Source organism: Podarcis raffonei, chromosome 15, assembly GCF_027172205.1.
Source record: "Podarcis raffonei isolate rPodRaf1 chromosome 15, rPodRaf1.pri, whole genome shotgun sequence".
Lineage (NCBI taxonomy): Eukaryota > Metazoa > Chordata > Lepidosauria > Squamata > Lacertidae > Podarcis > Podarcis raffonei.
In genome coordinates, this window is record NC_070616.1 from 26066157 (window position 1) to 26138245 (window position 72089).

A 72089-nucleotide genomic window follows, 5' to 3' on the forward strand; every position below is an offset into this window, starting at 1 on the left:
TAACTTGAGCTGCATGGGTGTTTTTTGTTTTTAAAGAAAGGATTTCTAACTCTGCTAGTCTGGAACTGTTTGAAGTTGCTGCTGCATCTAATAATAATAATAATAATAATAATAATAATAATAATAATAATAATAATAATAGATGTATTATTTATACCCCGCCCATCTGACTGGGTTGCCCCAGCCACTCTGGGCAGCTTCTAACACATATTAAAGCATAATAAAAACATCACACATTAAAAACCTTCCTATACAGGGCTGCCTTCAGTAATGCAAGGAGTGATGAAAGATGCCTTCCACACAGCCTGCTGGAGAGACTACTGGATGAAAGGCAAAAGCCTATCAAGATTGCAAAGCACAGCATTCAAGAAAACATTTCCCTAGATGATGAGATGTGTACTATTTCAATTTGCTGCTCCTATTGTTATGATGGTTAAAATAAGAATAGCTCATGTATATATGGCTGGTGAATTGTCTTGGCAGTTTAAAAGCTTGCTTTTATTTAAATGTCATTGTAAAATGATGCACATTGAGGCAAATCACACACAGAGAAAAATCTGTGTGTGTGTGTATGTGAATGGTTTCTGAACTAGAACTAACTGACCAGATCTTGAGAGTTGTGGTCTATAGATCAGTGAAGACATCAACTCGGTGCATGTAGCAGCTGTGAAACGAGTGAAATGTTTAGGGGTCATTAGCAAAGGTATTGAAAATAAAACTGCCGATATCATTACGTCTTTACACAAATCTATTATGTGATCACACCTGGAATACTGTGTGTATGGCTTTGATCACCGCACATGAAAAGGGATATTCCAGCACTCAAGAAGGTTCAGAAGAGGTTAGCTGAGGTGATTAGATGGAACAGGTCTTCTGTGAAGAGAAGCTACAACACTGGGGGTTGGTGTTAGTTTAAAAGCCAAGTGAGGGGGGGCAGTGCTAACAGAGGTCTATGAAATTGTTTGTGATGTTGAGGAAGTGGATAGAGAGAAGTTTCCTTTCTCTCTCATAATACTAGGACCTACAGGCATCTTGAGGAGCCAAATGTTGGGAGATACAGAACAGGCAGTGCATAGTTAAACCAATGATTTCACTGCCCCAAGATGCAGTCATGGCCACCAACTAGGATGACTTAAAAAGGGGGTTGGACAAATTCTGCAGGAGAAGATTATAAATGGCTGATAGCCAGGATGGCTATGTACTGCCTTCAGCATCAGAGGCAACATGCCCGGAATACAAGTTGCCAGGAGTTGCAGGTAAGTAGAGTGTTGTTGAACTCAGGTGCTGCCTTTGGGGCTTCCCATAGGAGGCATCAGGTTGGCTGCTGTGAGAACAGGGACTCAGCTGGATTGGTAAAGAAAAAAGCGTTTTATAGATGTCATATATGCAATATAACACTGTGACACCAGATGGCGCTGTGGAGTCCCATCTTTCCCTACGGGATTTCCCTGTCTTAGTTTACAATGTGTTTAACTGAATAGTTTATTTGAAGTGTCTAGATCCAGGCCAGATGTTGGACTAGATGGGCCACCGGCCTGATCCAGCTGGAGGGCTCTCCTCATGTTTGTATCTTGTAGTCTAGGGTTTTGTGCAACTCTGTGTTTAACCCTAAAAGGCAGCCTAGAAATCCTTAAATTGATGAATGCATAAGAAAGCTGTCTTGATGTCGTATTTTGCAACTATATCAATATACCATTTATTTTATTTTATTTTATTTTATTTTATTTTATTTTATTTTATTTTATTTTTACATCATGCTTTACCAGGATATGAAGAGTTCATGGTCACATTGGTAAAAGACAGTATGAAGGCAAAGCCACTTCTGACATCAGGAGGAGGTGGTGTTGCGGGCTTCACTCCCCCAACACGCGCGCGGAGGCTGGCTTCCAGCCCCCGCGCAATCAGGGGAATCCTCAGGCCGCGTCACCCCCTGAGCCGGCCAATCGGCTACCTCGGGGTGTGTGGCTTGCCTCATTTAAGGCAGGCGCGGCCCCGGGATCTCCCTCTTTGGTCTGCGCAGCTGCTGTGGCTTTTCCTACCTCGTAGAAAATCGTCACAACTCCTTTGGTTTTGGCGGTTAGGCATTGGTAGGGGTATTGTTATGTAGATGTGTTGGCTGGGAGGAGCGCCATCACCTCCCCCTAATATTGAAGGGTGTTCCGGTAAAGGATTCCAGGGGACGTGGCCTCGTCCGAAGCCTATGGAGGTCAGGGCCTAAAGCACGCCCCCGAGCGGTGACCCCGGGGGAGTCCCTAGTTGATGTGCATCAGCAGGGCTCCCCCGGCTGGTGTTAACCCTTCCCGGTCTTCAAGCAAACAGGCTGAAGCCGGATAGTTGGATAAGACCAATGCCTAAGCCAATACCGCTCTTTACCTGTAACCAATAAAGTTGTGGCCAATTTTAGCCCATTAACCTAAAACAATGGTGTCATGTGTCTTTATTTCTACTGGGGGGAGGCAGGAACTCACCATGCAATCATAAAACAAGTGCATCAAGGTTGTATTTGGGGTGGAGGTGATTTTACTTTATCAAAGCTCACATGGAGGAGAATGGTGTATTGGAAGGGAAGGGAAAGAAACTCTGTGGAGCTCAAGTTACAAATTCTTCTAGCTAAACTGGGAGGAATGGGAAACAGGAGCGTAGTAAACCCAATGAATATTATAAGACCCCCAGGCTTAGGCTTTGCTGAGCATTGCTTAAGGCTATTCGCACATGCATGCACACACAGAGAGAGACATACACTTTTGTCTGCTGTGGAGGTGACAGAAAGTGGCAGAATGCAGAGAGATATAAAACTCTGATTCCCAGTCTGTTTCTACAGCTTAAGAGTTCATGTAGGACTGATCCAACAGGAGAAATGTAAGCTTTTCCTAGAGATAAAAGATCTGCACTCTTAAGTTGAAGAGGAAAGCCTACCTTTAAGTCAGTATTCCCAAGTAGACTCTTGCAATGTTGTAGCTCATCCTTATGGTGGCAAAACACAAGATTTATCGCTGGTGCATCTTCTTGGCAGTGAATAAAAAGCTGTCAAGTGGTCACCTCTAATTGCATTCAAGACAGGCCTCCTTTATCAGACTTTAAGTAAGTAAACATTTGGCATGGAGCTGCAGGAGAGGTTAGGGTTGCAGAACGAGAATGGTGTGGCGTCGGCAAGGCTTATTGGGCATGGGCTGGATCACTCCTGCAGAGATCCTCCATGGACCGAGCCAGCGCAGTGTGACACCAGAAATCGCTTCTGTGCATGCCCAGATACCAAAAATTGCACCTGCACAGAAGCAATTTTCGGCATCTGGGCATGCGCAGAAGCGATTTCCAGAGCTGTGAAAGAGAGTCCCTGCGCTGCACTGCGCTGGTTTAGCAGGCAGCTCACTTCAGGGGCGGCTCATGGGCCAGTTAAGCAACCCTCATGGGCCACTTCCAGCCCATGGGCCTTAGGTTGCCGACCTCTGGGCTTAGGCTAAGCAATTGCTGGTGTCTCTTCAAGAAAATGCTCATCCAATGATTTTTAAATGCATGTTCAAACCAACAATGTCATTTTCAACCCCTCTGCAAAACCACAACAAAGCAGTGCATTACAAAACAAACTGCTGTGAACACGTTTTTTAAAAGATCAATTCCTTCAGCATTCCAGTGCAGCAGCACTGAAAGTATTGAATGTAGAAAAGGGGAAGTATGGTTAGGTTATGAAGAAGCATTGCTTGATTTGCATATAGTCTGTATCACTGAGATGTTTTGCCAGCCAAATTGCTAATGTTCAGATTCCATGCTTTATATGATTGAAGTCCACTCACTACAGCTGCACCAGAGTGCAGAAGGAGCCATTCCCATTTGGAAGTCTCTTGAGCAGCTGCTTTTATGATGGCCACAAAGTCAGTGGTCCAGTATATAATTAGGTAGAAATTAACTTGTAAAGGTTATTTACCTTTTGCATACTTTCCAAAACAATGCAAGAACTGAAATACAACCACTCTACAAAAAGTGCACTGCTCTGAATTTTTGCAATGCAATTCTCCAGTCAAGTAATGTATAGAAAAATGAATATAAAGTGTTCATACAAAAACATAATTCAGGAAAATAACACACCAAAATGCACTACCTTAGGGGAAATAGCTTTGTCAAAAAAGAATTGCACTAAAATGCTGTTGAAATTTCATGAGGCTTAAAAAAACCAACCTAATTGTAAAGTGTTGTGGGATTGTGGAGCACTGAATTTAAGATTGTAATAAAATGAGAAAGTGAGAAAAACTGAAATTGACAGATCCACCCAACTCTATATACAATAAAGACTAATCATCACTATTAGAAATGCAGGAAGAAGTTGATACTTGCAAATTTCAGTATAACTGACCTGAGCTGTGCTTTCTGAATTAATGTGCATATTGGAATGCAGGTATCTACACTTCTCTGAATACTGTGTTGTAGAGCTTAGATCATTCAAAAACGTATCAAGCTGCATGTCAAAATGTGTATTGTGAGCTAGCAAATGTTTAGAAATGTATTTGAGAGAAAATTCATTTTGAAAGGCATCTTTAAATGCAGATTTTTAAAAAGAGAATAAATTTGCAGATTAATGTGGAAACAGGACGAAATGGATTTATGAGCGAACATATGCAAAAGGAGATGACAACAGGCTGATCCCTCCATTCCTAATCACTGTTTTAAGGTTAATCCTTAAGAGGGCAGAAGATGGCTCAGGATCTCCAAGGAGATCTGGCTAATGGGCAGTAGATTCACAAGGATTTCTGACTCCCAATTGTTTCAACAATAGAAACGCAGAATTGTTCCACCTAACCACTCCTCCCTCCCCCCCCCAAAGAAAATATTGCGTTTGCTGAAATGAAGAAAACTTGGCAGGATAACCAAGGACAGATTTTGTGTGGCAGGATTATGAGGTTAGGACAGTTCTGATACTCAGAAAGACTCTCTTTTCTCTGGAAGGAGCTGCTTAAATGCCATGTTGTTGTTGTTCTATTATCATTATCATTATCATTAACATTATTATTATTTCACAACAAATTAACAAGGCAAGGAAAAAGGAAACCATCAGCTCACAATGAGAATACAATAATAACCAATACATACATCTTAATTTAAACATATTTAAACATATAAATCAATATAAGCTACCCAAATATACAGATTGGTATTGACACAAAATGATGTTTAGAAGAAATATGTCCAAGTGTAGCCATAATAGACAGTGTGTGTTGATGCTTCCATGCTCAAAGCATTAGTCTGTTAGCAACCAGAAGGGCTTGCAAAATCCACTTTAATTGTGACGTCCTGCTGACATCCCATCCCAAAACCTGATCAGCTCTAGCAGGTGGGCAGAGCGCTGTTGCTCTCTGGTCCAGGCTTCCTATTGGCCACTGTGAGAACAGGATGCTGGACTAGATAAGCCATTGGCCAGTTCTGGCAGGCTTATATTATGTTCTTCTTCAGGTTATTAACCTACAGGCAATGTTCAGGGAAGAAGGGTTATCGCCGTTAATATTTTGCCAAAAACCACGGCTCAAGAATCTTCTAGAAGTTCGGAAGTGTTTTGTAATAAATGGAAACCGTTCTCTGTGACACATCCACACCCCGCCAAATTCCCAGGGGAGTGACAGTGCAGCCGGCGAGTTAGAGCCAGTTGTGTTTTTGAAATGGCAATGCTATCAAACCAGGGAACTCGGGAAAGAAGGATGAGCGTGCCCTGCTCCCCAGTGGCCTTCCGGGCTCTGCTTAATGATTTGTGCTCTTGCAGCAGGAGGAGAATAGCACCCATGGGAGATATTGGTGCCACAATATTCCTTTCCTTTCACAAAAGCCCACACAACGGGCAGTCATGAGGCACCCTCTCTGTTTTGATTGCACCACTCGTCTGATGCAACCTCAGGAGTGCCTGCGTCGCCCTTCCGCCTCCTGGGATCAATTTATTTTACTCTGGCTCCAGAGCACAGCTTTGCTTAGACAGCCAGGTATGTTCATTTAATCACCTGCAGCTGTCTGGGTCTGAAATGTCAGGGCAGGTGCGAGGGCAAGGTGCTTTGACTGTCGCCACTACCCACCTCGACCCACAACCTCTTGTGTTTGCCTCTCAGGGTAAAAAAAAAAAAAAAAGTAAAGGTAAAGGACCCCTGGATGGTTAAGTCCAATCAAAGGCGACTATGGAGTTGTGGCGCTCATCTCACTTTCAGAGCAAGGGAGCCTGCATTTGTCCTCTGACAGCTTTCTGGGTCATGTGGCCAGCATGACTAAACCACTTCTGATGCATGGAGGACTGTGACGAGTGCCAGAGCACACAGAAACACTGTTTATCTTCCTGCTGCAGCAGGACTTATTTATCTACTTGCACTGGCGTGCTTTTGAACTGCTAGGTGGGCAGGAGCTGGGACAGAGTAACAGGAGCTCAAAGCCGTTGCATGGATTCGAACTGCTGACCTTCTGATTGGCAAGCCCAAGAGGCTCAATGATTTAGACCACAGCGCCACCTCTCAGGGTAGCTTGTGAGTGCTCCAGAGCAGGGATCTTGCACACTGTGGGCATTAAACTAGGCATGGACAGCTTCAGAGACACACCCAGCTGAATACAGCCCACCTACAAGGCCCTGCAAGGCCTCGAGAAACCTCTTACGGCTTGATCTGCATTCAACTTACATACCCTTCAAGTGTCCCGATTTACCAGGGACAGTCCCGGAATTATAAAAGCCAGTCCTGGCTTCTGATTTGATCCCTGAATGTGTCCATTTCCCCCACCAGCGCTGCCACTGCCAAGAAGGAGGAGTTGGTGCTTGGCCCAAGCAGTGGTGGTGAGAGACCATCCCGTTGCCTCTCTGTGGCATCTCTATGGCCGCTGTTGATGGCCTCCTTCCTTGGGCAGTTCGTAGAGGCAGCTGGAAAGTGGGTGAGGAGGAGGAGGAGAGGCTGCCGACACTGAGGCTGGTTCTGAGGAGCAGGCAGAGACATAGCTGTCAACCTTCCCTTTTTTGCGGGAAATTCCCTTATTTCAGCGCTGTTTCCCGCTGCTTCCCGCTGCTATCCTGGATTGTTAGATATCCCATAGACTGTCCCCGGGACAGGTGAGGCTGCTGATCCCTTATTTTCAAATCTGAAAGTTGACAGCTATGGGCAGAGAACAGGGCGAGAAGAAAGGGGAAATGGAACAGAGTGCAAGGAGTCGTAGTCCCCCCCCCCGCCAAAAATGCTTTGTGCATCTGTGTCTCATCTTGCCCCTTTCTAAAATTTATTTATCTCTGTGTTTTTCTTTTTGTAAATTTATCAAAGAATAAAATAAAATCAGGGTTAATTGGTTTTCACAGGACAGGGGAGGGCGTGTATGCTGGGTCCTGTGGTGGTGGCATTCGCCTTCTTCTGATAGGAAATGCTCTGCACCAGGGGGACGGACCAGAAATGGGGGGTCAAGGAGGGCCAGTGGGGGGGAGTGAGAAATGTCCCAGTTTACACCTGAGGGAAGTTGGAGGGCTTTTTCTGAGCCAATGTTAACAGCACGTTGACACTACAGAAGAGAGCTGTGGTGTCTGGGGGAGGAATAAGGGATGTGTCATTTTCAAACTATTGTTGCTGCCATTGCTTATTGTCCAAAACTGTGGCAATGGAAGATGGGGCGGCACTTTGCAGGTAATGAAAACAGCACCTTGAATTGTACCCAGAAAGAGGTTGGTAGACAGTGCAAGTGATACAAGGTTTTAGTGGCAGCATTCTGCACCAATTGAAGCTTCTGTGTGGTATTATTTTAATTAACTACAGTAGTACCTTGGTTCTCAAACTTAATCCATTCCAGAAGTCCAGTCGACTCCTGAAACCGTTCGAAAACCAAAGCATGGCTTCAGATTGGCTGCGGGAGCTTCCTGCAGTCAAGTGGAAGCCATGTCGGACGTTTGGCTTCCAAAAATGTTCACAAACTGGAACACTTACTTCCGGATTTGTGGTGTTCGGGAGCCAAAACGTACAAATACCAAGGTGTTTGAGACCAAGGTACAACTGGAGTAACTGGTGCACCAGTCGAAGTTGGCAAAAAAATAATTCAGATTTTGATGGTGAAGCTTTGCCTCAAAATTCATACTGCTTTAAGAAATGTCTGAGACTGGGTGGGCCTTGAAAAGTAACCCTGACAATTAGAAATACTGCATGTATATATATTTATCTGGTTCAAAAAAAAATCACACATGCTACACATGCACTCACAAACCAAGCAGGACCTGCACAACCCCCCATTGACCTTCTCCAACCTCTCTTTGGTTGACACAGATGGCCAACATGTGCCCAGGCGCCTTGGGAAGTTGCAAGGGCAGTAAGCTGACCCCTGCACATTTTGTGAAATTCCCCTGAAATTCCTTTATTCCCATATTTAGGCTTCTTTTAACACCACACATGAGCTCCAACTGGCTCAGCTTGAGCCAATGAAGAAGGGGGGTGGGGGTGGAAACCATCCCCAAACTTGAAAGCATTGCTAAAGCAGTGCCTTAAATTAGTGCAATCTGCAGGCAGGGTTCATAAGTGGAGCGTGTCCAGAAAATTCAAGCAAGCTGGAGGAGCGAGAAGAATGGAGAGTTGAGTCCCTGAACGCTCCCAGGCACAGATGACTCAGGCCATTCTCCCTCCATCAAGTCTCCCAGCCAAAACCAATGTTTACCTGTCGACATAATGAGAGCTCTTTCCTCGGCACGGCACGGAGGCAATTAAAATAGCCGCCGCCACGAAGAGAGAGAGAGAGAAACTGCTCGGGTCATTTGCAGCCAGTGTTTTACAACACAGGCAGCACATCTGCAGGTTGTGAATGCCAAAAGGCTGGGATGATTCCATGTGAGGGGAGAGGCAGAGCCAAGGAGAAGAATCTGTGCATCTGGATGGAGATGGGGGCAGCTTAATATCCAAGGCTCCAGTACAAACTAAGCTTGGGGGGGTGTCAGTCTGGATCATGCCCTTGGTTACTTTCCAGGTCTTTGACTCTGTATCTAGTGAGTTTCCAAATCTAGTAGAAGAGGCCACTGGACCAGGCAGACAAGTTTCTTTGTAAGATAATGGTCTTAGCTGGCCAGTTAAGTACTGCGATTTACATATCCAAAGAGGTTGCTCTGTTGCCAGAGAGACAAATGGGTGGGCCTCTTCCCATCTCACTTGGCAAGATGCCATGCCATCCTATGAATGGAGAAAAATAAGCCAAGTGGGAGTGAGAGAGAGTTTGGGGTGATGCTGGAAGCTGAAGATGGTTACATATCTTGCTCTGTGCTGGACCCAAAGCTGTGATTTGGGGCTTCCCTGGAATCCTATAATGTGGAAGCAAGATCTTCTGTGAGCCCTTCCATTCTATGCTCAGGTTGTAAATATGTGTAAGTAAAACCATATATCCTAAAGTCACCGCAGTCTCCATTGACATTCATCCAAGGAAACTGAACCCTGGGTAGTGTTGGCATACAGCCTCTCTCTGCTCAGAAATTGGAGCACTTACAGCAATAAAGCACAATCAAAGAACATTATTCCACTCAAAGAATTCTGGGCAGTGTGGTTTGTTAAGGGTTGCTGGGTAATGCAACTTTGTGAGTGGTAAACTACAGTGCCCAGAATTATCTGAAATGGGCTTTGGATGTGCTTTCAAGGTACAGAATATATGCAGCTAAAGAGGCAGCAGAGAGAAAGAATATAACTGGCCGTGCCAGAGACTCATGTGAGTTCTTCATTGGACTCTTGTAGAGATGGAGCATTTTCACCAGGAAGGGCTGCATAAATTGTGGAGGCCAGTTGCTCTAGGCAAGAGGTGATGCTGAGAAGGGCAGTCTGGAGACCCAGCAGTGTGGAATAGTGGCCTGCTGCTCTCAGTGATAGTGTGGGTGGCCAGTGTAGGTAGCCAAGACAAATGTGTGCACCCAGTGTGGTGCAGTGGTTAGAGTGGTAGACTTTGACTTGGGAGACCAGCATTCATATCCCCACTCAGTCATGATGTTCACACTGGGCGACCGCCTCTCAGCCCAACCTACCTCACAGGGTTGTTGTAAAGATGGAATGGGGAGGGAGGAGAACTATGTCCACCACCTTTGAGCTCCTTGGATGGGGTGAGAAAGGTGGGCTATAAATGTAGGAACCATTAAACAAGCCTGTGTGGCTATAGAGAATGCAGGCAGAAGGAAAGGCAGGATCAGGCAAGGAGAGCTATAAACTGAGTGTGGCCGAAGGATGCAATTTCAATCCACACCAGGCTGACGAAGCTGCCATGTTTGCAGTGAGAGGCAGAAACTGGGTGTGCCAAGTCTCAGTAGCAAAGCCCACTTTTCAAGTTTGTGGTTTCTCACTAAAGCCTGCTCAGCCAAAGCCACTAACGTGCTGTAAATAAACAGAGGCCAAGACAATTGCTGGGTTTAAGTGTGCTCTGAGCATTTGCTGGTTGCCATAGGGACCTTCATCCGGGGGGAAAGGAAGTGGCTTCTTGGCACTGGGAAGAAGAAGAATAATATCTTGGATAATGTGACATGTCAAGGACCCAGCTGGCCATCACAGTAATAATAATAATAATAATAATAATAATAATAATAATAATAATAATAATAATTTATTTATACCCTACCCATCTGGCTGGGTTTCCCCAGCCACTCTGCGTGGCTTCCAGCAGGATATTAAAAACACAGTAAAAGATCAAACATTAAAAACTTCCCTAAACAGGGCTGCCTTCAGATGTCTTCTAAAAGTCAATCAGTTGTTTATTTCTTTGCCCTCTGGTAGGAGGGTGTTCCACAGGGTGGGTGCCACTACCAAGAAGGCCCTCTGCCTGGTTCCCTGTGACCTCACTTCTCGCATGAGGGAACCACCAGAAGGCCCTCAGAGCTGGACCTCAGTGTCTGGGCTGAACGATGGGGGTGGAGACGCTCCTTCAGGTATACTGGGCCGAGGCCGTTTAGGTCCCCTCCACAGTGGAGGAGAAGAGGGGTGGAGAGCCTCTGAGATTCCTCTGCACCTCTCAATGTTTGGAGAAAGGCAAAAGATCCCCCCGTGACACTCCCAGGCCTACAGCCAGTCATTATCACCCACTAGTTCCACTAAGAACTTTCACATAATTTGTCGAGGGATGGTTCCTTCCAGGCTGCAGGATTTGGCCGCAGCAAAACTCCTTCAGAAGTGGACTGTGGGCTGACTTGTTAAAAATGACTCCGTGGCAAGACTGAGGATCTGTGTGTAGTGTTTATTGTGGCATTGTGAGCTGCTGTCCCTTAAGCCTTCTATCACCTGCCTGACAAATTTATATCCCAACCTCCTTCTGAGGAGATCAGGACAGCAACAACCCTGTGAGTTTGATTGAAGCTGAGTGGGCATGACTGGCTGCAGGTCTCCCAGGATGCTTTGTGGTTCTGCAGGGATTTGAACCCCAAGCTCCTGGGTCCAAATCCAACACTCCAACCACTACACCACACTGGCTCCATCACCTGGAAGCCCAAGTATCACATCATGCTTACCACTGTGCTGCAATGGCTAAAGTGTTGGATTTTGACAAGGGGAGGACTGGGTTTAAATCCCCGCTGTGAGACCTTGAGCTGGTCATTTTCTCTAGGCCTTACCTGCCACAACAGGTTGTTCTGAGGGCAAAATGGATAATGACCTTAGGAACAGAAGAACATGTGAAGAGCCTACTGGATCAGGTGAATAGTCCATCTGGTTGGCCACTGTAATAACAGGATGATGGACTAGATGGGCCACTGGCCTGAACCAGCTGCGTTCATTGGTTCTTCAGTTCATCTGTTGTAGCAAAAACAGGAGAGAGTAATTGGCACAGTTTGCAGGTTTTGTATTTCATTCCCACTGACCCCACTGCTTCCAGTCCCCCACCCCTACCCACTGGAAGCCATGTGCATATACATTTGGGAATAGACAAATCTCTCCATTTTGGTGTCTCTCCATGTCTGAATTTCCTACTCGAACTTCAGTTCTCCATATCTCCACATCAGTTTGCCTGGTTGTTGTTGTTTTTAAGTCCTCACAAAAATTCACCAGCATTTTAATATGCATTTCTCCCAATATGCACATTTTAGCAAGCAATTCTGCCTAATATAACAGATTTTTGTATGCTATTTTACTAATATATGCATTTTTCTGCACACGTACTTTTTGGGGTAAGGTAAAGGTAAAGGTACCCCTGCCCGTACGGGCCAGTCGTGTCCGACTCTAGGGTTGTGCGCCCATCTCACTTAAGAGGCCGGGGGCCAGCGCTGTCCAGAGACACTTCCGGGTCACATGGCCAGCGTGACGAAGCTGCTCTGGTGAGCCAGCACCAGCGCAGCACACGAAAACGCTTTTTACTTTCCCGCTATAAAGCGGTACCTATTTATCTACTTGCACTTAGGGGTGCTTTCGAACTGCTAGGTGGGGAGGAGCTGAGACCGAAAGACGGGAGCTCACCCCGCCGCAGGGATTTGAACCGCCGACCATACGATCGGCAAGTCCTAGGTGCTGAGGTTTTACCCACAGCGCCACCCGCATCCCTTTTTGGGGAGCAGCATTGCAAAATTCAGATAAGTATGTATTTCTTTAAGGAAAGAAACATTTCAGAGTTTGTGTATTGTTTTTGTAAGTGCAGGATAGGAATCATAGAATTGTTGAGTTTGAAGGGACTCTGAGGATCATCTAGTCCAACCCACTGGAATGCAAGAATATGCAGCTGTTCCACTCGGGGATCAAACCTGCCACCTTTGGCACTATCAGCACCATGTGGTAACCAACTGAGCTATCCAGTTAGATGGGTTGCCATTAAAATATGGCCATTGCCAAATTTCTGCCTTATCCCTCTATACAATGCTCTATTTAGGATTATATTTCATGCATCTGGTACTTTGGACTCTGGTCTATGAAAGCTGATGCCATAATAAAAGTGATTAGTCTTTTAAGATGCCACATAACTCTTTGTTGTTCCTATTATTTGGCAGCTTCCTAAACAGCAATGAAGCTGTGCAGTGTTGCTTCTGGGACACGTCATTATTATGCCAGCCACATCAGGGACAAATCCAATACGTTGCAGCAAGCTGGACAGAGGGGGAGAAAAATCCGTACCTCTCGAACAGGTCTGTTTGGAGTGTTCCTCCTTATGTGTGTCAAGGAGCAAGTTTCCAGAGAGCAAAAGCAAAATCTTGCAGCTTTGTTTTGACGGGTTCGTGTACTCTTGGCAAGAAGTACATATTCTCTGTGCCTAGACTTAATTTTCTTATTCTTTTTTTATTTTAAAAAACCCAACCAGTCTTGCTTCAGTGAGTAGCAAAAGGGATCCAGAGGAACAGTTCAGGGCTCTGCAATTGTGCATATAATAAAAACCAATCTGAGCTGAGAGTCTCCAGGCCTGTAAAATGAGCCGTTCCAAACCTCTCGCTCGCTGGCACTGGCTCCAGTTGCAGGAGGGGGAGCTCAAACAAACCACCTCTGTGGCCAAGTCCCTTCCCCCAGCATAAATCACAAGTAACCCTTGCACTGATGTTCTTGCATACCAGTGATTTATTACTACTGTCCTTATGAATTGTTTCCAGATACTGAAGGGAATTGCCCTAAGAACATACCAACGGCCCATCAAGTCCAGCAACCTGTTCTCACAGTGCCCAACCAAATGCTTCTTCTGGGAAGCCCACAAACAGGACCTCACTGTAACAGCACTCTTCCCACATGTGATGTTCAGCAACTGGGATACAAGAAGGCATACTACCTTGGGGAGATGGGAGGTAAAAGGGGTGAAAGCCCTTAGGTTTCCTCTGTGCCCAAGGCAATAAGGGCCTTTTTCTAATGGCCTCCAGTCTTGTTTTTCCACTAAATACCTGGTATCAAGGATATGCCTCTATTGCATGGGTAGGCAAACTAAGGCCCAGGGGCCGGATCCAGCCCAATCACCTTCTAAATCTGGCCCGCGGACGGTCCGGGAATCAGCGTGTTTTTGCATGAATAGAATGTGTCCTTTTATTTAAAATGCATCTCTGGGTTATTTGTGGGGCATAGGAATTCGTTCATTATTTTTTTTCAAAATATAGTCGTCCCCCCCACGAGGTCTGAGGGACAGTGGACTGGCCCCCTGCTGAAAATGTTTGCTGCCCTCTGCTCTATTGCATCCTCTTGAATGAGCTGCCTGGTCCTAGACTGCTAGAAGGTTTTGGAATTGGGGGGTCTTTGCTTCTGCACCAAACTGCTTGAGGCATTTGCCGAAAGTTGGGTCAGGATAGCAGCCTAAGAAGGTTCATTATAATCCTTTCTCACGAGTCCTCAGATATCTGGCCAAGAGATAGGTGTTTTGCCCCTTCCTGACTGAGCCACTTGACCACTTTAGGTTGCCCACAACATTAAGTTTAACGTGGAGTGAACTGAGAAGACAGTCTCAACTTCAGTCTCTCCACCATTTGCCCAGCTGGCTGTTCCTTCTGGACACTCGGGTTAAAGCAGCCTTCACCTACCTGGGGCCTACCAAGGCATTTTGGACTACAACAGCTGGCCAGGGCTGGTGGGATCTGTACTCCAAATCAACTGAAGGGTCCTAGGTTGGCGAAGTCTTCCTTTTGGCAGTTTCCCACTTGAATGAATTCGTCATGTGGATCTCCGCACTTCAGCTCTCTGCCTCTCCTCATTTTACCTTCTGAAATATACTCGGAGTCGAGTGTGGATTTCATGCTCTTTATTCAGCTCATAGTAGTGAGGAATGAAAGTTCCCCCAAAATATCTGCTTTATATACATTATTTACACAATGGGTCACATGTGATTGGCTAATTCTGGGATTCTCCTTTGGGCCAATCAGGTTGCGGATTCACTTCCACCTGGAGCTGGATTGGGTGGCTCCTGCAGACCAATCATACTGCTGCATTGTTCTAGGACCAATCAGACTGCTGCATTCTGGACCCTATTGTTCTAGGACCAATCAGACTGCTGCATTCTGAATCCTATTGTTCTAGGACCAATCAGACCTCTGCTTTTGGGGTCCTATTCAATTCAGTACATAACACCTTCCCTCTCCACCTCTCCGGGTTTCTCTCCCTCTCCCTCTCCCTCTCTCTCACTGCTCTTTCTCTCCCACTGTTCCAAGACCCTCCAGCAGAATCTGGCTTTCACCAGACAGGACAAACTAAAGCCACACTTCAGTGATGGACTATATGGAATTAGCGGAAATGACTGGCAGAATCCGAGACCTGGGAGAAGAGTTGGTGGAAGAAGACTGGAAGAAATTTAAAGACTATCTTCAGAAACACTGTAAAATTAATGAATGTTAAAAATGATGTTGGATTGGAAATAAGTGGCATTAGCAACAAAGTTACGAGAATATGCAAAAATGAATTGATAAAGGATGAAAATATAGAGGTACAATATGTTAAGATATAGAGTTAAGATAAATGAAAGAGGGTAAGGATTTGCTGACTTGATTACTTTAATTGGGAATACAAAAAGGGGAGGTGTGAGGAGGTCAAGGAAACAAGCTAACGAACTTAAAGTTATAAAAAATGGATTTGTTTTTAATTCTTTTTTTATTCATCTGTTTTTTTTTGTACTTTGTATTTTTATTCTTATTTTTTCTTTTATATGATGTTTTTGATTTTTTTAAAAAAAATTACCTTTTTCTTTTACTATGTTTTTCTTTGTATTTTCTAAACCTATGTTTTTTAAAAATCTCAATAAATATTCTTTAAAAAAATAAAAATAAAGCCACACTTCAGCTGCCAAAAAAACTCCGGTCTGGGGCCGACTCTGTTTTCTGCTTCAGCTTCTGCTGGAATCCTCCTGGCTTCTTTAAGAAGCCTTTTCCCGGCTAATTATGGCAAAAGCAAGTTTGGAAGGACAGAGCAGTACACTCTGAGCTCAAGGGAACGAGGTCGCTCCTCAAAGGCCCAGATCTGACCTACCATGACCCACTGTTCCGAAGTAGTCTTGAAAAGCAGAGGAGCAACAAGGGAAAAGGCTAGCTGATTTGCTCCTGCCATTTTAAACCATGCCAAAGGGAAACATGGTGTGCAGGGGTGCTTAGAAGCTTATTGGGGGTCCTCAATATAATAGAATTAGTGGTACTATTTGTTCCTCTGTTTCTGTTCTACCCCTGCTGTGCGAGGCTGGCCCAGTGGTGACTGGGGACGGAGGCTTCTCGCTCGTGACACCTACGTTGTGTTAGGCACGCCCCAGGATCTCTTGCAGCACAGAGGGGTTTCGTGGCTGATGCAGTGGCGGAACTTGGGGTCTCAAATTTCAGCACCTCCCTGTCTCCCACTTTCTATTATACATCACAGTTGTGGCTTCTTCAAGGCTTTGCATCCAGTGTGACCAAACCAGTCACACTGCTCTAAATCCGTCTCTGGCTGATGCTAGCTTAGGTAGGTTGGGTCATTCCAGTACAGTGGTACCTCGGGTTACATACACTTCAGGTTACATACGCTTCAGGTTACAGACTCCGCTAACCCAGAAATAGTGCCTCGGGTTAAGAACTTTGCTTCAGGATGAGAACAGAAATTGTGCTCCAGTGGCGCGGCGGCAGCAGGAGGCCCCATTAGCTAAAGTGGTGCTTCAGGTTAAGAACAGTTCCAGGTTAAGAACGGACTTCCGGAACGAATTAAGTACTTAACCTGAGGTACTACTGTACCTGGGAACCCTTTGCTGCCTCAGGTGAGGCTACAACCTGGGCGCCTCGACCAGCAGCACCTCCTGTGATACCCTTTTCACGTTCCTGACTTTTCCACCTTGGAGGAGACTATTTTAGTACCACTCTTTCAGCCCCTTCTTTCCTCCCTGCTTTTGTTTTATCAACATTTTATGGTGTGTGTGTTTTCCCCCCTTTTTACTGTTTCGATATTGTAAGCTGCCCTTGAAGTATTTTATATAGAAGGGGAGGATATAAATTCATAAAAGAAGCAAGTAAAATAATACTGCCCTGGGTAAATCAGCGCGGGATAAGAGCAGCTCAGAGGCATTCAAAGATAAAGGGTGGCGGGTTATTCGGAGGATTGAGATGAAGGAAGCAGAAGGCGGCAGAGGACTTTCAAAACAAATGCGGTGAAACTGTTTGCCTAGGAGAGGCTGAATAGGCGAGAAGGTAATACAGTGGTACCTTGGGTTAAGTACTTAATTCATTCCAGAGATCCGTTCTTAACCTGAAACTGTTCTTAACCTGAAGCACCACTTTAGCTAATGGGGCCTCCTGCTGCCGCCGCGCTGCTGGAGCACAATTTCTGTTCTCATCCTGAAGCAAAGTTCTTAACCTGAAGCACTATTTCTGGGTTAGTGGCGTCTGTAACCTGAAGTGTATGCAACCTGAAGCGTATGTAACTCGAGGTACCACTGTATATAATTCAAGTACAGTCTTACCTTGGTTTTCAAACAGCTTAGTTTTCGAATGTTTTGGATCCCGAACGCTGCAACCCCAGAAGTGAGTGTTCCAGTTTGCAAACTATTTTTGGAAGCCGAACATCTGGTGGGGCTTCCGCAGCTTCCAATTGGTTGCAGGAGCTTCCTGCAGCCAATCAGAAGCTGCGCTTTGGTTTCTGAACATTTTGGAAGTCAAACAGACTTCCAGAGTGGATTCCGTTAGACTTCCAAGGTACGACTGTACAATCACAAAATCCATAGTGGCTTTCTTACCAGCCAACAAGGGCCAGGGGGTCTTTTGTTTTGGGCCCTAAATCTTCAGTCTAACAGCAACAACAATCTGGGCAAGCTGCAAAGCATAGTGTTGCTAAGACCATAGCCTCTTGCTATCTTAATTTGCTCAGATTTGCAAATTACAGATTAACATTTGCAAATAGCTGCCATGGGCCTGCATCCGAGGCCATTTCAACATGTAGCAGGGGTCCCGCCAGTGTATCATGAGTACAAAATGTTACATCTTCCTTTCTCCTTGGAAGTCTGAAGAAGATGGTTGTGTTGCAGTAACTTTTCTCTGTAGAAAAAGCTCATAATATTCCAGCAAAGAGCTGGGGGAGCTCCAGTTCAACATGCTGCTGCAGGTGGAGTCCCAGTTGCTAGACCAGATGCAGTCAAGGAACAGGGCTTCTCCTGCCCCATGTTTATATTCTGCAATCTTTTAAAATTTATTTATGTTTAGACTGCTTTTCACCAAAGGTACCAAAGCATAAAACTACAGCTTAAAGAGAGATATAATTTAAAATAAAAACAAACTGTATTGTTATAGATTTGGGGTAAACCCTAGAAATTAATAAATGCTAGGGTTTTTGGTTAGTAGTGATATGAAAGGAAAATGCAAACTGCAAAGGAATTTCTAGGCTGGTTTATACAAACCAGCCTGGCTGGCTTAGTGAAGAGTGGACCTAATATGACAAAAGGTGCTGATGGGCCCCTGAGGAGAGGAACCCTTTAGCCTGGGGGGCAGAGGTGGACCAAGGTGGGGAAAGCCTGTCCTGAGTGTCACCCTAAGGGGGGTAACATTTGGTGCGCCACCAGCCCACCTGCGGGTAGCACAAGCGCCGTTGCCCCCACTCCCAGCTGGAGGAGGCAGGCAGGCAAGGGAGAGGACGAGTGTCTTTTCTGAAGGGGGGTGACATTCGACGTGCACCCCGCCCGCAACTCCCAAGCCTACAGCAAGTGGCAGCCTGGGCGGCTCAACAGGGCTGCTGGCAAAGCAACAAAGCTCCCCCCCTTCCCCCAGCTTGCTGTAGGCTTGGGAGTCACCAGGGGGGTGACAAAAAAATTTCGCCCCACCTGACCTTGCTACGCCACTGCTGGAGAGTGAGATGTTACCAAGGTGATGGGGTGTATGTTTGAGGGGACAGGAAAATGGAGTTTTCAAGCAAGGGGTTTCTGGGAGGAAGAAGGAGGAAGAAGAGTAGAGATCCATCTTTGAAAGAAGCAGTCTGAAGGTTGCTTGGGCTGCTGCCTCTGGAAATGTATATGTCGTAAGATCTGGACTAGCTCCATGCAGACTGAAGGTGTACGTAGGTGAATAAACCATATTTCTTAAAGCACAACAGCCTCTGCCGTGTCTTCTATTCTCCAAAGGGACACAGACCCTGTGTGTGTGCCTTGGACCCCATGGCTTTTGTCACCACTTGGTAGAGAGAGGGGAAGGCAATACAGTATACAGAATAAACAATACAGTATACAGAATAGGGTGGCCTAAAACCTCAGAGAACATACATTAAAAAGGGGGGAACAGGCCCCAAAATCATTGAGAAAAAGAAATTAGAAGCAGGGAGGAAATGCTCTTCTTGAGAGGGGTTTTGCCAAGACAATAGGCAGTTGTGTCTTCTTTTTTAAAGGAGCTCACTTAATTTGCTCCTGATCCTTGCATCCTCAACCATTTCACTCTTCCTTGAATCTCCTTGACAGACAACAGCGGGTCTGTCTATCTGTCTCACTTTAAGCCAGAAATAATTGCTGAGCTTCCGGCTTCCTCCTTATTCCTTTGCACAATCCTTTTCTTCCCCCTTCCATGTAATCATTTTTGCTCATTAGAGAAACTTGGGAGATAAGCAGAGAGAACAATGGAGATGTGCAAGCTCTTTGTTGATGCAGAAGTGGCTGGATTTTCCTGCTTTCTGTCCTCCTCCTTCTCCCCACCCCCACCCACTTGACTTTCCCAAGTTTGTCTGGTGTGTCTGGACTCTGGACTAGATTCCACATTCTAGCCAAGCTATCAGTCACCAGCTTTGAACTCAGTTGGACCTCTAGGCCTACGGGAAGCAAAAAATAAATTTTAAAAATGCCCCCCCAAGGATGTACCTCAACTCAAAGAGAGAGAAAGTCAGGAAATACTATAGATCAACACTCTCCAGTTTTGGGGGAAAGCAGCTTCTGAGGACAAAAGCTGCAAAAAAGATAATTTCCTTCAGCAAGGAGGAACAACTTCTCTGCCATCAAACTCTCAAGGACTGTGTGGTGCTCTGCACAAGAACCCAGTGTTTTTAGCTCCATCTTTCAGCAGAGGACTAAAGAATGGCCCAACTCATCTATAGGGTGGGATTGAGGTCAACCTGCCCCTCTCCACTCCCAGTAACTGTTCACACAATCGTGCTTTTGCAGTTTTCAAAAGTGCTCTTTTTTCCAGGTCTTCTCTCTGATCCGTTCTCCAGTGTCTTTGCCACAGCTTTTGCTGTCACTTATAAAGCAGGAAGATGCAACCTTTGTTTTCCACCCTTGCACTCCCTCAGAAAACCAGTGCTTGATTCCAAACAGCTGGTGTGGGAGCAGCCAGGAGAATTGTTGTTTCTCCCATATTTATGTCAGACTCTATGGGCATCCAAGCAGCGGCTCATTGGCCAGACCAAGGGACGTGACAGGGATGAGGGTCTCACAAAACACAGAGGCAATTTGCAAGGCTGAAAGTCAACGCTACTGAGCCACTCACATTCCTTCAGGGTTTGGGGAAGTAGCTTAGGGCATACCCAGGTTGAATTCCAGTGAGTCTGGTCAAAGTGGAGGACAGGTGCTAAGGGGTTTGGAAGGAGAAGCACTCAGTGAAGTAGGGGATGAGAGTCTCACCTGCCGCTCCAGTGCTTCCCACTCAGGAAGGCCGTGGAGGAAGGTGCTTGAGATCCAACCGGCTCTATTCCCTTTTGACAACATCATGCTTTTCTGTCTCAGCTGGCCAATCCTGGCTAATGTTACTGCTGACCAATCCAGACCAGTGATGCTGTCCCTGGGGTTGTGAGAAGTATAGAGGATCCTCATATAGAGGAAAAGTCACTCCATGCACCTGGAGAACTCCACTACCGAAGGTCCCAGACAGAGGCTACCAAGGTTAGCCAGAGCAAGAATGTTATGTCTCCATCTGTACTAGAATTGTTTTTAGATGTTTTTGCTGTTTCGTTTCTCATGCGTTTGCTGTCTTGGGTTCCTTTGGAAGGGCAGGAGATAAATTTAATAATACAGTGGTACCTCAGGTTACAGACGCTTCAGGTTACAGACTCTGCTAAACCCGAAATAGTACCTTGGGTTAAGAAATTTGCTTCAGGATGCAAACAGAAATCGTGCGGCGGTGGTGCTGCGGCAGCGGGAGGCTCCATTAGCTAAAGTGGTACCTCAGATTAAGAACAGTTTCAGGTTAAGAACGGACCTCCAGAACGAATTAAGTTCTTAACCCGAAGTACCACTGTACTGAAATGTTTAAATCTTTCTTTGATTGTCTTTAAATCTTCCTACCCCACTTGATATCTTCTTTAGTCATCAATAATAATAATAATAATAATAATAATAATAATAGTAATAATAAAATATTCACAGAGCCACTGTGGGAACAAGGCGCTATGATGGGACTTAGGCCCGATCCAGCAACCAGGCTCTTCCTCTGATGTTCTTATGGCAGCTATATTAGACAGAAGTTTCCAGTGAGGGTGGGAGCCATCCACCCACATACCTCCGCATATTCCTTAAACCTGCCTGTGCCCCCTAAACTATCTGCAACCCTCAGATATGGTGAGAGATGTTGAAGAGAGATTCAACTGCTGCCGGTCCGATCAGATTCTGTATGTGGGATGGGGGGGCACCATCTTGGTCTCCCCCCTCAGGCCCCATAATGTCTTGGGCTGGTCCTGTAAGAGCCCCACCACATCTGACAGGAATTAGCATCTGCCTCAACAGCTGCGTGGCCTTCTTTACGCCTTGTTTTCTGGTAATGAATACTAATGATCCTTCACAGTTTTATTCTAATTACCTGCCTGTCAGGGTTTGTTACCCTTCCCCATTTTTTGACTCTCATACCAGACATTCACTCTTGCTCTTGCCGTAGTTGTTCCTGCTGTGTTGACGAGACTTTACACTTGTCAACAATTATTTTTTTAAAACAGAGTTGCGACGGTGATTAAGATTGCAGGGGGAGAGGAGACGAGAGAGAGAGAGAGAGAGAGAGAGAGAGAGAGAGAGGAGATGCATCTCCACCCGTGAACATAGAATGCTCATTTCTAAGGTTACAAAATAAGAGGCTGTGGTATATAATTAAAACTAATAGGTTAACTGAGGAATATTTAGATCGTAGTCATGCCAAAGCAGCTGCCATCAGTCACTTGGCAGCTAAGCAGTGTTTGGAATCTAAGCGATGCCCACAGCAAAGGCGGTGACAAGACTGACAACCAAACATTGGGGCGTCTTGAGAAACTCCTTCCTTTGCCAAGTGAGGCATTCAGCCCTACTTTCTACTAAACAGGCAGCCAAAGACAGTGGCCTCATGAATTGTGCTGATTTGGGAAGTGCTCCTTCCATTGGCTGTTAGACATAATTCAAGGAGCTGGTTTTAAATGCCGTCACAGGTTGACACTGGCATATCATAGGGCTGGGTCTCCATGTTCTGGACATCACACTGCTTAAGAACGGCAAGCATTTGATGATTCACCCTGGCTGTGGCAGTGATCTCTCCATGTGCTAAAAGTTGTTATCTGCCTGACACTTTGGGCAGGGCAGAAGAGAAATATGCACACATGACTGTATGGGCTTGTGGGAAATTGGATCTTCATTTCCATAAGCAGTAAGAAAGCTCCCCCAGCCCCATCGCCACTGTTGCATGCACAGCCATGTCCCAGTTGAGAATATAGGTTGGGGAAAATAGGCAGAGATAGTGCTTCAAACTCAAGAGAGAATAAATGGTCAGGCAAGAGGGAAAGAAGTCTGTACTGTAGGAAACGCCTGCTCTTTCTGCAGTGCCGGATTAAACCCTGTGGAGGCTCCTAGTCAGTCAAGATCTCTGGGGGTGGGGGGTGGGGTAGGGAGGCTCGCAAATCATCTCCTAATATGTTTTTTTATTTTACCAATCAACAATTTTAATAAACCAATTTTATTACACAAAACAAACTGTATTTATTTTGTTTTGTTTTGTTTTTTTAATTAACAAACTGTATTTATTTTGATCTGTTATTGCAAGGGCCCTAAATGGCATGGGGCCCATAGGCCAGTGCCTACTCTGCCTATCTGGTAATTCAGTTCTATCTTTGGGGGGGGGCGGGTATTGTGTTTCTCTAAGCTTGGAGGCAGGTCGATGGAAGCCTTTGCACGTCCAGGTTCTGCACCCTGAATGACGAAATCTTTGCTGGGGGGGGGCGGCACTTGCAGTCTCCCACTTCCATCCTCAGTGAAGTTTTCCCTCAGAGGCCCTTTGCTGGTGAGATGGTACCCCATGGCTTTGCCACAGATTTAGGGTTGCCGTTTATTGAAGCAAGACAGGTTGTTTTGAGAGTGCTGTCATTTCCCTTTGCCTGGGCGTCTTCTGTGCCACCTGCAGATTAAAGATCAACAGAACCAAAGGGTATATTGGTGTGACAGGGTGGGGGGAGGAAGAGAGAAGAATGAGCAGCCATTTCTGTGTGTTTCTCTGTGTGTGCAGGAACTGGGGGTGAAGGACAGATTGATGAGCAGGACTGCCTAGTAACAATCGCAGAGGAGGAAAGGGGAAAATACTGTCCAAGGTTTTGTTCTTGAAAATTATTTGGAGGGGAGGAGGTGCTGTGAGCAAAAGCTCTTCCATTTTCTATAGCTGGGAACCACAGGAAGAGAGAGGGCTCTTGTGCTTGGGGGTCCTGCTTGTAGGCTTCACACAAGCATCTGTTTGGCCACTGTTTGTGAGAACAGGATGCTGGACTAGATGGGCCATTGGCCTGATCCAGTACGCTCTTCTTGTGTTCTCATAAACAAATTGAGAGCTACTGAACCCAGGAACATAGGGAGATTCCTTATGCCAAGTCAGAGCATTGGTCCATCTAGCTTAGTATATTCTACACTGACTGCCAGCAGCTTTCTGGGCAGGGGGCGTTCCCAGCCCTACCAGAAGATGCTGGGGATTGAACCTGAGACCTTCTGAATGCCAAGCAGAGGCACTACCACTGAGCTACTTCCTTCACCCACTGATGTTTGGTCGGTTCTCGTTTTTGTGGGTCTCTTTCTGCTCCTGCCAACCTAGCAGTTAGAAAGCACGTCAAAGTACAAGTAGATAAATAGGTACCGCTCTGGCAGAAAGGTAAACAGTGTTTCCGTGCGCTGCTCTGGTTCGCCAGAAGTGGCTTGGTCATGCTGGCCACATGACCCAGAAGCTGTATGCCGGCTCCCTCGACCAGTAAAGCAAGATGAGCGCCGCAACCCCAGAGTCGTCCACGACTGGACCTAATGGTCAGGGGTCCCTTTACCTTTTTTTACTTCATACGTGTATACGGTAAAAGAGAAAGAAAGGAAAACTGTAAGGCACAACTTTTTAAATTTAAATAGTGTTTTAAGGAAAAATATTATTTCTCTTTTTATATATTTATACAGTGAGTTGTTTTATACTGGGTATATTTGTATCATTTTGCTGGTATAGTAATTTCCCCTGCCTTTGGGTATAAAATGCAGCTATTAAATGATTATGTTTTAAATTCTTCTGCATACTTACCCACGATCAAGTCCCATTGAAATCAGGTGGTCTTTACTTGTCAGTAAATGTCCACAGGATCAGACTGTCAATGAGTGAAACGACACACATCTTGACTTTCAGTGTGCTGGAACTGATCTAGGGATTTTACAGGACAGGAATCTTTTCATGGAACTCTGCAGCTCATATAGTGGTTCAAATACACACAACAGCTGTCTGGGATTTCATTCATTCATTCATTCATTCATTCATAATTTTATTTGTATGCTGCTTTTACACACACACACACACACACACACACACTCAAAGCAAAAGAAAATGGAACACAAAAACAATTTCATAAGAATGTAACAAAAGAACAACACAATAGCAAATATAACAACGTACCAAAAAAAAAAGCTTTCAGTTCTATAAAGACAGTATAACAAAATTACATTAACAATATTACACCAATTATTGGAATAACACTTGTAGTTTAATGTTGAATTTTGGATAGAATGGAGATGTAAAAGATTGGGATTATTGTAAAAGATACAGGAGGAAATGGTTAACATTGGTTAACAAAAGGACCCACAAAGGGGGCGAGGGAAGTACAGGAGATTCTTAGGAATCTTGTTTTTATGTTGGTTGTTAGATAATTGATTGTAAAATTGCAAAATCTGAAAAACTAAATGATTTTTTTAAAAAAAACAAAACAATATTACACCTCTTGGCCGTAGCAAAAATAAACCAGGAACTTGGGTCCTAGAAAAAGTCCTCCTTTGATGCTGGTGACAGTCCCTCTCCTGCAGCAACTTTCAAGAGTTTGGATTTGATATCCCGCTTTATCACTACCCTAAGGAGTTTCAAAGCGTCTAACAATCTCCTTTTCCCTTCCTCCCACACAACAAACACTCTGTGAGGTGAGTGGGGCTGAGAGACTTCAGAGAAGTGTGACTAGCCCAAGGTCACCCAGCAGCTGCATGCAGTGGAGTGGGGATGCGAACCCAGTTCACCAGATTACGTGTCTACCACTCTTAACCACTACACCACACTGGCTTTTGAAACAGGTAGGGTGGCTGAAAACACCTTTCCCATAAGGTTGCTGCTTCTCTACTTTAAATGGTGATGTCAGGGATCAAACCTGGGACCTTGGGCATGCAAAGCAGACACACTGAGCTCTAGCCTCTTCCCCTGACCTATTGCTGTATGGGTGAGATGAAACATCCATCCACTTCCTTCTCCACCTGCAGCCTTTAATAGGTGCAATGCAGGAAGGTCTTGGGCATGTGCTTCTGCCGGGTGCATGGCTCAGTTCCTAAATCACAAGCTCTGGCCCAGAGAGGTCAAATACCACAGCTAACCATGTGGCTTCCATCCACTGTCATGTCTGTCTCAGCTTTCAACTCCATGCCTCCCACAGCAAGCAGCCCGCGGAGGCAGATGGCACAAGACTGTCCAGACTTGGCTTCCGCACTGCTCCCAACACCTCCCGTGTTGCTGGTGTCAACTGCTCCAACAGCCCTTTGCGGCGGATGTATCAGATCGCAGTGGGAACAGAACGTGCCCTGCCTAGCTGAGCTGCCAGTGTCATCTGCTGCTTCAGTATTTGCAATCTGTTCTGGAATTTCTCGGCTCAACAATCAGACTCCAAGATGGCAACATAAGACGGGTCCTACTGGTTCTGACCAAGACTCCTTCTAGCCCAGCAACTTCTTAAGGGCTGTACTGGGGCAGGGGGTGGTGTGGAAATTGGTTTAATTTTTAATTGTTCTTAGCCACTTTCTCTCAGGGGTAGGTATTCTACCAATTTTGACATTTCATTCAGTCCTTGTGTCTTCATCAACCATTCTTTCAATAAAGGAACTTATGGATCCCTCTATGATTGGATAAATAAGCCTGCAATACTAACCCCACTTAAAAAGGTAAAGGGACCCCTGACCATTAGGTCCAGTCGTGGCCGACTCTGGGGTTGTGGCGCTCATCTCGCTTTATTGGCCAAGGGAGCTGGCGTACAGCTTCCGGGTCATGTGGCCAGCATGACTAAGCCACTTCTGGCGAACCAGAGCAGTGCACGGAAACGCCGTTTACCTTCCCGCTGGAGCGGTATCTATTTATCTACTTGCACTTTGAGGTGATTTCGAACTAATAGGTTGGCAGGAGCTGGGACCGAGCAAGGCAGCTCACCCCGTCATGGGGATTTGAACCGCCGGCCATCTGATCGGCAAGTCCTAGGCTCTGTGGTTTAACCCACAGCGCCACCCATGTCCCATTAGTAAACTCCACTGAATTCAATAAGACTTACTTCTGAGCAGAAATGGTTTGGATTGCAGTGTGAAATCATGGTGGCTATTTGGAATTTCCAAATTTGTTCTTTTTTTTTCCCCCTTGACCCACGGTATCCAAATATCTATTTTATTTACGAATTTATTAGAAAATACTCCTCTACAGTGGTACCTCGGGTCACAGACTCTTCAGGTTACAGACTCCGTTACCCCAGAAATAGTACCTCTGGTTAAGAACTTTGCTTCAGGATGAGAACAGAAATCGCGCAGCGGAAGCAGTGGGAGGCCCCATTAGCTAAAGTGGTACTTCAGGTTAAGAACAGTTTCAGGTTAAGAACAGACCTCCAGAACGAATTAAGTTCTTAACCAGAGGTACCACTGTACTGCTTTTCACATGGTGTCCAACATCATTAGAACAATGTTACAACAAAACAAATCAAAATATACCAGGAAAGAAAGCGACATAAAATAAGCACAGAGAGCAAAAATGAGTCAGCAATCAGCAACCCACAAATGTCTGGGTGAGCAGAAATGTTTCTAATTGCTGGCAGAAATACATCACTGAGGGGGCCTGCTAGATCTCTGAGCAAGACTTTTCCATAATACAAGGTGCCACTGCAAAGAAAACCCTGCAAAGAAAGCACATCAACAATAGACCCAGGGGAACAAAATAATCCCATGGCATCACTAAACGTATGTGGAAGTTTACATCAACCCCCAATAATTTTGCCTCAGCAAATCCACCAGGCATGCAAGAATTCATTCCTGGGCACAATTCCAGCATCTATTGTTTCTATCTGAATATGTCAGACGGTAATGTTTCAGACAACCCTGATGATACACTATCTCATAATGGTCCTCCTGTACGTTAACGCAATGGGAATTTGCAGGTGGGTTCAGTTTACCTCGCACAGCCCATAGTAATTGGCATCCTCAACATTTCCCCATCTTTCCTTAAATGAGCTTAGCTTTGTATATTCACGAGACAGCAACAACTGGTAGATTTGAGGCTGTGGACCCTTCTGAGAATCCCTTTCATGAATAATGGATTCAAATGGTGTCGGAGTAGCTGCTGTCGTTCCCTTGTTAAGATTTTGCAAGACAAATCTCCTCCATGGTACCATTTGAAGTGCATTATTATTGAGTTTCCTTGATATCCCTGCTTCAGCTAAGAAGCTTCTGCCTTGCGCAACCCTACTTGAATATTAGATGCAGGCAGAGATGCTTTAGAAAAAAACAAAAAACATGAACAGGCCAAGAGGGAATTTGGCAGACAAAGTGAAGACAACTTTAAATGCCGTTAAGGGAAGACGGAGGGGAGAGAGATACAAAGTGTGAGAGAGGCAGAGTTATTTCCCTCTTCTAGCTCTACTTCATATTAATCCAAGCCTGAGGTCAGGCAAGGTCTCTTGGCTGTCCTCTACTTGACCCATATATATATATATATGAGACAACATGAACTTATTGCTGGGATTTCTGAATATACTTTTTAAAAAATGTTGTTGAAGACAGATGTGCCTCTGTCATGTCTCTGTGTGTGTGCAGTACATAAGTTCTGGATTCTGCATAACTTGAGGACTGTAGTCCATTCACTGGTAGCCTGAGCTTCTAGACTGGATTACTGCAACTGCAGACCCTCCAAGTGTCCCTCTTTTCCAGGGACAGTCCCAGATTTACAGAAGCTGTCCCGGTTTCTGATTTGATCTCGGAATGTCCCGCTTTTCTTTAGGCCGTTCCTATTTTCATCAGATAAATGTTGGAGGGTATGGTAGGATGAAGGGTATGGAGTTATGTGACCTCCAAGTCAAGGAGATAAGTAATTGTACAACCCTTTAGAAGACATCAGAAGGTAGCCCTGTATAGGGAAGTTTTTAAATGTTTAATAAAACATCTGGCTGGGGCAACTCAGTCAGATGGGCGAGGTACAAATAATAAAGTTGTTGTTGTTATGGTTGACAGTATGCTTCCAGTTCACCCAGCACTGTCCCCACAATGGGAGGAATTCCAGAAAGCTGTTGCATGGTCTATTTTCAATCTCCTCTTACAAATGTCTCTTGTTACATAAAGATTTGCAGGCTTAACAAGTTGTCCAGAAAGAAAGCTGTGGCGTCCTTGGGTCAAAAGCTATTTTCACAGACAAAAAACACACAGCAATCAAGGAGTACAGGTGCCCGCCATCCTTTCCCCGAGTTCGAATTCCACAGCAGCAAGATTGGCAAAGGTTCCCTCTAGGCATCTCCCTGTTCTCCAATCAAGACTAACAGAAGTGAAGTCTTGGAGGCCATTAAGTTGCTACCCCAAATGAGCTGTACCAGGCCTGCAATTTAGATCATTACAGATTTCCCAGCTGCCCTTCACTAAGACAGAGAGCAAGAGTTACTCTCAGTTTACTTGAGTCTCCCCTGTTCAGCAAGCAAATGTTGTATGAGTTGTATTCCATTGCAAAGCTGGTGACACATTGTCCTGTGAATGACATCACCTGATTATTTGCTCAAAATGTTGCTTTAACCTCCCAGTACACAAATGTTGGCCAGGTCCAGTCTCCAATGGCAATGGAGAGGCAGAAAGCTTCTGGAGCAGACAGGGAGGATCACCTAACCAACTAACAAGTGGGTCATTGAGGACATTCCTTCTAATGATTTAGAAGCCCAGAGAACACTTGTTCTTTGGGCTACAGAAATGTAATTGTCCACAGTGGACTATCGACAATTCTATAACTGTAGCAATTGGCAGACTGCGGAATGGTAGGCTGTGAACCACTTGGGAAAGAGCCCATAATACAATGGTAGAGCATCGGGTTCAAGCCCTGACAGCTCCATGTAGGGCTGGTAAAATAACCTCCACCTGAAAGCCTGGAGAGCCACTCTTTCAGTGTAGACCAGTGTAGACTTGTTCACACCTTACATACTTAAACAGCAGGCAGGGCTGCCCACCAACTTGGAGGGATTTAGAAGAGGGTTGGCCAAATCCATGGAACCACTCACCTGGATAGCTATGTTCTTGCTCCACCAATGGAGGCACTATGCTTCTGAATGCCAGTTGCTGGAAACCACAGGAGCGGAGAGTGTTGTTGTGCTCAGGTTCTGCTTTGGAGCTTCCCAGAGGCATCTGATTGGCCACTGATCTGGTCCAGGAAGCTCTTCTGATGTCCTTATATGAAACCCTAATTGTTTCCAGTGCTGTCAAGGCCCTCTCTGGCTCCTAATTGTGCCTTCCAGATGCCAGCAAAGGGGTTGTATCCCATCCTTACTCCACACAGCCATGGAGGAGCCAGCCAAAAGGCAAAGGATACATTTCTTAAGTAGACAACTAACTGGAGTCGAACTGCAGGGGGTGCGGAGGGGAGTTCAGCCTGTGATTTGCCAGAAAAATGTTAAGTTATTAATATAAACAGCCATCTCTGATGAAAGGCCATATGGAATTATTTATACTGTTTCCAATGACGGGCTCTTTCCCTCCACCTTGTAGAACACACACAAAGGCAAACAAACTGATCAGGAGAACACATAACCCAAATGCTCACACGCGCAGATAAAAGAGCCAACACGCCTTATCATCACAGCGCAACTCGGTTTCAGTGAAGTTTCTGGCGAACAAAGCATTTAGAGCTAAGCTTGTAGTTCTTGGTAATTAGCATCAAGAGTCAACTGGATCGTTCCTTCTTATCTTAATAACCTTAATGGAGCCTTCTGAACAACTCTGCAGGACCCTCCACACATTACCCGCCCCCCTCAAGTGTGGACCCGTGATGTTTTAAGTTTATGCTCAAAAGTGTGAAGTGCAATTATGAAACTTGCCTGCTTGCATATCCATGTATGCTTAGCAGGGGCATCCATGATTGGCTGCAGCCGGTTGTAGGGTGTGAGCTTGCTGGCCAAACTGGGTTTGCCTGTCTGTAATGTGGGAGATATATTCCCTGGCTGCAAAATGACCCAACTCTAGTAAGATTGCAGAAAGGCATAAGACCACCCCAAGTAGCAGCTGAACAACAGGATTGCTGCACAGGTTGGGACCACTGCAATATCAAAGAATGTGAGCTGTCAAGCCATGGGGTAGGGTGGTGATGTCTGAAGATTACTAAAGCTCTGGAGGCCAGTCTCTGGGTGCTCCAAAAAATATATATCATTTCCCAAAGCAGCAAAAACAGCAGGATTCCGCCAAGAATCCACTGCCTCTTCTGCTTTATTGCAGTACAACTTGTGGATCCCTCTTCTTGGCCTCTGCTGAAAGGGGCCTCCTTGCTATTTTTCCCTTCTCCTAATTAGCCAAAGTGTTTAATAAGTAACATGAATGGTACATCAAGTCATTTAGCACTTTGCTAGTGATGGATTCCTTTTATAGTCTGCAGAGTGGGAAACCAACCCTCGCTTGAAACAACGGGTCTGCTGTCCCTACCGAAGATAATGGCCTCTTATTTTTGTTGCGTGGGCCACTTGTTAGCCAGTGAGTGGGTTTCTTTTCCGGGTTTGCATTTCACGACAGCCTAGCACTTTGTCTACAGCGTTCCCAGGAAGGAAGCTCTCAAATAACAATTATAAAAGGAGGAGAAAAAATAAAAACGTTGCCACAATTTATACCAGGGAGAGGAAGGGAACCTTGTTCAGTCCAGAGGCAACATCCTGATGCCAGCACTGGGTGCAGCCAGATGCAAAAGTGGGTGGAGAAACAGGTGTCCCACATACCTTTATATTGTAGGCTATGTATCATCAGCACCATTGTTTTCTATGAACCTCCACCCCAACATACATTTCTCCAGCCAGCCAAGCAAGAGGCAGTTTGAGGGCACCTTCTAACCCAGGGTTTCCCAAATGTGGGTATCCAGCTGTTGTTGGACTGTAACTTCCATCATCCCTAGCTAGCAGGACCAGTGGTCATGGACAGGGCTGGATGCAGGTTTGATGAGGCCCTAAGCTACTGAAGGTAATGGGGCCCTTTAAATGTCCAGCTGTCCTTTGTCAACAACAAATTGTCACTGTTTTTTGTGTTGAATATATGTTATATGGTAACTTATGGACCTAATAAGTATCTAAAGCCATTTGCCACTGTTGCTGTATGTAGATTTTATTTTATTTGTTTTTTATCTTATATTTTGGAAATGTACATCCAGGTTTGTTTGTTTTTCTTTAATTTTTTGGGGGGCCCCAAGAGAGTGGGGCCCTAAGCTATAGCTTGTTTAGCTTATACGTAAATCCATGACTCATGGATGACGGGAATTGTAGTCCAAAAGCAGTTGGAGACCCAAGCTTGGGAAACCCTGTTCTAACCAAACAACGGCACTTAAAGAGGGCACAGAGTGTAGCCAGTGAAGGATGGTGGCCTGTGGAGAGTCCAAAGGGTGTTCTACTTCCTCTGTTGGAAACACCATGCTCTGGAGCACCATTTGCTAAGCAATGTGCCAGACAGGCCCAGAGAAGGAGCCCACTCCTTTGACTCAGCCTTCGTCTGCTTGGCAGAGGCTAGAGGGGAAGGGCAGGACCAGTGGTCAGTTTCAGCAGTCCCAAGCTGATTGCATTGCCTCACATTCTTCCTGCCCTGCGGATGACCTGTACTTTCCTGACAGCTCCTTGACAGTTGGCCACTGTGAGAACAGGATTGTGGGCTCTTTCGCTTGAACCAGCTGGTGGTTCAGAGGCAATTTAACATCATATTCCAGTTGCTGGGAGGCCTGTTGTCTTCATGCTTTGCTTTTTTTCTTTTCTTAATTAATCATTTTTTCAATACAAACAACCACAAAAAAACACATACTACAAAAACCACAATAACACTAATAACACAATTTAGCAATTCAGATTTGAGTACTGATATACCTATAACTACACCTTTTTAACAATATTTCCCCACCTCTCCTCCCCCTACTTCCCACCACTGTCCGCCTTATTGCTTAAGTATTCCTTCCAGATTTCTTCATATTTATCTATTCTTAATTTGCGTCAACATGCAATTCATTTGTATGTAGCTAGTCTGTCCATATTGTCAATCCATGTGCTCAATGGAATCTTTTTGCAGCTCTTCCAATTCATCAAAACAAGTTTTTTTGCTTCTAATATGGCACGGTACATCCATTTTTTTTTGCTTAACCTTTTCCCAGAAGCACCTGGCTGGCTAGTGTGAGAAAGAGGATGCTGGGCTGGCTAGGTGGACCCACTTTGTCCTGATTGATCAGGGCTCTTCTGATATTCAGTGCTGCCTCTAGGAATGGTGGCTGGACCTGGGCCCCATCTGCACAATACATTAAAACACTAACACACCACATTAACAGCCATGGCTTCCCCCCAAAGATTCCTGGGTAGTTCATTACGGGTGATGAGAGTTGTTGGGTGACCTTTATTCCCTCCACAGACCTATAGTTCCCAGGGTGGTTTAACAGGGAACTGTAGCTCTGTGAGGAGAACAGAGATAAACAACTGTCTGCACCCTGAACAAGCTTACAGATCTGTCAGGTTGGATTTTTAGTTCAAGGCTCTCCTCTTGATATTGGTCCAAAGAAATAAAGAAAGCTACTTCTCTCATTGGAGAGAGAAATAGAAGCTTTGTGTTGGAGGGGGCTTTCCAAATGGAAAAGTTTAAGTGATATCATTTTAAAATATATATATATATTTAAAAATGATTGCTTTTAAGCAAGAAAGGAGAAGAGGTTCCAACATGTTATTGGTTCAGAGATATAAATCAGAACTTCTCATTCATCTCTTACAAGAAGGAGAAAAGAGCTTTTGCAAGTTGCTGTAGCTGCTTTGTGCCTCTGTCTTATGCTGCATTGTGATGTTGAATGTACCTCTCTGAAAAGAACAATCAACGGGGGATGGCTTAGTGTGTGGCTCATGCTCCTGTGCACTGGAATGATGGAGAATACGAACAATGCCCCCTCCCATCAAGAAAAAAAAGTTCCACTTCTCTTGCCGGCTTTGCTAGAGATGTTGTTGGCTGAAACCAGGGTGAGGTGAAGGAGGGACCCCCAACTTAGCAGTACAGCTTATATGCTGTATGTAGAAGGTCCAGGTTGAATCCCCAGGCTCTCCAGTAAAAGGAAGCAGATGATTGTTGTCGTTTAGTCGTTTAGTCGTGTCCGACTCTTCGTGACCCCATGGACCAGAGCACGCCAGGCACTTCTGTCTTCCACTGCCTCCTGCAGTTTGGTCAACTTCATGCTGGTAGCTTCGAGAACACTATCCAACCATCTCGTCCTCTGTCGTCGCCTTCTCCTTGTGCCCTCAATCTTTCCCAACATCAGGGTCTTTTCCAGGGAGTCTTCTCTTCTCATGAGGTGGCCAAAATATCGGAGCCTCAGCTTCACGATCTGTCCTTCCAGTGAGCACTCAGGGCTGATTTCCTTCAGAATGGATAGGTTTGATCTTCTTGCAGTCCATGGGACTCTCAAGAGCCTCCTCCAGCACCATAATTCAAAAGCATCAATTCTTCGGCGATCAGCCTTCTTTATGGTCCAGCTTTCACTTCCATACATCACTACTGGGAAAACCATAGCTTTTACTATACGGATCTTTGTTGGCAAGGTGATGTCTCTACTTTTTAAGATGCTGTCTAGGTTTGTCATTGCTTTTCTCCCAAGAAGCAGGCGACTTTTAATTTCATGACTGCTGTCACCATCTGCAGTGATTATGGAGCCCAAGAAAGTGAAATCTCTCACTGCCTCCATTTCTTCCCCTTTTATTTGCCAGGAGGTGATGGGACCAGTGGCCATGATTTTCGTTTTTTTGATGTTGAGCTTCAGACCATATTTTGCTCTCTCCTCTTTCACCCTCAATAAAAGGTTCTTTAACAGGAAACACCTTTCTCAGCCTGGGAGCCTGGCAAGCTATTGCCAGTCATAGAAGACAATACCAAGCTTGATGGATCTGACTCAGCATAAGGCATACAATGCTTCTGTTCAGCCAGCAGCACACAGCACTTCACATCCCTAGTAGACCAAGGGATGTAATTTGTGCAAGGCTGAGTGTCACAGCCTGAGAGCCAAAACGGCAGAGAGAATTTCTTTCCAATAGGACAACTCGTTTCCCTTGGAGAGAGACAGTTGTTCAATAACCTCCCCCATTCAGCATCTGCTTGGCCAGTGTCAGGATCCAGGCAGCTGGGATTTGGGACTGTCAATCCAAGAGGGGCTAGAAGAGGTATCTCACCAAAGCCAGGCAGAGGTCAAGTTCCAGAGCAGCTTAAGCAGAGACACACAGGAGGCAAGAAGGGACTTGACTGATCCGTCAATTTCAGTTTCTCATTCTGCCCAAGGTACCAGGTTCAATCCTCAGCATCTCCAGGTAAGGCTGGGAATGTCCCCTGCCTGAAACCCTGGGAGAGCCACAGCCAATCATTGTAGACCAGTGTTTCCCAAACTTGTGTCTCCAGCTGTTTATGGACTACAACTCCCATCATCCCTAGCTAGCAAGACTTGTGGTCAGGGATGATGGGACTTGTAGTCCCCAGTTGGGGAATCAGTGGTGTAGACATTACTGAGCTAGATGGACCACTGCATCTGACTCAAAAAAGCTTCAGTGCCACAGCATCCCTGCTGGATGGGGATGCATCTTCTCCCTTGTGCTGCAAGTCCAGTGAGTAATTTTTCTTACTATTTTTGCAAAAGATGGTGATGGCAACATCCTAGATGGCAACATGTGCATCTGGATAGGTTGCATGCATCATGCTCTCCCTTGCCAGCAGACCAGGCAAAAGGAGGATAAATCTAATCTTTGGAGCTCAGCTGTAAATCAGGGAAGCAGCACAGCCCAAATGCTTCACAGGTCGGTGGTAACCACCACCACCCACACCCACCCACCCCGCTCCGCTACCTGCGTTCAAATCACCGCTTGGCTGGTCAAGCCGTCCCAATCTCTGATGGGTGAAGACGATGCAGCCAGAGGTTTGGGCTACCGGGTTGCAAACTAGCCAAAACAGTAAGATAAGATATGCAAAGCAAGAGTTATTGCAAACATACTTTGTTATTATAAACTTCCCTCCAAAGAAACACACCCAAAGGGCTTCTACCCTTGTGACCAGTTTTTTGAAAAATCTTATTTTTCCCCTTCGAAGGACACACATTCATTCACTCACTTCGTGCCACAATACAGGGTTGGGAGAACCTCCCCCCCCCCAACTGAGGGCCACATTTCTGGGCAGGGGGGAATATGTCCATGTCATGTCAATGGTGGGTGTGGCTGGAGATAAGTGTTCATGACCACCAGCCCTAAAAGTCAGCATGCAGCACTCTCTCTCTTTCAAGTATGCGTGCGCGCACACACACCAGCCATCTCTATCCATTTACTCAAACCCAGAACACCCCATTCATCCTCCATCCATTAATTCTCTTTCTCACACGCATCACACCATTCACAAGCCTCAGTTTCAATTTTTATTGGGGACAAACCTCCCTTCCCTCCATTCATCCCAATGGGAAATTTCTTTCAAATGCAAATAGGGAACTCACACACTGGGGGGACTAATCCAGATCAGGACTCTGGAGTAAAAAGTCAGGGTGGCTGGTTGGCTGGTTGGTTGGTTTAAAAAAACCTTTAACACTCCGCTCCCCAAACTGTGCCTTCACCTGAACTGGATTGGGGCCTCTGCACCTGAATATTGCACTGCTGAAAAAGGATCCATTGGTTTATTGTACATGTAGAAGCCTCAGTCTGGGTTGGGACTGCAGTGGGTGGCCATAGTTAAACACCTACCCACACCTATGAAAAGGTTCAGATTTGAACCAGTCCCCCCTGGTCTGAAATTTGCTGGAGGGCTTGTGTGTGTGTGTGATTGCTAAGGAAACAGATAAGGCAGGAATTGGAAAGGAGATGAGAGAACTGAGGAGGAGAGGCCCCAAAGTCCAGATGGGAAAACTTGGAGAGCTGCATCTAATCCACAGACCACAGTTTCCCTATCCCTGCCACAGTGAATGCTGTATTTTGAAATTCACATTAATTTAATGCCACCCTCGGGGGAGGCAGCCATTTGGGAAATCCAAGCCTAAAGCTCTCTTGGGAAGAACATTGAACTAGGAAGGCACAATATCCATTCCATAGATCTGGCACAAGGTTGTAGAACTAAGCTCTGCACAGGGCTGGGGTTTCCTTGGAGCAAAACTCAGGGCTCTCTCTGTGGGGCTAGTTGAGACCTCACTGTACTCACATGACAGCCACTGAGTCTATGAATTGCATCACCCCCTTCTGGCCACCCACACTAGTAGCATCAATATGCTGTGGACAACAGGTCACCATCTCCTTCTTCTAAGAAGCTGCTATTGCAGTGTGAGGAACAAGGCGGTTGATCTACCTGCCAGCATCTCTGGCACATTGTGCTAGGTAAAGGTAAAGGGACCCCTGACCATTAGGTCCAGTTGTGGCCGACTCTGGGGTTGCGGCGCTCATCTCGCTTTATTGGCCGAGGGAGCCGGCATACAGCTTCCAGGTCATGTGGCCAGCATGACTAAGCCGCTTCTGGCAAACCAGAGCAGTGCACGGAAACGCTGTTTACCTTCCCACCGGAGCAGTACCTATTTATCTACTTGCACTTTGACGTGCTTTCAAACTGCTAGGTTGGCAGGAGCTGGGACAGAGCCACGGGAGCTCACCCCATCGCGGGGATTCGAACCGCCGACCTTCTGATTGGCAAGTCCTAGGCTCTGTGGTTTAACCCACAGCGCCACCTGCATCCCTGGCACATTGTGCTACCTAGTATTTAAAGGTGGCATGGCCTTTTGGTCACAGCAAGTGAATTGTACAATATGTGGTGCACTCCAAGGCCAGTGCCATGCAGGCAATTTTCCCCCAGGACGCAAGGTGAGCTTAGTGTTGATACAGTGCCCACTTTGGGAAACACCGATCTAGTCCAGCCCCCCCCCCCAATGTAGGAATGAGCAGCTGTCCCTTATGGGGATCGAACCTGCAGCCTTGGTGATTATAAAATGGGTAGGTGGGAACTGAAAGAAGTTGGAATATAAATGCAATAATAAATAAAAGTAGAACACGAAGCTTCTGTGTGTCCTGAACTCTGCTACTGTCACTGCAGAACTCTGTTGGTTGATGATCAGCTTCTGCCTGTAGAGGGTTAAAAAAATCCTCTGGTGGAGAGGACCAAAAAAAGCCCCAGGCAGATTAACTAGAGAGAGTAAGCAATAGTCGGGACACAGTTCAAAGTCAGCTGCACCCCACAAGTGGGGTCTGTGGTGCTGCTCAGCTTGCAGAAATGCTCTTGCAAGGGACCCACTAACAGCAGGCTGCCATGTGTCTTTCTTCAGGCAAACGAGATGTAATCTCCCCCATAATCTCAGAGTGCAAAAAAGGGATTAGCTGTTATAATGCCATGGATGGCGCTGGCCCAAGAGATGATTAGAAACTGAGGGTTAGAGCCAGACGAGGGTTTACTCCTCTTATTACTTCTGTTTAATCTTAGACTTGGTGGTTCCTCAGCATTTTGGCTTCCCGCCTGCTGCATGTACTCAAATATTTTGCCTGATTTCAAACATCTTGTTTTACCGCCCAGCCCAATGATGGCATCTCCTGGCTCCAGGACAGCAACCACCAGTGCGAAAGGGTCTCTTGAGTTATGATTAAGGGAAAGGGCTGTAATCTCAGAGGGAAAGTCAGCTTTCCTCGCAGCCCCAGAGACAACCCCTGCACAGTAAGACAATACAGCTGGATAGACTGATGAGGTGGCCTCAGGGAAGGGCAGTAGCTCAGTCACCGAGCTTCCACTTTCCATGGCAAAGGTCCCAAGTTCAACCCAGCATCTTCAGGTAGGGCTGAGAAAGACCCCTGTACGACAATCTGGAGAGTCATTGCCAGTCAGTGTAGACCAGTGTTTCCCAAACTTGGGTCTCCAGCTGTTTTGGGACTACAACTCTCTTCATCCCTAGCTAGCAGGACCAGTAGTCAGGGATGGTGAAGAAGAAGAGTTTGGATTTGATATCCCACTTTATCACTACCCGAAGGAGTCTCAAAGCACCTAACATTCTCCTTTCCCTTCCTCCCCCACAACAAACACTCTGTGAGGTGAGTGGGGCTGAGAGACTTCAAAGAAGTGTGACTAGCCCAAGGTCACCCAGCAGCTGCATGTGGAGGAGCGGAGACGCGAACCCGGTTCCCCAGATTACGAGTCTACCACTCTTAACCACCTCACCACACTGTAGTCCAAGTTTGGGAAGCAAGGGTGTAGACAACACTGAGCTAGATGGACCAAGATATAGGGCAGTACCCTATGTTTCCTGAGGCAGCTTCCAATTATTGCTACCCTACTTTCCTACAACTTTAGATTGTGGTTATGAACCCATCACAGGTTGGGTTTAGTGCTGTCAACTGGAAGACCAGCAAAGGGAGGAGTTGATATCTTTCCTGGTGGAGAGATGTAATGTTGCAAAAGAGTCACACCTGATGGATTTCTGCTTGTTGTTAAAGACACAACAGAAAGGTTTGCACAGACACTGAAATCAGGAGCAGAAGGGTGGGGCAGGGGAGCTCCCTTGTCTATGGGCCAGATAAGGACTTGAGGGATCAACCTTTCCCCATCCAGCCCCAGCCATGATACCCTCTGGGTGACTTTGGGCCACTTACAACCTTTAAGCCAAAACTACCTCACAGGGTTGTTGTGAGAGTAAAGTGAGAGAGGGGAAGACTAGGCATGCTGCCTTCAGTTCCTTAGAAAAGAGGCATGATAAACATGTGGTATATATATATATATATATATATATAAGTAAGTTTATTATTGAGCAGCCTATAAAAAACCCAAATATATCGTTCTTTAATTGATCTGTCATGAAAAAGAAATAAGAAGCCAGTCCATTAACAAGGGTGGCCAAGGGCAAGTCTTTGATAATAAACAACCCAAATAAAATGTTGTCACTTCCCACTGTGGTCTCTCTGTGGCCTCTGGGATGCTTTGCATGCAGTCTATGAAGGATATGGGGAAAGGAAGGGAAGGTTCTCTCTAAAGAATCCAACGTCATCTGGTGGTCACTAGAATGTGGAACTTCAGCCGGTTTCAAATCCCCACTCAGCCAGCAAGTCCACTGGCTAGAAATAACAAGTTGAAGCTTGTTCTACGGGGGAAGAGGAACAATATTTCTGGTTTATTATTTGTATATTTCAGTTGTGATTGCATGGTTATGTCCTTCAGGCTGCTAAGTTTGCCAAATCCTGTGGTCATTCTGTTGCTTTGGGGCTAAAGCTGTTTGCAAAGAAGTGTCCAGCATCTTGGTGGATTAGAGGCACCTTAGGACCAGCTGACTGCAAAGCTTGCTGGCAAAAATGGCCTAATCTTTTCTTTGGACTCAGAGGGACTATTTCATTGTTTATGCGTTAAACAAAATTGCCTCTGCATTTAGGGTCTCTGTGGACAATTACTGTATCGTTTTGTATAATTATGGTTCCTACTAAAGAAAATTATTCGCCTTAAATATTTGCTTTTTAAAAACATTTTCCCACCTAAGCTCCATTGGACCCGGTTAGGAGGACGTTGTGCATGCAAGCCTAGCTTTGTGGGCTTCAGCAAGCCATTGGCTGGCCTCTGTTGGACTAAATGCAACTCTGACCTCATCCAGCAGGACTCTTCTTGCCCTATGTATTATTGGTGAATTGTGAGCTTATTTTCTGAGTGCCAATTCTGATATAGTTAAAACAGCACCATTCACAAAAAGGGAGGGAGCAGTAGGTTCAGGCGGATCTCAATGTTTGCAGATGCACCAGAAAAAAACCTTTTAGAACAAGACACAAGAAGATGGAGCCCACCACACAACAGCTGAATGAGGTGTGAGCACGCTCAGTGAGCATGGAATTCTGACTGGGAGAAAACAGAAAACTGAGTGGGTGGGAAGAAGGGGCAGAAGAGTCTGTCTATTTCACTTTTTCATTTTCCCAACCTTAAATTCAGTTCTCCACATTTCCACATCATTAGTGGCACCCACACTGTGGAACGCCTTCCGATCTGATGTCAAGGAGATGAGTAGCTATATAATCTTCAGAAGACGTATGAAGGCAGCCCTGTATAGGGATGCCTTTGAATGTGTTATGTTTTTATATAAGTTGTCCAGAGTGGCTGGGGCAACCCAGTCAGATGGGCGGGGTGCAAATAATAAAAATATTATTACTATAGAATTCCCCCCCCCAAAAAAAACTCCTCATGAAAATTCATCTGCACTTCGGTTCACATTTTTTCTAATATACAAATATTTGTGTACAATACTGCCTAAGACACACACTTCTGCAAGAATGTTTTGCCTAATAAATGGATAGGCAAACTAAGGTCCAGGGGCCGGATCTGGCCCAACTGCCTTCTAAATCCAGCCCTCGGACGCTCCGGGAATCAGTGTGTTTAGACATGAGTAGAATGTATCATTTTATCTAAAATGCATCTCTGGGTTATTTGTGTGGCATAGGAATTCGTTCATTTTTTAAAATATATATATATATATATATATATATATATATATATAAAGTCCAGCCCCCCCACAAGGTCTGAGGGACAGTGGACTGGCCCCCTGCTGGAAAGTTTGCTGACCCCTGATATAATGCGTTCATTGTTGTTATTTTCACTTATGTGCAATTTTATGTACACTTTAGCCCAGTATATGTAGTACATGACACCTGGCTGGACAACTGCATTGCTAAAATTTGGAGAAGGGTAGCTGTGTTTTGGTTCAAGCATTATTTTGGAAAGGGTGAAGGAAGTCAGTCCACCTTTAAATGCAAACTGAATTGAATTTCTCCCCCCATCCCTATTGGGAGAGAGAATAGAAGTGGAGAAACACAGAAGAAGGCATGGCTAGCCAGCGGCCTGGAGCCCTGAACAGAGGCACACTGCAACATTTTGCTGCAGCCCCTACATCTGAGCTTACATTTTCCAAACCTGGCTGATGAACTACATTCAGAGCGGTGCACAGCAGGCTGCCAAAGTTTTGTCCAGTGGCCTGCATTGCCCCACCCATTATACTTTCCCTCTTACAGACTTGAATATGAACAAACCCTGCAAAAGAACGCGCCTTGAGACATCTGCGGACAAAAGCACCCGAGGTTTCCCTGCCCATCTCTAGCTGAACTAGAAACATGGAACAGGGATAGCATTCTGCCTTCATACATGATGTTGCTTAGCAACACCAGCCCTATGAGCATAAGAGCTGGTACAAAAAAAAAATAAATCAGAATATTTAGCAGAAAAGCCAGGGATATTTCATTTATTGCGTTCTGCACATTCGGCTATGTCAAGCGGGGGTGGGGAGAGTCTCGTGAAATGAACCTGGCCTTTGGCTCACTTGTGACATCATAGGATGCTGCCCACGGGTGGGGGGAGGGGGAGGAAAAAGAGCATTTGGCATTTTGGGACAAACAACCCAGCACACCCTGGCAACGGAAAGGGACAGCTGGAAACAAAAGCCAGGATGGAATTGTGCAGACAAACATCACTTTGTGGAGGTGCGTTTGTTCCTTAAATTTAGAAATGCACCAGCTGGAACAGGATGAGATCAGACACTAAACCAAAAAATCCTTTCCCCCAACATTCACTAGTAGTCAAGTGACAAGGAAGGCAGGGAGGCGATTGCCTTCCATGGTTGTTTGCCCATTTGGCCTTCAGACAAATGCTGTCTCTGAACATGGAGGCCATCATGGTAATTGATAGTTAGATCCTCAACAAACTTTTTAACATGAGTCATTGCAGTGCCATATATCTCTGTGGTTGGGGGTGCTTTTCTTGGGGTGTGCACTGTACACCACAGCCCTGCCTTTGCCCTCCAGTGTGGTGTAGTGGTTAAGAGTGGTAGACTCGTAATCTGGGGAACCGGGTTCGCTTCCCCGCTCCTCCACATGCAGCTGCTGGGTGACCTTGGGCTAGTCACACTTCTCTGAAGTCTCTCAGCCTCACTCACCTCACAGAGTGTTGTGGGGGAGGAAGGGAAAGGAGAATGTTAGCCACTTTGAGACTCCTTCGGGTAGTGAGAAAGCGGGATATTAAATCCAAACTCTTATTCTTCTTCTTCCATATGTTTTGGGTGGCAATGCCCATCATCTCCAGTCGGCCCAATAGGAGTTGGTTCCTCAGGTTAGCAGATGCTGCCAAAGTCCGTTTCATATATTTCATAGTATCCATCCCAAATGTTTGCCCTCTGCAAGAAGCCATATCCAATTGCAGCTCTCTGAAGAGTTATACCTATTGTATGATCCACACGTTTAATTAAATTTACAATTTGAGGTATATATGCATAAAAAAGAAATGAAATGGTAGGTATGCTGTAGGTCAAATGCATGTCTCACTCACAGTCTCCCACAGTTTTTTAAAATAAAAACGATGGCCATCTAGGGGAGGCTACAAGTCTGAGCAGACAGCAGACAAACTGAGCTGAATGCACTTCTTAAGCTTTCCCCTTCTGGCCACCTTCTTGCTCATTCAGTGTGTAACTTAAGGGTTAATTCTATTCTCAATAGGAATGGAATGATATGTCAGTTTTGATCCTCTCCACTTCTCAGTTCTCCAGTTTGCAGCAATTTGGGGTTTTATTATTATTATTAAAAAAAACACCTTGTGGAAATCCATCAGCATTTTAGCAGAGATGTCTCCTAACAAACAAAATTTTACATGCAGTATTGAATCATGTACACATTTCTGCAAGCAGTTTTGCCTAATATAATGTATTTTTGTACGTTCACTTCACAAATCTCTTTATTTTCACGCACACTTTCCCCTAATATATGCATTTCTGTCAACATTGCTTGGTTGGATAGCTGCATTGCAAAATTCAGACAAGTGAGAGAATTTTGAAGGATAGCTGTGTTTCAGTTTCCATGTGGATTTGGAATGTGAAAATTTGATAGATTTGGCTTTCATTGCATACTGAATAGAATTTCACCTCCATCCCTAGTTCTCAATGTTAGCCAGCTACTAAGAGGAGAGGGGATGGGAGCTGTATCTTAGCAACCAGGCAAAGTGGTGTGATCTTTGGTGAGGTGTCACTTGGCCTGATTGGCTGTGTTGTTCTGAGGGAGTTTTCCTCTGTACGTTTGGTTGAATGTACCCCTGCTATATACCAGGCCTCGACCAAGAATGAGAAAACCTCTCTGTTCCTTTCTTTTCAAATTATACCATTTTTGTTCATTTTGTTCAGTAAAGTGTTATCAGGACTTTTTTCTCTGGACTGCATCCCCATTAAGTGTCTTGCTAATACTGACTACTCAAAATCTACCCCCTGTGTCTGTGTTTCCCACTCACAGAGTAGAAGATGTATGTGTAACCCCTACAGGGTTTAAAAAGTTGAGAATCTATTACAGTGGTACCTCAGGTTAAGAACTTAATTCGTTCCGGAGGTCCGTTCTTAACCTGAAACTGTTCTTAACCTGAAGCACCACTTTAGCTAATGGAGCCTACTGCTGCCGCTGTGCCGCCAGAGCATGATTTCTGTCCTCATCCTGAAGCAAAGTTCTCAACCCGAGGTACTATTTCTGAGTTAGCAGAGTCTGTAACCTGAGGCGTCTGTAACCTGAAGTGTCTGTAACCCAGGTACCACTGTATACGCACCTCCTTTGCAACTTTAAATTTGCCCCTCACAAACAGCAGATGAAACTACAAACCTGTGTCCCAACTTTCCCACTTCAAAGGAGGGATAGGATTGCATGTCTGAATGCTCTTCCATATACCTGCACAGAGAAAAGCAGTGCTTTATGGAGTAATGTTATAATTTTGCATTCTCCCTAATAGAATATGAAATTTCTGTCTGCGCGGTATCTGTACAGAGGAACTTTCAATCGTGTGAGTCTCTCTCCGCCTACCCCATGCAAACTGAAGTGGTGCAGTCAAAACACAGGCTGACTGCCTCCTCTGCTGTTTGTGGGAATGAAGCCTTTGAAAAGATCATGTGTGAAGAAGCCTTAATTCTTGCCATCAGCTTTGTTGGAAGAAACATTTGCCATCTGTCGGCACGAACCGTGCAAAGTATAAGCCGTGGCAATGCCAGTATCGTGACGGATGCAGTCTTATTGCAAGGGTCAGGGTGAGTGTTGCAACATAACACTCCACAGAACAAATAAGTTGCCACAAAATCATGCAATCATCCTTGAAGATGCAACTGAAGAGTCTTGTTTCCAGGTCACAGCTCCTCATTCAAGTAAGCAACACAAGGATCACTCAGTTTGCTTAGCAACTGAGTTTCTCTGTATGCAAGCCGATCTCTTCCGTCTCCTGCTGCTGCTGCTGCCACAGGAGTAGTTCCCTTCCCAGGCTTCTTGCAGGAATGACTCTTTCCAGATGTCCCTTTGCCCCACTGTATTCACACCACAAAGCAACTTTCAATTGGAGGCTGGAGAAACCCGTCCGGTAAAATGGAAGCCGATAGCATAGACGTTCTCCCTTGGCTGCCTGAGCTGCAAATCTCTCAAGGATGAGCGCTGAATGATAAGGGGGACTTTTGCTTTGAGATAAGCTCTCTCTCTCTCTCTCTCTTCCTTGCCACCTGTGAGCAAATCCTTTCACAGTGCACAAGATGAATGTTTATTAAAACCTCAATAAATACTAATTCGTGGAAGATAAGAACTCACTGCCTTCAGAGTTAATGTGCCCTCTATTTTTAAAAAAGTTATTTTTGGACAATGGATAGATGACTATCTTTTGTTGTCAATAAAACTGGTTGTTGTTAAGAGATGCGGTGGGGGGGGGGTTTCTCCACTTCCTCTCCCCCTCTTGGCTTCTATTTTTTGGAGAATATGAAAATCCATTAAGTAACATTAAAGGACTCTGGTGCCTTGACAGATGCACAGGCTCCCAGAGTCGATAGGGCAGCTGTTCCTTTGTCGTTTTTGCCTGTCTTGATGCTTCTTCAAACTGTTTTGCAGATACATTTCATAGCAGTTAGCAAGCCACCCTGGTCAAATGTGCTACACGTCACTGAAAACAAAATGCAGGGGGGCAGCATGATGTACTGGTCTTAGCATTCGGCCAGGGGCTATCTGGAACGAGAGCCCTCCACAACCATGGAATCCCTTGACCAAATCACCAAATCTGCCTCAAAGCCCTCCAGTCCATGTGATTAGACCCAACAGTGGTTCTGATTTAGCCCTTGCAGATGTTTTTCCCCAAGCCACGCCCAGCCACCCCACTCCTGACCACATGTATGTGATGTCAGGGTTGCGGCATGACCTCATGCGGGGCAGTTAAGGACACAGCCACAAAGGAACAATCACTGGCTCTATGCCCAGTTTCTCCTGTTAACAGATTGAAAGGATCAGAAGTTTGTTTGTCTGGGATCTTGACATGTGTCAGGCTAGATGGATAACTAGAAGGGTAGCCACTTCAGTCCAGGACCACATGAACTCTGCGCATAAGGAGAGAGAGAGAGAATATGTCACCGGGGATGGAGAAAATGTGGCCCTCTCCTATCAGACCCATCTCCTGGGTCTGGACCATCTCCTATCAGACCCAGCCAGCATGGCCAATGGTCAGGCATGATGGGAGCTGGAGTCCAGCAAGAGCCACAGCTTTCTCCATTCCTGTTCAACAAGCCTTCAGAAGATGTCACCAGGCATTCCTTTCCTGGAACAGCTTTTCTGAATTTATTAGAACTGGCGACTGTAGCACTGTACAGCATGTGACTGCTTTTTGACTGTGGTTTTAATTACAGGTTGCTGTTGTTGTGCCTTTTTACTGCAGCATTCGAATGCTATGGGCTGTCTCCATTCTTTGAAGGACTTGTGAGTGGGGGGTGGGAATCGGCATCCAAACTCCTTCAAATAGATGATCGCCGTTAAAGCAAACAGAGCAGTACTGACTACTGATGATAGCCTTACAATGCAAATTGAATCAGAAATGCAGGGCATAGTAGAGGCAGCCTCAGACAATATGCCATGCCTATGTAACGCTGCCTTATTTCCAAAATATCAACAGGATACTTTGAAAGATGTCAGCAGAAGAGCATGTCCTATGTTAGTATGTTTTGACCACTCCAGAAAGATACAGGTGCATTCCAGTAATTCACTTAAGCATCCTTCCTTATTTCCCTGCCTTAAATCGTATCGAATGCATGTCACCTTTAGTTATGCATTCCATGTTTGCCTTAACAACACTTCAATATATATAGTTACAGTTTTCCACTAGGAAGCAATTTTCAGTTCTTGCTTTAATTAACAGATTAGTCACCAATTATTTATTTTCCTGTCTTAACAACATTTCTTTTGTAGCCCAACAGAATATTCAAAGGTACTTTTAAACAAATATGTGTGGTCAGTGGGAGGTGGGGGGGGGTATGGTAGAAAATAACAGCACTTACTAGAAATGGGAGAGAAATTAGATTCAGACTGTGTGCACACTGCTGGCTTAAAACGCAGCTACCTGTACATCATTATTTTTCTCAATTCAGATCAATGCTGGTTTGCAGGAAAATGCCTCAAAACACAGGACAAGATTGTTGGAGCTGTACAACTGGGAGCTGTAGGAGGAAGCAAATAACCCCATCATGGCTTTGCAACTTCTAACCTGGAATTGTAACGGCTTAAATAATCCTAGAAAAAGGAAAAATATATTTCATGCTTTAAAGAAAGACCAATTGGACTTGATTTGTTTACAAGAGACTCATGTGACAAGAGCACACAGAAAATTATTAATAAATAAGAGATTGGGACAAGAATTTGTATCTTCAGACAGAGTAAAAAAGAGAGGAGTGGTGATCTATGCAAAGGAAAATTTGCAACCGAAACAAATTTTTAAAGATGATCAAGGAAGATATTTGGCAATTGAAATTCAATTCCAAGGAGAAAAATTTTTGATAGTGGGAATATATGCACCAAATGAAGGGAAAGCAGAATTTTTTAAGAAGTTGCATGAGACTTTGATGGACTATATGGATTACAAATTAATCATGATGGGGGACATGAATGGAGTAGTTTCAACAAATATGGAAAACTCCAAGGTGGCTGTCGCCAATGGAAGCTAAGGCAGTTAAAAAGTTAAATATGGAGTCGAAGTGGCCAAGATACTGGGAAATTCTGGAAAAGGAAGGGGACAAACTGAGATTGCAGAGTTTTGAGAAACTAAAAGAGAAGGTGAGAGATTGGTTGCATTATCATCAAATAAACGAAGTGTTTAAATTGGACAGTAAAATTGGCTTCCAGGTGGAAAAATCAAAATTAGAGACTGAATTGTTAGAATCCAGTACTAAGAATTTGTCAAAAATGTACAATTTGCTGCTGAAATGGAATACACAAGATGAAATGGTTAAATCAATTATGATTAAATGGGCTCAGGACATTGGTCATAATATTTTGTTTGCTGACTGGGAAAAGTTGTGGACCACCGGGATGAAATTCACGGCATGTAATGCCTTAAGAGAAAATATTATGAAAATGATTTATAGGTGGTACATAACCCCAGTCAAGCTTGCAAAGATCTACCATTTGCCTGACAATAAATGTTGGAAATGTAAGGAAAAGGAAGGCACATTCTTTCACCTCTGGTGGACATGCCCGAAGATTAAGGCATTCTGGGAAATGATTTATAATGAACTGAAAAAGGTATTTAAATATACCTTCCCTAAGAAACCAGAGGCCTTTCTCTTGGGCATTGTCGGCCAAGGGGTGTTAAAGACAGATATAACTTTTTTTATGTATGCTACAACAGCAGCTAGAATACTGATTGCAAAGTACTGGAAGACACAGGATCTACCCACACTGGAAGAATGGCAGACGAAGGTGATGGACTACATGGGCTTGGCAGAAATGACGAGCAGAATCCGAGACCAGGGAAGAGAAGCGGCGGAAGAAGAATGGAAAAAGTTCAAGGACTATCTAAAGAAATACTATAAAATTAATGACAGTTAGAATGATGTTGGACTAAAGTAAATGGTTACTATTAGCAATGGTTAAGACAAGGAGAATAAGGATGATTAGCTTAAATTTATAGTAAAATAAGGGAAGATTTGCTGAGTAATTGATTAGAATTTGGAATACAGAAATGGGAGGCATGAGGAAGTCAAGGAAGAAAGGTTTAAGAAATTAGGATATGAAATGGTACTTGTTTCTTGTTTGGTTTTTGTCTTTTGTTTGTTTATGTATGTTTTGTTTGTATGGTTATAAAAACTGTTTAATAAAAATATTTAAAAAAAATCAAAACACAGGACAAGAAACGGCAGTATAGATACAAGGCAAGTATGGGTTGCAGCTAATGGTCCCATGTTCACCGTTTTCCAAACCAGCAGCGGGAGCACACTGGGTGCAGATTAAATGTGAGTGTGTACATAGCTTCAGTTCACAGTTAAAGGTGAACCCACCTAATTTGCCCTTTCTGAAACAATGTTCACAGCAGAACACAGCCATCCTTTAAATCTGCCCTTCTTTGAATTTTGCTATGCAATTCTCCAGTCAAGCGAAGTCTGCACAAACATGCATCTGCTAGTAAAAATAGCATGCAAAATGCATTCACTTAGGTGAAATTGCTTTGCAAAAAAAGTGCCTATTAGACAAAATTGCATGCAAGCATGTATATTAGGAGAAATTGATACTGAAATGCTGATGGATTTCTATGAGAACTTGAAAAAATAATAATCACAAACCGATGGGGAAACATGGAAAACTGAATTTAAGAGAAACTGAGAAAAACCAAACCTGTCAGATTCACCCATCCCTAGTTGGGAAAACGAAGCTTTTTTTATCCAAGGGTAAGTGGTGGAGACAGTAAATAGTAATACTCCAAAGAAAAACAAACAAAAGTACTCTGAGAGGTAGCATGTTCAGAAGCATAAGTGGAAAGAGCTCTGTTGAACTCAGGTTCCTATGCGGGCATCTATTTGCCCACTGAGAAAACAGGATACTACACTAGATGGGCCTGATTCAACTTCAGGGCTACACTTTTGCTCTTACTGGTAAATACAGGGGAAAGCTTTTGCTGAGTATACATAATACTCTGTGCATTGCCCTTTTGGAGTGAGCATTAAATGGGAACGTGAGGCTCTTATTTTCTCGACTCCCTCCTTACTCAACTAGGAAGGTCACAGGGTAGCCTTGGGCAAGTATCAATCTCTCTTAATTGAGCGGTGGCCAAGCTTTCTGGCAAGCGTACTGTGAGTCAGGTCCAAAGTATGAAAGAGCGTCACTCCTCTCTCTTCAGTTTCAATCATTTCTGGGTTTTGTAATTATTAACACTTACAAAGCGCCAGAAAAATTGAGAGCTACAGATATATTAAAAGATCAGGTGTGCCCTGTATAAATTGCTCACTATTTAATAGGCATTGGCCATGGGATCCTCCTGGGCAGGGGCTCCAACTCATGGGGGCCAAGCCCTTTCCCCCCTCCAATATTTTTGGGAGGGGGGGCCTCCCCAATGTCAAAAAAAAACCAGGGGCGGAGAAAGCTGAGCGCTGCATTGCTTGAGTGGCTGGGCCCCCCCTCCTTCTGCAAGGAGGAGAAGGAGCATCAAAGCAGTCCCCCAGAGGTGGTGGCGACAGGAAGAGGAGGAGCTACTAGCCATTGAAGCAGTGCTGCCTCCAGGTTTGGCTCCCCCCACCCCAGTTCCTCCCAATGTCCTGGTATCATGCATGTATGTCAGTGGCTGGGCAGAGGAGGAGGAATGCTGAAGACCATCTCCCCATCCTGACCCTTCCAGGGAGGAGGAAGGGGAAGACAGTATAGATTTACAACAGTGGTTTGCGGAAGGTCACAGCTCAGAGGCAAATGAGGGGGAAAGTGGGGAAATAATGGGAGAGGAGGAGCAGGCAGAGCTGGAACAGCTGCTGGCTGACACGTTGTCACTAGAAAGCATTTGAGACCCACCATCTCCCAGAACACGGCAAGCCTTAAAAGTAGGAGAGCAAAAGGCTCAAAGACAGAGGACACATAGCAGCACCCACAGAGGTGGCAATGATGATGACGAATGAGGAAGTGGGAGAGAAGGGGGTGGAGATTCACTCGGGATGACGCCATTATCCAAGAGGCTGGGTTCTATAGCCTCTCTGTGTGAAGTTTGAAATAAAAAAGGACTGTAAGAAACTTTTCCTTGTCTTTATACTATCCTTGGCAGCCAGCCAGGAGCCGCTGTCAGCATCTTGAGAGTGTGTGATGCCATGCGAGATGTCAGTGCCCCCATCACCCTCGCAAGCTGGCACTAGATACCCAGTGGTATCTCCATGATACAGCTAGACCTCTTTTAAGGTTGCAGGAGCACCATTTTGGCTCCACTTCAGGCAGCCAAATGCCCTGGGGCAGCAAACCCTGTGTGTTTGGAGACACCCTCCCAAAGCCATTCCCTGCCTGAAGACAAGGGTCAAGATTCATGACAGGAGCACCCTCTCTGAAATTCTAGCCACCCAGGTAGCCCAACACAGGGAGAGAGGGTGAAGGATGAATGGCAAACCATCTGCAGACTGAAGGCATTACTGAAACAATTAAGAGCATCTTCTCTTGCCTTGTCTTCAGCCTCCATCCTTTTGCCTGCCGCCAGTTCTCTGCCATCCTTATCTCCCTGGAAAATTAAGTGTCTAATCAATACCTTTGGTGTGTTTTTCTTTTTGCAGAATTATGAAGAGTCGGAAATGTCCATGCAATCAGGCCATTAAGTATGGTTATTTGTGCAATGGATTTAAGGTCGCTACATGCATCAACTTAACAAAAAGGAGAATGGGTGGAGGGAAGGGAACTTAACTAGTATTTGTGCATCTTACAAAGTAAGAATTATTCATCAAATGCTATTGCATCCCTTTCCTTCACCAGCAGATTGCTGGAGGTGAAAAGACAGATTGATCCACAATAACAGTTTCACATGTTTGATCACATTATAAATGTTACATATCGGCTTGCGTTGGGGAATTATGTGTGATATTGCCACCCTCTCTGCTGTCTGCTGTCTGTGACTGACCTGCTTATGAGTACGAGCTCCATGGCAGTAATGCTGATGGTGAAATCCCACCATTATGTTCTACTTCCACTGTTGGAGGGCAATATGCCTCTGAATGCCACTTGCTGGGGAACACAAGAGAAGAGAGTGCTGTTATGCTCAGTCCGGCTTTCAGACTTCCCAAAGGCAACTGATCTGCTTTTCTTCCATTTAAAAAAGTGAAGTCCCTGCCCATAAGACCATTTGGTGTATGTGTTTGAGGAAAGTGGCTGGGAGTCATTGAAGATAAAAGGGGAAAAATATTTACTTTCATTATTATCATTATCATTTAGTGGTAGTATGGCTGTGTTGTTTTTTGTAACATAAAATCATTCAATAAAAATTATTTTTTAAAAAAGAAAAGAAAACCATCTTCAAATACAGACATGCCGAAGTGAGGGTCTTCCAACGCTGGACCCACACCCTGGTATTGGTAACCTGGAGATCGAGTTTGCGTTCAAGCCCAATGTAGAATTCCTTGAAGTACAGTGGGCAGGTGCTCCTCTATTCCATTGAGCTGCGAAAATCAGATAACAGGAACTGAAAAAAACTTAAGAAAATGGACCCATCTTGTCCAGCATCCTGTTTTCGTAGCGGCCAACAGAAACTGGCCAATCCAGAGGGATCACGTCACTTGCCAGTCACAAGGGGTGGTCTTGCACTCCCCTCTTACTTTCTGTTCTGTTGATAGGCATGTAGGAAGCTGCCTTACAAATCAATGGTCCACCTAGCTTAGTATTGTCTACACTGAACTGCAGTGGCTACCTGGGGTTTCAACAGAGGACATTCCCAGCCCCAAACTGGAGAAGCCAAGGATTGAACCTGGAACCTTCTGAATGCAGACCAGATGCTCTGCCACTAAGATATGGCCCTTTCCCACATGCCATGGTAGATGATCAGGTTGTGTGCGTGCATATGTAAATTGGGGCTGACCAATCCTGGAGCTTCATATTGTCGGCCAATTGCAGGGTCTGATATTGCACTGCTTTGTTCCCTTCAGCTCCTAAAGAGGGTGCTGAGGGCTTCTCTTACACAAGATCCCTTGTGGTTTATGAGGCTGGATGCCAACATCAGACACTGCAGTTCCTAGCTATACAGATGATTATGCTATTCGTTATTTTCTACTGCTACATTCTGGGCATAGCATCTGTCTTACATGGTAAATAAATCTCATCTCCCAAGCTGATACAAAAGTCAATTTCTTGCTCACCTCTGCAAAGACGGTTCTTTCTTCTTCTTCTTCACACACACACACACAATGAGATACTGCAATGCAAAAGCTTTTCTACAAAAAACAAACAAACCACCCACTACCACTCAGGGTTGCAATAACAAATGCTGCTTTATATTTTAACTCTGCAATGAAGCCTTCTATTTAGTAGTTTTTAATAGGGTTTGACCTAGTACTGTCAAAAGGGAAACTACATTTTGTGCTTGTTGCACACTTAAGTCCTTGATTTCTGCAGATAAATAATATGTAATGTAGTTCCTATTACTCACACAGTGTTTCACACGTCTGTTTTATGTTTCATTAATGGCTCAGCAAATGAAACCATCAACCATGTTGTCGTCGTGTGTGTGTGTGTTCATTCAACGTGAGGAGCAAACACAGGCCAGCTGAAGGCAGCCTCGCCGATTATGGTCTTGGAGAGGCTTTGCGATGCAGTTCAAGAAGAAGCGCCAAAGTCGCAAATCATGTTCACTGCAAATGGTAATTCAATACACTACTTAAATTAAGAGCAAATAATGCTTTTTAATCTACAGAAGGGTAGTTCAGAACGCATTCAGCTGAAGATGAATCCTCCTTTTTGGAAGTCAAGAAAGGAAGCCAAGAGGAACAGCAAAAATGGGGTGAAGAGTAGATGCCATGCCAGGAGGTCCATCTTCATTCATGGAATCTTCAAAGCATAGAATTGTAGAGTTGAACAGGACCCTAAGGGTCATCTGGTCCCCATGATGCATGAATCACAGCTAAAGAATTCCTGGCAGAAGGCCAGCTAACCTCTACTTTAAAACCTTCAGCCTACCACCTTCTGAGGTAATCCGTTTCACTGTAGAACAGGTTATACTGTCAGAAAGTTCTTAGCTCAGTTGGTCGAGGATGAGACACTTAATTTCAGGGTCGTGGGTTCAAGTCGCATGTTGGGGGGAAAGATTTCTGCATTGGACTAGATGACCCTTGTGGTCCCTTCCAATTCTACGATTCTATGATTCTGTGTTTACATGTTTACTCGGAATCTCCTTTCTTGCGATTTCAATCCATTGGTTTGGGTCCTACCATTTGGAGCAGCAGAAAACAAGCTTGCTCCATCTTCCCTGTTGGCAGCCCTTCAGATATTTGAAGAAGCTCTCAGCCTTCTCCAGGCTAAACATACACAACCCCCTTCCTCATAAAGCTTGGTTTCCAGACCAAGAATGTCAGGTCCTAGGAGGCCCCTTAATTATCTCCCACCTCCACAGCCACCCTCTTAATTACCTTTCAAAGGACCAAACTGAGGATTCGTTCCATTAATTTTCTCCCTCAAAAACTAGCCTTCCCTTAATGTATTATTATGAGTTTGGGGAGGTCAAGAGTTTGGGGGTGTTGGCAGGGGATCATAACCTTGGATGCCATAGTAGCCGCAGTGTAGCATCCTTTGTGGATGGGCAAAACATTATTGAGGCTTGTCAGGACCACTGCACCTTTAACTGAAAGCTTCCTGTTTGTAGGTTCAGTCTATTCTAAGACTTCCTGCTCAGTGTTGTGGTGGAATTAGTGGTTAACTGCCCATTTATTTATTTATTTCACACATCCTCAGCACACAGTTGCTCACTGAGCAACTCACAAATAAAAACAAAAGCACTACAGTCAAACATAAAAAACACATAAAACAGAATAAAACGGTAGCCGCGAGCAAAGCCAGATAAAACAATATCCATCTCAATGTATAAAAGCATATTTAACCAGCTTTTGTTCCCTGCGGAGGTGTGTATGTGTGTGCATGCATTAAATTATTGGTTTCTTTCAGTTTTCCTCTTTTCTTTTTTCTTTTTTAATCAAAACAGAAAAATAGTGAAAAGAAAACAAATCAAAGCACGCATGCACACACATCTGTAACAAAAGCTGACTAAATACAGGGCAGTAATCATTAATCCTGCAGCCATGCTGAGGAAGGAACAATAAAATGGACGGAACCAACAAACAGGAAATTAAAATTGGAAAGGGAATTTGCTGAATAGAAGTTGATTGTGAGTAGACTTACAGAAGGATCTTGACTATGGAGGCGGTGGAAGGGTAACATAGCGCTATATCAAGAGGCCTGCTCCGTAGTAAATCGGAGCATGGCTTTTAGCGCGGCTTCAACAAGTGCCCACTCTCTGCACTTTCCCAAAACAATTAAAGATGTTTCTGTTCTGACAAGCTCTCCCACCTGGATGAATAGATCACTGCCAAGGGTGTCTCATTTGTATAGGTTTTAAATTTATTGCATGTTGTTTTTTGTATTGTTTAGATGCTTTTACAGTGATACCTCAGGTTAAATACACTTCAGGTTACATACGCCGCTAACCCAGAAATAGTGCCTCGGGTTAAGAAATTTGCTTCAGGATGAGAACAGAAATCGCATGGCAGCGGCGCAGCAGCAGCGGGAGGCCCCATTAGCTGAAGTGGTTCTTCAGGTTAAGAACAGTTTCAGGTTAAGAATGGACCTCCGGAACGAATTAAGTACTTAACCCAAGGTATTGAACTTTGTTTGTTGCCTTGAGGTGTGTGTGTGTGTCTGTGTGTAAGCAATGACCCACTCACTTTTGCAACCCTACACAGGCTTCCCAGCCGCCATAGCTGCCTGGCCATTGCTCCATCCCCTGGGCAAGCTGCCAAGGCTGCAGGTCTCCCACCTGGCCCTGGTTTAAATTAGCCAATCGGCGGTGGCCTGGGGGCGGAGCAAAAGCCAGGTAACAAGGCTCCTGCCTATGTTGGCCATTCAGTCAGCTCAGAGCATCACCCACCCAACCCTCCCTCTAATTGTTAATGTTGTTGCCGGCTAACCATTTCCTTTCAGGTTCGCGGGCATTGCTACGGTCACCTGATGGTTGCTGTTTTCCAGAGTCGGGAAGAAATTCCCCTGCTCTGCAGGTTTTGCCTTCCCCATAGCAATTGCCACAACTTTGGGGGTTTTAGGCCTTGGGCGGAATCCTTTAGTCCTTCAACAGAATGGAAGAGGTAGCGTGCTAACGCACCCTTATGTGGCGGTGTTAGCAGGACCCTGTTAGAGGGGTTTGTGAAGGGAGTCACTGACCTTGAGCGCTCGGGGTATGGTCAGATTCCCAGAGCGAGAATAAGGGGTGCCAGCTGCATAAACACAGGTTTTCCAGTGTCCCCCATATTCCTGTATGACCCTGCTTATCCTCAGATCCCAATTGGGGTCTGAGGGGATACACACCCAATGACTAAGCCAAGGTTTTCCTACATCTGAAATTAATAAAGTTGTCACCTATTTAATCCCATACATATGCTGTGTTGTGTCTTAATTATCTAGGCCTGGCTCCCAGGGAGGAGGGTCTGCGCCTGGGCACGTAATAATAATAGTAACAATAATATTCTTTGTGGAGTGTCTCTGGTATTTAATTTTTATTTTTTAAAATGATATTTATTAAAATTTCAAAAGAAATTACAAAAGTAATAAAGAAATAGAAAAAAGAAAACAAAAGATACAAAATACAGAGGAAATAAAAACAATTATAATAAATCCATCTTTCCATGTCTTGCCCTTCATTTACTTGTTTCCCTGACCTCCTCACACCTCCCTTTTTTGTATTCCAGTTCGAATGGTTAATTCAGCAAATCCTTTCCCTCTTTGTTTTTATCTTAATTCTTTATCTTAACATATTATAACTTTATATTTTCATCTATTAACAATCCATTTTACATACTCCTTTTTAACATTGTTGCTAAAACCGCTTCATTTCATTCCGACATCATTTTAGCATTCATTAATTTTACAATGTTTCTGTAGATAATCTTTAAATTTCTTCCAATCTTCTTCCACCGACTCTTCTCCCTGGTCTCGGATTCTGCCAGTCATTTCCGCCAATTCCATATAGTCTATCACTTTCATCTGCCATTCTTCCAGGGTGGGTAGATCTTGTGTCTTCCAATACTTTGCAATGAGTATTCTTGCTGCTGTTGTAGCGTACATAAAAAAAGTTCTATCCTTCTTTAACACCAATTGGCCGACCATGCCCAGGAGAAAGGCCTCTGGTTTCTTCAAGAAGGTATATTTAAATACCTTTTTCATTTCATTATATATCATCTCCCAGAAAGCCTTAATCCTTGGGCACGTCCACCAAAGGTGAAAGAATGTGCCTTCATTATCTTTACATTTCCAACATTTATTATCGGGCAAATGGTAGATTTTTGCAAGCTTGACTGGTGTCATGTACCACCTGTATATCATTTTCATAATATTCTCTCTTAAGGCATTACATGCCGTAAATTTCATACCTGTGGTCCACAACTGTTCCCAGTCAGCAAACATAATGTTATGTCCAACATCTTGTGCCCATTTAATCATAGCAGATTTAACCGTTTCATCCTGAGTATTCCATTTCAACAGCAAGTTATACATTCTTGATAGTATCTTAGTTTTGTTTCCAATTTTGATTTTTCCACCTGGAAGCCAATTTTTTTGTCCAGATTGTAAGCCTCCCTTATTTGATAGTATTGAAGCCAGTCTCGCACTTTATCTTTTAGTTTCTCAAAACTCTGCAATTTCAATTTGTCTCCTTCTTGTTCCAAAATCTCCCAATATTTCGGCCATTTGGCCTCCATATTGAGCTTTTTCTGAGCCTTCGCTTCCATCGGTGATAACCACCTTGGGGTTTTGTTTTCAAGTAAATCTTTATATCTTATCCAGACATTAAACAATGCTTTCCTGACAATATGGTTTTTAAATGCTTTGTGTGCTTTAACCTTGTCATACCACAGATATGCATGCCACCCAAAAACGTTATTAAAGCCTTCTAAATCCAAAATGTCTGTGTTCTCAAGAAGCAGCCATTCTTTCAGCCAGCAAAATGCTGCTGATTCATAATAGAGTTTAAGGTCTGGCAGGGCAAATCCACCTCTTTCCTTTACATTGGTTAGTATTTTAAATTTTATTCTGGGCTTCTTGCCCTGCCAGACAAATCTAGAAATGTCTCTCTGCCACTTCTTGAAACAGTCCATTTTGTCCAAAATTTGCAATGATTGAAACAAAATAACATTCTTGGCAATACATTCATCTTTATAACAGCAATTCGACCTAGCAAGGAAAGCTTCAGATTTGACCATATTTCTAGATCCCTTTTCACTTCTGACCAACATTTCTCATAATTATCTTTAAATAAATTTAAGTTCTTAGCGGTCATATTAACCCCCAGGTATTTTACTTTCTTAACCAGTGTTAAACCTGTCTCCTTCTGAAACCTCTCTTTCTCAATCGGTGTTAAATTTTTTTCAAGAACCTTAGTTTTTAACTTGTTCAACTTAAATCCTGCCACATGACCAAATTCTTGAATCAGTTCCAATACTCTTTTAGTACTAGATTCTGGCTCCTGTAGTGTCAGTACTAAGTCATCTGCAAAAGCTTTCAATTTGTACTGTTTGGCTCCGACCTGTATATCTTTAATCAGATGGTCCCTTCTGATCATATTTAGCAAAACCTCCAGGACCGAAATAAAGAGCAATGGGGAAATTGGGCAGCCTTGTCGTGTCCCTTTCTCTATCTTAAATTCCTCTGTCACCACATTGTTAACAATTAGTTTAGCCTTTTGTTCTGAATAAATTGCACCTATACCATTTTCAAAGCCTTGACCAACCCCCATCCCCTGAAGATTTTTCTTCATAAAACTCCAAGAGATATTATCAAAAGCTTTCTCCGCATCTACAAATATTAAGACTGCTTTAGTATTAATATTCACTTGCAGTTTTTCCAAAATGTTAATTATATTTCTTGTGTTATCAGACAAGTGTCTGCCCGGGAGAAAGCCAGCTTGGTCTTTATGTATCTCCTCCACTGATACTTTTTTTAATCTTTTAGCCAAAATATCTGCAAAAATTTTGTAATCCACGTTAAGCAGGGATATGGGGCGGTAGTTCTTAAGTTGTGTCTTTTCAGACTCAGTTTTCAGTATAAGTGTAATATAGGCTTCCTTCCACGACTCTGGCGCTTTTCCCCCCTCCAAAATTTCATTACAAACCTCCTTTAGTGGTTGAATTATCCAATCTTTCAAAGATCTATAGTATTTCGAGGTTAAACCATGCGGCCCTGGAGATTTGCCCAACTGCATATTCTGGATGGCACCTTCTACCTCCTGTTCTGTTATTTTATAGTTCAACATTGACTTGTTTTCTTGAGAGATTTTTTGTAATCCATTTGTTTTTAAGAATTGGTCTATATCAATCTCTTTCTGTGGCCCTTGTGCATATAACTGTTTAAAGTACCTCTGGAAACATTTTCTAATTTCCACTGGATTCTGTATATTCTTTCCTTCCACTTCCAAATTAGTAATGGTGTTAAGTTTTTGTCTTTTTTTCATTTGCCAAGCTAACAGTTTCCCACATTTATTAGCCGATTCAAATGTCCTTTGTCTCATCTGTTTAATTTTCCATTCTATTTCCTGATTCATCATTTTCATATATTGGACTTGGTATAACTTTATTTCTCTCAGAATCTCTTGTGACTTTGGTTTCGCTCTCAGTTTCTTCTCGCCCTCTTTTATTTTCTCCAAAATTTTGTCTTTTTTCTCATTTTGAGTTCTCTTCTTTATTGCATTCTGTTGAATTAGAAACCCCCTCATAACCGCTTTGCTTGCGTCCCAGATTACTCTTTTTTCAATGGTAGTGTTCATATTTATCTCAAAATAGTCTCTCAAGGTTTTTTGGGCCATCTTGGTAACCTCTTCGTCTCTAAACAAGGTGTCATTCATCCTCCATCTGAAGGAACCAGTTGGTGTTAGTTTCATCTCCATTTTCACAGCATTATGGTCGGAGCAAGTTTTAGGGCAAATTTCCACTTTTCTAATCTTAGGAGCCAGTCCTCTAGTTATCCAGATTTGGTCAATTCTTGTCCATGTCTCTGGTATTTAATTTTTAATTTAGTAACAACAACAACCAGACTCCTAAACTGCCTAAGATTTTGTAAGCACTGTACGTTTCTTAAAAGCTACAGCAGTCCCTCTCCACCCACCCCAGGTCCCAATCAATCAAACATGATATAAAAGGAAAGGGAAAGTGGAAGGGAGATAAAAGCAAGATGCAACCAGGTTGGTCTCCTCCTTCCCATGATAATTTTAATTCCACGTCCGGCTAATTGCAGAACACTAATAACTCAGCTGCGCTAAAAGGCTTTAATGTGGAGGCAATCTATCCTAGGGTAGGGAAAGGCACCTGAGCCGCATTCTTGCCTCTGACGTTTGAAACTTTCAAACCCCCAATGAGGCTGTATATGTATTTAAAGTCAATGCTTTCAAAAATTCAGTGGTGGTAAACTAGGATACACTGTCAGACCTGCATGGAAATGGTTGGCTCATTTTCCTTCTCATTGTCCAGTTCACAAACCCACCTAGGCTTCTGCTGCAGTCTATTCATTATTTGCTTAACTAGGGGTGAGGGACAATTTCCATTCACTTCACAATTTAATGCAAAAATGTTTAGTTCCTGAAAGAATATGAGAAGTGAAATGCAGCTATTCTTTGACATCCACATGTCTCTGAATTTTGCAGTGAAACTCTCTGACCAAATCATATGTACCAAAATCAGTGTGTGTGTGTGTGTGTGTGTGTGTGTGTGTGTATAAATTGAGGGGAGGGGGATATGCATATAAATGCACATATTAATGAAAATAAAATAAAAATGCATCAGGGAATATTTTTTTTTTGCGCGCGCGCGCACACACACACACACACACACACACATATATATATATGACAAAATTGCTTTAAAAATTCCATATTGAGAGAAAAGTGCTGGTGAATTTTCCTGAGGACTTTTGAAAGAAATAGCAAACTAGTTTTAAAATGGTGTAAACTGAACTGAAGACAGGAAAAATGTGTAGCGGAGAAAAAACCAAAATGTACCGATTCCCCCTCCCCACAGCACTTTCTTTCTTTCTTTCTTCTTTACAATATACTAATGCACAAAGCTACCTTTTCTGGAATTTGTTCACTTAACACAACACAGATGTGTCTATTTATCTTTCCTGCTCTCAACTCTTTGGAGCTTGTGCATCTCTGAGGGCTCTGGGGGAGTGTGAAATCCATCTTGTGTGTTCCTCCAGTGTCAATAAGAAGTTCCTTGGATTCCCCAGGGTCTCGGGAGGCATCCATGGGGCATTGCAAACAGAAGGGAGGGGAGAATTAGCCGTTGGACGGAGATGGAAGCCGACTCTCACCTTGGCCCACTGTCCAGCTCACAGAAGCGAAGCTTCTTAGCCACGCTAAGTCTTTGAAGGGAAAATCCTCTCTAAGCAGTGTGTGTGTGTGTGTGTGTGTGTGTGTGTCTTTCAGGTAACACACAATATGGTTGGGAGAGGGACTCTTCTAAGTTCAGAACTCTGAGCTAGTCCTATAGCAAGGTAAGAATGACCTTCAGAGCTAACCAGTTTGCTGCTATCTACTAGTCCTGAGACTTTCACTTTCCTTTTTTCTTCCTGTACTTACATTACAAACGCAGATTCATCCTCCCCCTCCAGATCTTTATTAGCTAGCTTCTGCTTCCACTCTTGTATTGTCCTCCTTTTTTACTTTGGGGTGTTTTTTTTCCCCTGCAGAGCATCTGGACAGTTGTGTTTTTTTTAAAATCCAATGTAAATAAGATGATGGTTGACCTTTGTCACCTTCAGCAGACAGAAAAGATGCAAGACCCTGTTATCTAGTTGAGGGCTTAGCGGTCTGCATGTGGGAGTCTAATTGGAAGACTCCTGGAACTGGTGATAAGGGTCACCTGCTTTCTTCCACAAGCACAGCAAACTCCTTGGGAGGCCTCAAAGTTTGCTTTAGCCACTGAGCACTTCACAGGACTCCTCTACTCCTGACTTTGTTTTGCTATTGTTGCAGCTTTTTTTTTTTTTTTTTTTGAATGGCGGCTCAATTGAGCTGAATTGGAGTGATTGTGTAGGGTACCGGTGTTTTTCAGCACTCTGACTTGAGTTGCTTTATGAATCTGGGGTACGTGCTCTGAGGGCCTCTACCATTTTGCAAGGGCTCTGTGGCATGCTCTGAGCTCTTGTTCAACAAGCCAGGGCAATAACCCTGGTGACGACACAGTCCCAAATCCCTGTTCATCAAAACTGTCCTTTCCGAATTGCTTGCTTGGTTCTGGAAAGGCACTGGGTAGCAGCAGCAGCAGTCCGTTGGGTGGGTGGGTGGAATCCTGAGTACTGACATGAGGCCTAGTTCTCTCAACCCTCTGGTAAGGTCTCCAGTTGGTGATTGGCAGAAATGCACTGCTCTGTCCCACAATTTCATGGTGGTGACACGTCTTAGATATACAGTGGTACCTCAGGTTACAGGCGCTTCAGGTTACAGACGCCGCTAATCCAGAAATAGTACCTCGGGTTAAGAACTTTGCTTCAAGATGAGAACAGAAATCGTGCTACGGCAGCCCGGTGCCAGCAGAAGGCCCCATTAGCTAAAGTGGTGTCTCAGCTTAAGAATAGTTTCAGGTTAAGAATGGACCTCCAGAACGAATTAAGTTCTTAACCCAAGGTACCACTGTATAATAAATGTTCTTAAAAATACCAAGCAAACACGTACATAAATATATAAACCACATGTCTGGAGCAGCACAGGAAGACAGTCCTGAAACCATTTTGACTCCCAAACTGACCAAATGTTTCTCTGCAAGGAGGGAGAGGGTGATGGAACCTTCCCATTGTCTCAGGAATTAAATGATTACCATCTCAAAGGAATGGCCAGACTACCAGGAAAGGCAATCAGATAAGGCATTATCAGATAACGTGGCAGACAGGAGATAAACAAAGCACTCAGATTTCTGTTGTAGACCAACTTTTCTATGATGTAGGTATGATGTATCTGGGGGGTGGTCTTGGGCTACACCCCTTCTGTGATCTATGTATGAGGTTTCTGGGGGTGGTCTTGGACTCCAGGGCGGGCAATTTAAAATGTCTATATAAGGGCAGGCACACCTTTGTTTTAGGTCCTCCTCCGCTCTCCTGTGTGTGAAGGGAGCACCCTGTTGCAACAGCGTTAGTAAAGATCAGACTTACTAGCTGCTTTGCTTCTCAATAATCTCTGGTTGGCCTCTGTTATTTTCTCCTACCGATGGAGAACCTACAAAAGACTCTATAAGCACTCTTGTGTCCCCCATAAGGGAATAAGGGCAGATTTTGTTTACAACAGCACTCAGGTCTAGGGGCTGAATATAGCTCCCCAGGATTCTCTGCCACACACCTCTCACAGGTCCTGCTCTGCTCTCTCCTTCAGTGCTTTTGCCTGGCTGGAATGTGTCCTGAAATTGTGATAATGCCTCTTTCCTTGCCCAGATGGACAGGTGTTTGTTCAGGCATGTAGAGACCTCTGACGTTTGAGTGGCTGGATTGTAATGCACTGCCCAAAGGTAAGAGTGACATTTGTTGCTCCGTCCACTTTTTGCCTTCGATGCCTTGAATCTAGCAATGATCTATACCTGGAGTTGGAGTCTGCAGGAGCACCAGATTGGGAGCTGTGTCAGGTTCAGGGCTCGGATTGAACCGCAGAGCATAGGGAGATCATTGTGCCTGAGGCTGTTAGACAGGAGCTCCCAAAAGAAGCTCCTAGACCACCAGAGCCTATAAGACCTTCATAGGGGCCTTACCCTGAGCCTGAAGAACCAGATACCACACAGTACAGGGAGTATGGCAGTACAGGGAGCACATCAGGAGAGAGGCTATAAAAGGGAGGGGACGTGCCCATCTTCAGTCCAGAAGATTGGTCCTTCGTGGCTCTGAGGTTCCTTCTAATGGGGAAGGAAGAGTCTGGAGGAAAAGAGTCTGGAGAGAAAGGGTTAAAAGGCCTCAGTCTACTCCTGACCTTTGTTGGAGCAAGTTGCTCTCTTGGAGCTGTCCGTTGTATGGCAACATTCAACCAGCATTGCCTCCTTCTCTGTGGGACCCACCATTCGACTAGAACATTACACCACCCCTCCTGAAAAGTAGCCAACAAAGAAATAGGGCTCTCTGGCTGTTCATCATGCATCTATATATAATCCAGAAAGAAAAGTTTCCTCTGCAGATGACCCTTCCTGTTGCTTGTTTTCTCTTTTGAGTAGCTACTATTTCGAGTCACCACTTTCTACCTACTGCCTTCATACAACACACAGTCAAGAGGCTCTCAACTGGTTCCCTGTCATGCCGAGAAAATGGAAGTCAAGTGCATTTAGGGTTGGTTGGGTCCTGAAAACAGTTTTGAGAATCTGGCTGAGTAGCAGAGCAGCTGATGAGACAAGTGACTGTCTCTTGTATCTAGGGCGCATTTCTCCATCGCAACAAACTTGAGATGTTCCTACTATGGGAGAAATGGCAATGCTTTTTTTTACAAAGGGTATTCAGAAGGTATTTTCAAGAGCTCAAGGCTCTGAACTGAGGAATGTAGCTCTGAACAAAGAGTTATCTAAGCCAATTTCTCTCCTGCTACATCAGTTGACTTCCATGTCAACTGGCTGCTAAGAAACTCCATTAATTGACCTCATACCAATTTCTGAGTTGGGCCCACCTTGTGGAGAGACTCCTTTTCCCTCATGCCATCTGTCAACTCTGGGAGGCCTGGACTCCAGAGTGGCCAGGTGTCCTGCTTTGCAGAGCACAGTTCTCTGTTTGAAGATGTCTTCTGTTTGAGAGCTGTCCAGTCAAAGTCTGGTTTAAAGATAAGGGACCATGAAAAGGAAAAGCAGGAGCACGGAAGCTGCCCATCAACATTCAGAAGCATCTGGTCAGCAGATTGAGCAGACACACAAGTCATCTGGTATCTTCCCCACTATGGAGAGATGTATTTCCATTTAAATTCTAGTCATTATTTCTAAATTTGCACCTATGCATATAAATTACCATATGCAAATTTGTGCTCTCTTTTTTGACAATGCATAACTAGTCACCCTTCTGTAATCTCCTCCCACTGCACACTGTTTCAACTTCTGTTGATGTATGCTGTTGGTCAATGTTGATGTGCTCACCTTCATTATTGAATGGCCTGTGGAAACCAAACATGTCCAGCACACAGATTTCTCCAGCCCAATGCAAACCATTTTCAGGGATATTTGTGCAAGTGGGTACACAAAGAGCCAGGACTGGATTTTGGGATGGGGCATTCCATTTAGCTGCCTAGGGCTCTGGGTTTGGAGATGGGTGCCAAGCTTGGTTGTGCCTGACCTGCAACTCAAATGTCTAGGATTATATCCAACTATGTCATCTTGGAGCAGGCAGATTGAAATTAATGGGTCTAACTTAGAAATGTCCATTCATGTCAATGGGTCAACTCTAAGTTGGACCAGCACTGGAGACAACATCTATTCAACGACAGGAGCAAATATTATAAATAATTCGCCTGCACTTTTAAACCTGGCAATGTTGACCTTCATTGCCAGCTTTGCATTAATATTCTCTCTCTCTCTCTTTCTCTCTCTCTCTGTTAACAGGGAAATTTGCAACATCCAGTCAACAGAGTACATGTGAGTGATTGTAGCCAGATTCACCCATGCAAATTTATTCTCTTATGTGACAATGACAAATTGTGCACCAAAGTTAGGAAATGGACCATGGGATCTGTTATTTTTTAAAGGGTATTCAAAAGCTGAAGTTGGTTGAAAAAGGTGGCAACCTTGCCTGTTATTGGCAGGCATTATGAACACTCTGGATGAGCCAATCCAGCCATTGTAAAACAAGGAACCTGACCTCCTTGGTCAATGTTCGGCTACACTCAAGGCTATAGCTTAAGCTTTTGACTGCACGAACCTTGGATTGCAGCTTCTGGATTGCAGATGTGGTCCCTGCTATGACTGCTGTTACGGTAAAATCTGGGTGCGAGGCTGCTCTGCCACCCAGCTCGTCGGACTAAGTCCGCGGGTCCCTGCGGAGGAAAATGAGCTCAGCCAGAGACAGGAGCAAGCTGCAGAAGATCCAAGTTTATTGCACAACAGGTTCAAGGCAAGATTGAACAGCGAGAAAGGGGTGACATGAACTTTTGAAACTTCCCTCCATGCCCCAGAATACAGTGCAAAACACATCCCAGTTACATCATGAATACATTAAGAAGAGGTTGGGTTACACAGATTACATCATGAATACATTAAGAAGAGGTTGGGTTACACAGGATTAACATATGGAGGAGGGAGGGGGAATATGCAGAGCTGGAGATATGCGCAGATAAGCACATCCTGAGTACCGGTGATGAGAAGACAATGGTCCATGTACTGGCATTGCCTGGAGGAAAGGCTTGGCAGAGTGATTTGACAGGATTAGGGTCTTGACACCTTGCTTGAGGGATTATGGAGGACAGGGGAGGTGTCATGGAGTCCTAGAGAAATTGAGCAAATTGGCACGTTGATTTTCTATGAATTTTATAGATTTTAGTCCTTTTTGACATTGACAATTGGAAATAAATGGATATATTGTAGCGATGAAGAAGGTGAAGAAGACATGCCCCCCCTTCTGTATCACTGCCTACAGTGCAAGACATCCTTTTGTTGGCCTTAGAACAAAAGTCTCATAAAATACAATGAAGGCATGCAGATCAAGAAAGATTAAACCAGAAGGTGCCCTCAGTGAGAATAGCAGCAAGCATTGGCATAGACATTCCCCTTTTGACAATCACCACACACACACAGGTTATTCAAGTATTGAGCAGCTGAACATCAAAATGTTCCTTTATCTGACTTTACTTTAAAAGGTTTGATTCTCCTTTCTAGGGTTCATTAGTGATAAAAGAAGCATCTCTCTCAAACTTTAAAGGGGGGTTCTCGCTTGGATCTTGGGGTTGTTAGATCTTTAACATTTGCGGTTTTATTATGTTAGCTCTTTTGCAGCCTTTAGCTTTAGTTCAAATATGCAAAGTTATTTTTTTTCCTGGATAGGTTTGGGAACAGCTGCTTCCAGACAGGCTGCCTATATGAATGTAAAGTGTGTATTCAGTTAGGCACTTGTAAACGATGTGACCGGGGGTTAGTTTTAGTCACAAACTTAGTGCACCGTCCATCAGGAAGTTCTGCTGTGCAAGCCTCCACAGAAGTGATTGGGATGTATGTGCATGTCCATGTGCTGCAGCAAAATGGCCCAAATGGACTAGTGCAAGACAGTGTCCCAACTGAATGTCACTTTAGCAAGCAAATTATTTTATTTATGAGTTTGTTTGTTTCATTTAAAGCAAGTCAATGCTGCCTTTCATTTAAACAAAAATCCCAGCATGGCTCTATCATCTATCTATCTATCTATCTATCTATCTATCTATCTATCTATCATCTATTTAAATATTTAAATATTTAAATATTTAAATATTTATATACTGCTATTTCATAGAAAATATATCAAAGCACTAAAACCATACAATAAAAATATATATAAAAAGATAAAATCAGGCATCAGTAAACTATTTTGGAAATGTGCATGGTATTCTTCACTGCCTATGTAGGCCTGGCAGAATAGGTGAGTTTTCAGCAGGTGTTTAAAAGTCGAAACAGAAGGTGCCTGCTAAGTGCTGGGCTGGTGATGCTAACGGCTTGGTTTCTTGCTGCAAATTAGCCTTGCTCCTGGAGACAATCTCAGTGAACAAGCTAGGATATAAGGCTTCAAGTGATCTCTAAGGTACTCTGGACCTAAGCTATAGATATTGGGGGGAGGATGATTACTCCATTAGATAACTACAGTTCCCATGATTCTTTGGAGGAGGCTGTGACTGTTTAAATCACAGTCTGCAGTGGCTCCTTGTTTGTGGAATGCTCTCCCCAGGGAGATCCGCCTGGTACCTTCATTGTATACCTTTAGGCGCCAGGCAAAAACATTCCTCTTTAACCAGGCCTTTGGCTGATTCACATCCAATGCCCTGTGTATGCATAACCATTAACCACAATCCATATCCATCCTGTAGTTTCTTGGGAAATACTGCTGTTTGATGAGTTTCCCATCAAACCATCTCCCTTCCAGTTTGAAAACATAAGCTAAAGAGTTAAGGTGAGGTTTGTGCATTTGAGACAGATGTTGCACATGCTCAGATGACAGCTTCACAAACAGGAGTCTGGGGGTGGGGGAATTGCAGATGGGGCAAAACCAAACAGGCAATGCACATCAGGTGAAGATAACCCTGTCCCCACTCTGGTGTACCACCTGAGAAATTTTGACTAGCTCTCCTTCTTGCATTTCACTGTTGGCTTTTAGAAAATGAAAGGTGGCTTTTATTTAGCTGTGCATCTGAACTAGTGTTTAGGGCAATGTTTGTTGTTGTTTAGCCGTTTAGTCGTGTCCCCATGGACCAGAGCACGCCAGGCACTTCTGTCTTCCACTGCCTCCCTCAGTTTAGTCAAACTCATGCTGGTAGCTTCGAGAACACTGTCCAACCATCTTGTCCTCTGTCGTCCCCTTCTCCTTGTGCCCTCCATCTTTCCCAACATCAGGGTCTTTTCCATGGAGTCTTCTCTTCTCATGAGGTGGCCAAAGTATTGGAGCCTCAGCTTCAGGATCTCTCCTTCCAGTGAGCACCCAGGGCTGATTTCCTTAAGAATGGATAGGTTTGATCTTCTTGCAGTCCGTGGGACTCTCAAGAGTCTCCTCCAGCTCCATAATTCAAAAGCATCAATTCTTCGGTGATCAGCCTTCTTTATGGTCCAGCTCTCAATTCCATACATCACTACTGGGAAAACCATAGCTTTAACTATACGGACCTTTGTTGGCAAGGTGATGTCTCTGCTTTTTAAGATGCTGTCTAGGTTTGTCATTGCTTTTCTTCCAAGAAGCAGGAGTCTTTTAATTTCGTGGCTGCTGTCACCATCTGCAGTGATCATGGAGCCCAAGAAAGTAAAATCTCTCACTGCCTCCATTTCTTCCCCATCTATTTGCCAGGAGGTGATGGGACCAGGGCAATGCTACATCCCCCTATATTTCAAGTCTGCTTCTTCTTCTGCATGCTCTGCTTAATCTACAATGCCATGAAGACTGTGTGAGTAAAGAGCAATTGCTTCTTGCCTTCAAAACATGAAAACAAGGAGGTCATCCATTCTGATTAGCTGGCAAACGAAAAAGGATGCGCTGTTTCACGTTCCATGTTCATGTTCCACCATCCAGGTTGTGGGGATGGCAAGTAATAATGTCTTTAAAAGCGGGTTGGTTGGTTTATGGTGGATGAACATCTCAGGGAACACTAGCAATCCAGATTCAGAAACAATACACCAGATACTGGAGGCAAACAACAAAGAATAGCTGTCTTCAGCAAGCACTGCTTGCTTTGGATGATCTGACAGGCCACTAAAGCAGCCAGCATAGAGGTTCTAGACTGATTCAGCAAAGCCAAATCTGACATTCAAACAGTTACTAGATGTTTTCCTTGTATATTTATTATCCATTGGGCAGCACCGGCCAATACTACAATGTGTTGAATAGTTATCTAAGTAGAGCAGACCCAAGATTTCAAAATCCAAAGGCAAGCCACTCTATATCTATTTAAAATTGAAAGCAGGCACATTTTTTAGATGTATGGATTTGTGATTTGATCGCTGGGAGTCTGGTGATTTCATCTTTACCCCTGTGGTTTATGACCTCATCGGTACACCATTACTACTATTTTTTTCCCCTTAGCAGATCACAAGTGCCTGTTCCTGATTACTTCTTTTTAAAAAAAAGATAGTGGGGGAAGGTTGATGGTTGGCATCTTAACTTTCTTGCAACATCGTGTTGTATTAAATAAGACTTCCAGGAGACTTAATAGCTGCCTTCTGAGGCACTCTGGCTTGTTCCTTTTAAAGCATGCAGGTTAGATTTACTTTTACTCTGATCTCACAGTACTTCTTATATACTTACTTGGAAAAGCAAGGTTGCACAACACTGCTGCAGAAAGGATTGCAGTATTTAAAAGAGCACGTTTGATCAACATGGCATATCTTTATTTTGAAAACAGATAATGGGCCACAATGCTCTGGCACTGTTTCAAACCTTTTGCCACTGACTTTGGTTTTCAACATACCATCAGAGGTCCAGACTCAACTTTCCTCAAAGTAATGGAGAAGAAGAACAGGTGCTATGTCCACTCATTTTGACATACAGTTGAACCTCTTTAGAGGATGGGTAGAGACCAGCAGACTTGCTCAAGATTCTGTACTTTGCAGCTGACCTGATGCCAAAGATGCAATTGTAAATTAATTTTGTTGGTGAGATAATCTGATAAAAGATCATTGGGTGACACACCCAATGGTGCTTATTATACTACATTAATTAGGACATCCTTCAGTTCTTACAAAGAAATTAGATTTGTAAAAGAGCCAATTCTAAGAGAGGAAGCCGAACTAATGATAAATCTGAACACTATTCTGGGTTTGAATCCTTCCAGAGAAGGGGGTGTCATAGAATAGGCTAGGGTCCTTTGTGGAAGTAGAAATGGAAGATGTCATCAACAAGGGACAATCTTGCTAGGAATGTTAGTTGAATTAAGGCAGTCAGAAAACCAGCCCTGCCTCAGCTCTTAATATAGTCCCTCAAGGTAAGAAGGTAGCTAATAATAATAATAATAATAATAATAATAATAATTTATTTATACCCCGCCCATCTGGCTGGGCTTCCCCAGCCACTCTGGGCAGCTTCCAAAAAAACATTAAAATACTGTAATACATCAAACATTAAAAGCTTCCCTAAACTGGGCTGACAAATGGGATATGATTTCTGCTTCTCTTTCGTGCTGATCAGATGTATATCACTCCTGTCAACCACCAAGTCTTATTTCTGTCTTTTTGCATCATGTTTGCTGTGATGGGATCTGTTAGCTTTCATATCAGTTTGATATGAATATGAAGTTCTCTTCCCAACCATGGAGGAAAAAGTTACGCCATCTGTCCTTTTCATCTCTTCCTGGTTTTTGACAACTGATTCCCTTGTGGCCTTTCCTGACTCTCTGTTGCCATTGTTAGAAAGAGAAACTGCAGTGTAACTTGCAAGGATTCCCCATTACTGGACAGCCATCCTTAAAACATGTGGTACAAAAATCAAGAGTCTTATTCTCTGTGTCTCCTAGGAACTTATAAAACTGGCTTTCATTGAGTCAAACTCTTGGTCTATCTAGCTCATTACTGTTTGCATTGATTGGTAGCAGTTCTGGGGTCTCTGAGTTTTTCAGACTGGAGTATTTTCCAGTCTTAACTGGAGATTCTAGGAAGTGATCTTAGGGATACCCATCATGTAATGAGCTCTACCACTGAGCAATGGCAAGTCTCCAGACTGCTGAATTGCAAAAGATAATTGTAAACTTAGGTTGTGAGGCTATCTAGTTCAGAAAAAAAGCTTTCTTGGATTGTGTTTCGCTTTAAATGTCTTAGACCCAGTGCCTATGAAATGAAAATATTTTGCCTGCTTCTGCTGCTGATTATACCCAAGGAGAGCTGGATTGAGAGACATCTGCAGTCACTGAATTGGGGAAAATTGAGCTGAATCAGGGAGGATTAAGTTGTCTGAAGTCTCCCAACATTCATCCATGTCTGTAGCCAATATGTTTTGGAGAAGTGGTCAAAAACAAACAAAACCTGCTTACTGAGACTGATTGAGAAAGGCACCCCACCCCACCCCGCAAGCACTTACAAAGTGAATACAAGTTGTGGGGATCACATTGTAGCACTCGCATGCTGCTTGTGACCTTCTCACAGGCATTCTGCTGGGAATAAAGCACCAATCCTTACAGTAAGCTACCTGAACCAGTGAGGGGCAATAAACAGAAAGGGAACCTTCTCTCCAAGTTTAGTCAGGATGAGTTAGCATGTGCTCGTGTTAACTCCTTGGCTCCATCTTGACCACATACATATAATGGCTTTGTTTGCCATAAGTAATGAATCTTCAGTTTTCTTTATCCTTTCTGTTGGTGCAAATATACAGTGGTACCTTGGTTTAAGAACAGCCCTATTTATGAACTATTTGGTATAAAAACGCTGCAAAAATGGAAGTAGTGCTCCAGTTAGCAAACTTTACCTTGGTCTATGAACGGAAGTCAAACGGTGGAAGGGCACCGGTGCCAGGAGGCCTCATTAGGGAAAGCATGCCTCGGTTTAAGAACAGCTTTGTTTTAAGAACGGACTTCCGGAACGGATTAAGTTCGTAAACCGAGGTACCACTGTATATATATAGAGAGAGAGAGAAAGGAGAATTCCCGGATGCCAAGATCCAAGTTTGAGGCAAGTACTCTTTGGTGAGAGAACCTCAAGAGGGATTTAAAATCACAAAATATGCAGCAAAGCATTAGAATATAGGTTGTGAAACCTCAAGATATTCCCTTGCAAGTGAGTTCCAAACTTTTCCCTCTTCTCCCATAATAGGAAAAGACCACCCATTTAGAAAGTTTAAAAACTGGTTTACTTACAAACTCTCCAAAGTTCAGATTCATGTGCTTTTCCATGTATCTGTCCAAAAAGTTGCACAGGCAGCAAAACTTAGTTTAGTTACAAAGTGATTGGTTTAGAAACACAAGACTGGCTGGCAAGAGCCATGTGGCTGAGTTTCTCCTAGCCCTCAAAAAAGCTCAACAATGACAATGGGTAGGTC